This window comes from Papio anubis, unplaced genomic scaffold (assembly GCF_008728515.1).
Source record: "Papio anubis isolate 15944 unplaced genomic scaffold, Panubis1.0 scaffold377, whole genome shotgun sequence".
NCBI classification, from domain to species: domain Eukaryota; kingdom Metazoa; phylum Chordata; class Mammalia; order Primates; family Cercopithecidae; genus Papio; species Papio anubis.
In genome coordinates this window covers 1-72,089 of record NW_022163923.1, presented here as the reverse complement: position 1 = coordinate 72,089, position 72,089 = coordinate 1, and the positions used below count along the sequence as shown (strand labels likewise).

The following is a 72,089-nucleotide window of genomic DNA, read 5'->3' as shown; positions in this document are numbered from 1 at the left end:
TCACCATAGCCCTCTACGGGCTTCCAAATATCACTTTGCGAATTCCACGAGAAGAGGTGTAGCTAGCGGGTTCTTGAGGGGAAAGCTGTAACTCTGTGAGGTGAATTAACACAACACTAAGCAGTTTCTCAGAAAGCTTCTTTCGAGTTTTCATCTGAGGATATTTCCTTTTTCACCATACCCTTCTATGGGCTTCCAAATATCACTTTGAAAATTCCACAAGAACTACCTTAGCGAAAGGCTTCTCGAGGTTAAAGCTGTAACTCCGTGAGATGATTTCAGAGAACAAAAAGAAGTTTCTCAGAAAGCTTCTTTCTCTTTGTTATCGGAGGATATTTCCTTTGACCCTATAGTCTTCAAAGGGATGCGAAATATCTGTTCTCAGATTCCACAGAAATAAGGCCAGCAAAGTGATCCACGAAACACAGATGTAACTCTGTGAGTGGAAGTCACACATAACGAAGCGGTTTCTCAGAAAGCTTCTTTTCATTTTTTCTCTGAGGTTATATTCTTTTTCGACGTAGCCCTCTATGAGCTTCCAAATATCACTTTGCGAATTCCACAGGGAGAGGATTAGCGAGCGCCTTCTTGAGGGCAAAGCTGTAACTCTGTGAGATGAATTAACAGAACACTAAGCAGTTTCCCAGAAAGCTTATTTCGAGTTTTCATCTGATCATATTTCCTTTTTCACCATAGCCCTCTATGGGCTTCCAAATATCACTTGCCAATTCCACAAGAACTGTCTTAGCGAAAGGCTTCTTGAAATGTAACTCTGTGAGATGATTTCACAGAACACAAGAAGTTTCTCAGAAAGCTTCTTTCTCTTTATTATCGGGAGGATATTTCCTTTGGCCGATAGTCTTCAAAGGATCGAAATATCTGTTCTCAAATTCCACAAGGCTAGCAAAGAGATCCACGACAGCCACAGATGCTTAACTCTGTAGTGGAGTTCACACATCACAGAAACAGTTTCTCAGAAAGATTCTTTCCAGTTTTTCTCTGAGGACACTGCTTTTTGACCACTTAAGTCCTCTATGGGTTTCCAAATATCACTTTGTGAATTCCACAGAACAAGGAAGCTTAACCAAAGCGGCTTCTTGAGAAGCTATAACTCTGTTAGATGAATTAACAGAACACTAATCAGTTTCTCAAGCTTCTTTCAGATTTCATCTGAGGATATTTTGCTTTCACCATAGTCCTCTATGGACTTCCAAATATCACTTTGCAAATTCCACAAGAACTGTCTTAGCGAAAGGCTTCTTGAGGGAAACTGTAACTCTATGAGATTATTTCACAGAACACAAAGAAGTTTCTCGGCAGCTTCTTTCTCTTTGTTATCAGAGGATATTTCCTTTGGCCCTCTATTAGTCTTCCAAGGATCGATATCTGTTCTCGTTCCACAAGAAATAAGGCTATGAACATCCACGAGAAATACGGAGTGTAACTCTGTGGTGGAAGTCACACATCTAAAGCAGTTTCTCCAAACTTCTTTCCAATTTCCTCTGAGGATATTTTCTTTTTCACCAAAGCCCTCTAGGGGCTTGCAAATATCACTAAATTCAAAGGAACAGTCTAGCTAAGCGGCTTCTTGAGGAAACCTGTAACTCTGTGAGATGAATTAACGGAACACTAAGTTCTCAGAAACTTCTTTCAGATTTCATCTGAGGATATTTCCTTTTCTCCACAGCCCTCTATGGGATTCCAAATATCACCTTACAGAATTCCACAAGAACTGTCTTAGAAAGAGTTCTTGTGGGGAAAGCTGTAACTCTGTGAGATGATTTCTCAGAACACAGAAGGTTCTCAAGCTTCTTTCTCTTTGTGATCGGAGGATATTTCAGCTGACCGTATAGTCTTCAAGGGATCTGAGAAATATCTGTTCTAGATTCCACAGAAATAACTCTAGCGTGATCCATAGAGGCTGAGCGTAACTCTGTGAATGGAAGTCACACATCACAAAGCAGTTTCTCAGAAAGCTTCTTTCCGGATTTTATCTTAGGACATTTTTCTTTTCTCCATAGCCCTCTGTGGTCTTTTGAATATCCCTCTGCGAATACCACAGGAACAGGATTACTGGCTTCTTCAGGGAAAGCTGTAACTCTGTGAGATGATTTCACAGAACACAAAGAAGTTTCTCAGAAAGTTTCTTTCTCTTTGTTATCAGAGGATATTCCTTTGGCCCTACGGTCTTCAAAGGGATCCGATATCTGTTCTCAGACTCCACAGAAATAAGGCTACTAAAGAGATCCCAGTACAGATGTAACTCGTGAGTGGAGTCATACATCACAAGCAGTTTCTCAGCTTCTTTCCCGTTTTTCTCTGAGATATTTTCCTTTCACCATAGCCCACTCTATGTGCTTCCAAATATCACTGCGAATTCCCCAAGAACAGGCTTAGCGGCGGCTTCTTGAGGGGAGCTGTAACTCTATTGAGGCGATTTCACAGAACACAAAGAAGTTTCTCAGATAGCTTCTTTCTGCTTGCTGATATCAGAGGATATTTCCTTTGGCCCTATAGTCTTCAAAGGGATCGAAATGTCTTTCTCAGATTCCACAGAAATAAGGCTAGCAAAGAGATCCACGAAATACATATGCTTAACTTGCGAGGTGGAAGTCACGTCACAAGCAGTTTCTCAGCCTCTTTCTCCAGTTTTCTCTGAGGATAATTTCCTTTTCACCATAGCCCTCTAAGGAGAAGCCAAATATCACTTTCACCCAATTACGAGAACAGGCTTAGTGGCGACTTCTTGAGGGAGAAAGCTGCTCTGAGATGATTAACAGAACACTAAGCAGTTTCTCAGAAGTTTCTTCGAGTTTTCAGCTGAGGATATACCTTTTCACCATAGCCAGCTATGGGCCAAACTCACCACTTTCAAATTCCACAATAACTGGCTTAGCGAAGGACTTCTTGAGAGAAAGCTATAACTCTGTGAGATGATTTCACAGAACACAAAGAAGTTTCTCAAGCTTCTTTTCTCTTTTGTGATAGGAGGATATTTCCTTTGGCCCTATTGTCTTCAAAGGGATCTGAAATATCTGTTCTCAGGTCCACAAAAATAAGGCTATACAAAGAGATCCACGAAATGCAAGATGTAACTCTGTGAGTGGAAGTCATAAATCACAAAGCAGTTTCTCAGAAAAGCTTCTTTCCAGTTTTCTCTGAGGATATTCTCTTTTTCACCAAAGCTCTATGGGCTTCCAAATATCACTACTTGAGAATTCCACAAGGACAGGCGTGAGAATGACTTCTTGAGGAAAAGCTGTAACTCTATTGAGATGAATTAACAAACTAAGCAGTTTCTGAAAGCTTCTTTCAGATTTCATCTGAGGATATTTCCTTTTTCGTAGCCCTCTGTGGTCCTTCCCGATATAACTGCAAATTCCACAAGAACAGGCTTAGCGAAAGGCTTCTTCAGGGAAAGCTGTAACTCTATTGAGATGATTTCTCAGAACACAAAAAGATTGTCAGAAAGCTTCTTTCTCTTTGTTATCGGAGGATATTTCTTTGGCCCTATAGTCTTCAGGATCCAGTATCTGTTCTCCATTCTAGATATAAGGCTAGGAAAGAGATCTTTGAAATACAGATGTAACTCTGTGAGTGGAAGTCACACATCACAAAGCAGTTTCTCCAGAAAGCTTCTTTCCAGTTTTTCTCTGAGGATATTTTCTTTTCAATGAAGCCCTCATGGGCTTCAAATATCACTGAATTCCACAAGAACAGGTTTGTGGCCGGCTTCTCGATGGGAAGCTGTAACTCTGTGAATGAATTAACAGAACACTAAGCAGTTTATGAAAGCTTCTGTTGAGTTTTTCATCTGAGGATATATCTTTTTCACCATAGCCATCTATGGGCTTCCAAATATCACTTGCAAATTCCCCAAGAACTGTCTTAGCCAACGACTTCTTGAGGGGAAAGCTATAACTGTGAGATGATTTCACAGAACACAAAGAGGATTTCTCAGAAAGCTTCTTTCTCTTTGTTATCGGGAGGATATCACCTTTGGCCCTATAGTCTTGAAAGGGATCGAAATATTTGTTCTCAGATTCCACAGAAATAAGGATAAAGCGATCCCCAAAATACAGATGTAACTCTGTGAGTGGAAGTCACATCTAAAAGCAGTTTCTCCAAGCTTCTTTCAGTTTTCTCTGAGGATATTATCTTTTTCACCAAGAACTCTATGGCCTTCGAAATATCCTTTCTGGTCCAGAGGAACAGGCTTGGCCTTCTTGAGGAAATCAGTAACACTGTGAGATGAATTAACAGAACACTAAGCAGTTTCCCAGAAAGCGTCTTTTCGAGTTTTCATCTGATCATATTTCCTTTTCACCGTATTGGCCACTCTATGGGCTTCCACATATCACTTGCAAAATTCCACAGGAACTGTCTTAGCGAAAGGCTTCTTGAGGGGAAAGCTGTAACTCTGTGAGATGATTTCACAGAACACAAATTGTTTATAGAAAGCTTCTTTCTCTTTGTGATGGATTGGACATTCAACAGCCCTAAAGACTTCAAAGGGATCACGAAATATCTGTTCTCAGATTCCCACAAAAATAAGGCTAGCAAAGAGATCCACGAAACACAGATGTAACACTGTGAGGTGTAACTCACACATCACAAAAGCATTTTTCTCAAGCTTCTTTCACGTTTTTCTCTGAGGATATTTTTCCTTTCACCATGACCCTCATGGGCTTCCAAATATCACTTTAGAATTCCACAAGAACTGTCTTGTGAAGGCTTCTTGAAGGGGAAAGCTGTAACTCTGTGAGATATTTCACAGAACACAAAGCTTCTCAGAAAGCTTCCTTATCTTAGTTATCAGAGGATATTTCCTTTGGCCTATAGTCTTCAAAGGGATCGAGAAGTATCCTTTCTCAGATTCCACAGAATAAAGGCTAGCAAAGATCTGAAATACAGATGTAACTTGTGAGTGGAAGTCACGATCACAAAGCAGTTACTCAAGCTTCTTTCCAGTTTTTCTCATGAGGACATTTTTCTTTTCACCACTTAGCCCCTCTATATGGGCTTCCAAATATCCCTTTCGCGAATTCCACAAAGAAGGACTTACCAAAGCGGCTTGTTGAGGGGCAATCCTGCAACTCTGTGAGATGAATTAACACAACATAGCAGTTTCTCAAAGCTTCTCAGATTTCATCTGAGGATATTTCCTTTTTCACCATTAGCACTCTATGGTCATGAAATATAACTGCAAACTCACAAGAACAGGCTTAGTGAAGGCTTCTTGAGGGAGGCTGTAACTCTGTGAGATGGTTCTAGAACACAAAAGAACATTGTCAAGCTTCTTTCTCTTTGTTATCGGAGGATATTTCCTTTGACCACAAGTGCTAAGGGATCCAGAAATATCAGTTCTCGGGTTCTAAAAAAAAGGCTAGCAAAGAGATCCACGAAATGCAGATGTAACTCTGGCAATTGATCACACATCACAAAGCAGTTTCTCAAGCTTCTTTCCGGTTTCTCGGGATATTTTCTTTTCACCCATAGCCCTCTAGCGAGTTCCAAATATCACTTTAGAATTCCAGATGAACTGTCTTAGCGAAAGAGTTCTTGAGGGAAGCTGTAACTCTGTGAGATGTTCCTGTAAGAATTTCATCAAGTTTCTCAAGCTTCTTTCTCTTTGTTATGGGAGGATAATTTCTTTGGCCCTGTAGTCTTCAAAGGGATCGAAATATCTGTTCTCCGAATTCCACAGAAAAAGACTATGAGAGATCCACAGAAATATAGATATATCTCTGTGAGTGGAAGTCCAGACATCACAAAGCAGTTCTCAAGCTTCTTTCCATCTTTTCTCTGAGGATATTTTCCTGTTCACCATAGCCCCTCGTGCTTCAATCATCCCTTTTTAATTCCTCAGAACAGGCTTAGCGGCCCGGTTTCTTCAGGGGAAAGCTGTAATTCTGTGAGATGAAGTAGCAGGCACTAAAGCGTTTCTCAGCTTCTTTCCAATTTCATCTGAGGACATTTCCCCTTTTTCACCCGTAGCCCTCTATGAGCCGAGAAATATCACTTGCAAATTACACAGAACAGGCTAAACCAAGGCTTCTTGAGGAAGCTGTAACTCTTTGAGATGATTTCACAGAATACATGAAGTTTTACCAAGCTTCTTTGTCTTTGTTATCGGATATTTGCTTTGGCCTATAGTCTTCAAAGGGATCCGAAATATCAGTTCTCAGATTCCACAGAAATAAGGCTAGTAAACAGATCCACGAAATACAGATGTAATTCTGTGAGTGGAAGTCACATCACAAAGCAGTTTCTCACAAAGCTTCTTTCCAGTTTTTCTCTGAGTATATTTTTCTTTTCACCATAGCCCTCTATAGGCTTCAAATATCACTTTACAAATTCAGAAGGACAGCCTTAGCGTCTTCTTGGCCAATTCTGTAACTCTGGGAGATGAATTAACAGAACACTAACCAGTTTCTCAGAAAACATTTCAGATTTCATCTGAGGATATTTCCTTTTCACGTAGCCTCTATGGGATTCCAAATATCACTTTGCCAATTCCACAAGCACTATCTTAGCGAAGGCTTCAGGAAGGAAAGCTGTAACTGTGAGATGATTTCCTGGGAATTACAAAGAAGTTTCTCAGAAGCTTCTTCCTCTTTGTTATCGGATATTTCCTTTGGCCCTATAGTCTTCAAAGGGATCCGAAATATCTATTCTCAGAATCCCACAGAAATAAGGCTAGCAAAGAGAGATCCACGAAATACAGATGTAACCAACTCTGTGATGGAAGTCACCGCGATCTCAACAGTTTCTCAGAAAGCTTCTTTCCAGTTTTCTCTGAGGATATTTTCCTTTTCATCATATCCCTCTATGGGCTTCCAAATATCACTGCGAATTCCACCAAACAGGCTTAGCGGCTTCTTGAGGGAATGCTTTAACTTTAATGTGAGATGATTTCACAGAACACTAAGCAGTTTCTGAAAGCTTCTTTCCAGATTTCATCTGAGATATTTCCTTTCACGCCTCCCTCTGTGTTCCTTCGAAATATCAGTTTACCAAATTCCACAAGAACAGGCTTAGTGAAAGGCTTCTTGAGGGGAAAGCTGTAACTCTGTGAGATGATTTCACAGAACACAAAGATGTTTCTCAGAAAGTTTCTTTCTCTTTGTTATCGGAGGATATTTCCTTTGGCCCATCAGTCTTCAAAGGAATCCGATATATCAGTTCTCAGATTCCACAGAAATAAGGTTAGCAAACAGATCCACGAAGTACAGATGTAACTCTGTGTGTGGAAGTCACACATCACAAAGTAGTTTCTCAGAAAGCTTCATTCCAGATTTCATCTGAGGATATTTCCTTTTTCACCATAGCCCTCTATGGTCATCGAAATATGACTTTTAAAATTCCACAAGAACAGGCTTAGCAAAAGGCTTCTTGAGGGGAAAGCTGTAACTCTGTGAGATGATTTCACAGAACACAAAGAAGTTTCTCAATAAGCTTCTTTCTCTTTGTTATCGGAAAATATTTCCTTTGGGCCTATAGCCTTCAAATGGATCCGAAATATCAGTTCTCAGAGTCCACAGAAATAATTCTAGCAAATAGATCCACGAAATAGAGATGTAATTCTGTGAGTGGAAGTCACACATCACAAAGCAGTTGCTCAGAAAGCTGCTTTCCAGTTTTTCTCTGAGGATATTTTCTTTTTCACCATAGCCCTCTATGGGCATCTAACTATCACTTTGCAAATTCCACAGGAACAGGCTTAGCGAACGGCATCTTGAGGGGAAAGCTGTAACTCTGTGAGATGTATTAACAGAACACTAAGCAGTTTGTCAGAAAGCTTCTTTCCAGATATCATCTGAGGATATTTCCTTTTTCACCGTAGCCGTCTATGGGCATCGAAATATCACTTTGCAAATTCCACAAGAACAGTCTTAGCGAAAGGCTTCTTGAGGGGAAAGCTGTAACGCTGTGAGATGATTTCACAGAACACAAAGAAGTTTCTCAGAAAGCTTCTTTCTCTTTGTTGATGGAGGATATTTCCTTTGGCCCCATAGTCTTCAAATGGACCCGAAATATCAGTTCTCAGATTCCACAGAAATAAGGCTAGGAAACAGATCCACGAAATACGGATGTAACTCTGTGAGTGGAAGTCACACATCACAAAGCAGTTTCTCAGAAAGCTTCTTTGTAGTTTTTCTCTGAGGATATTTTCTTTTTCACCCTAGCCCTCTATGGGCTTCCAAATATCACTTTGCGCATTCCACAAAAACAGGCTTAACGGACGGCTTCTTGAGGAGAAAGCTGTAACTCTCTGAGATGAATTCACAGAACAGAAAGCAGTTTCTAGGAAAGCTTCTTTCCAGTTTTTATCTGAGAATATTTTCTTATTCCCCTTATCCCTACATGGGCTTCCAAATATCACTTTGCAGATTCCACAAGAAGAGGCTTAGCCAAATTCTTCTTGAGGGGAAAGCTGTAACTCTGTGAGATGAATTCACAGATCACAAAGAAGTTTCTCAGAAAGCTTCTTTCTCATTTGTATCGGAGATTTCCTTTGGCCTGATAGTCTTCAAAGGGATCCAAAATATCTCTACACAGATTCCACAGAAATAAGGCTAGAAAATAGCTCCACGAATATCAGCTGTAACTCAGTGAGTGGAAGTCACACATCACAAAGCAGTTTCTCAGAAAGCTTCTTTGAAATTTTTATCTGAGCATATTTTGTTTTTCCCCATAGCCCTCCACGGGCTTCCAAATATCACTTTGCAAATTCCACAAGAAAAGTCTTAGCGAAAAGGTTCTTGAGGGAAAGCTGTAACACTGTGAGATGAATTCACAGATCACGAAGAAGTTTCTCAGAAAGCTTCTTTCTCATTTCTATTGGAGGATATTTCCTTTGGCCCTATAGTCTTCCAAGGGATCCGAAATATCAGTTCTCAGATTCCACAGAAATGAGGCTAGCTAACAGCACCATGAAGGACAGATGTAAATCAGTGAGTGGAATTCATCAATCACAATGCAGCATTTTAGAAAGCTTCTTTCCATTTTTTATCTGAGGATATTTTCTTTTCACCCTAACCCTCTATGGGCTTCCAAATATCACTTCGTAAATAACACAAGAACAGTCTTAGCGAACGGCTTCTTGAGTGGAAAGCTGTAACTCCGTGAGATGAATTCACAGAACCCAAAGCAGTCTCTCAGAAAGCTTTTTTCCAGTTTTTATCTGGGGATATTTCTTTTTCCCCATAACCCTCCATGGGCTTCCAAATATCACTTTGCAAATTCCACAAGAACCGTCTTAGTGAAAGGCTTCTTGAGGGGAAAGCTGGAACTCTGTGACATGAATTCACAGATTACAAAGAAGTTTCTCAGAGAGCATCTTTCACATTTCTATCGGAGGATATTCCGTTTGGCTCTGAAGTCTTCTAAGGGATTCGAAATATAAGTTCTCAAATCCACAGAAATGAGGCTACGAAGCATGTCCAAGAAATACAGCTGTAACTCAGTGACTGGAAGTAACACATCACAAAGCAGTTCCTCAGAAAGCTTCTTTCCAGTTTTTATCTGAGAATATTTTCTTTTTCACCATAGCACTCTATGGGCTTCCAAATATCACCTTACAGATTCCACAAGAACAGTCTTAGCGAATGGGTTCTTGATGAGAAAGGTGTAACTCTGTGAGATGAATTCACAGAACACAAAGCAGTTTCTCAGAAAGCATCCTTTGAATTTTCATCTGAGGATATTTTCTTTTTCCGCATAGCACTCCATGGGCTTCCAAATATCACTTTGCAAATTCCACAAGAACTGTCATAGTAAAAGGCTTCTTGAGGGGAAAGCTGTAACTCTGTGAGATCAATTCACAGATCTCAAAGAAGTTTCTCAAAAAGCTTCTTTGTCATTTCTATCAGAGGATATTTGCTTTGGCCCTATAGTCTTCCAAGGGATCCGAAATATCTGTTCCCAGATTCCACAGAAATAAGCCTAGCAAGTAGCTGCACGAAATACAGCTGTATCTCAGTGAGTGGAAGTCACACATCACAAAGCAGTTTCTCTGAAAGTTTCTTTCCAGTTTTTATCTGAGGATATTTTCTTTTTCCACATAGCCCTCCATGGGCTTCCAAATATCACTTTGGAAATTTCACAGGAAAAGTCTTAGTGAAAGGCTTCTTGAGGGGAAAGCTGTAACTCTGTGAGATGAATTCACAGATCACAAAGAAGTTTCTCTGAAAGCTTCTTTCTCATTACTATCGGAGGATATTTCCTTTGGACCTATAGTATTCCAAGGGATCCGAAATATCAGTTCTCAGATTCCACAGAAATAAGGCTAACAAACAGTTCCACGAAATACAGCTGTAACTCAGTGAGTGGAAGTCACACATCACAAAGCAGTTTCTCAGAAAGCTTCTTTCCAGTTTTGATCTGAGGATATCTTCTTTTTCACCATGGCCCACTATGTGCTTCCAAATATCACTTTACTAACTCCGCAAGAACAGTCTTAGCGAACGGCTTCTGGAGGGGAAAGCTGTAACTCTGTCAGATGATTTCACAGAACATAAAGCATTTTCTCAGAAAGCTACTTTCCAGTTTTTATCTGATGATATTTTCTTTTTCCCCATAACGCTCCATGGACTTCCAAATATCACTTTGCAAATTCCACAATAACAGTCTTAAGGAAAGGCTTCTTGAGGGGAAAGCTCTAACTCTGTGAGATGAATTCACAGATCACAAAGAAGTTTCTCAGAAAGCTTCTTTCTCATTTCTATCGGAGGATATTTCTTTTGGTCCTATAGTCTTCCAAGGGATTCGAAATATCAGTTTTCTGATTCCACAGAAATAAGGCTAGCAAACAGCTCCAGCAAACACAGCTGTAGCTCAGTGAGTGGAAGTGAGACATCACAAAGCAGTTTCTCAGAAAGCTTCTTTCCACTTTTTATCTGAGGATATTTTCTTTTTCACCTTAGCCCTCTATTGGCTTCCACATATCCCTTTGCAAATTGCACAAGAACAGTCTTAACAAACGGCTTCTTGAGGGGAAAGCTGTAACTCTGTGAGATGAATTCACAGACCCCAAAGCAGTTTCTCAGAAAGCTTCTTTCCAGTTTTTATTTGAGGATTCTTTCTTTTTCCCCATAGCCCTTCATGGGCTTCCAAATATCACTTTGCAAATTCCACAAGAACAGTCTTAGCGAAAGGTTTCTTGAGGGGAAAGCTATAACACTGTGAGATGATTTCCCAGATCACAAATAAGTTTCTCAGAAAGCTTCCTTCTCATTTCAATCGGAGGAGATTTCCTTCAGCCTTATAGTCTTCCAAGAGATCCGAAATATCCGTTCTCAGATTCCACAGAAATAAGGCAAGCAAACAGCTCCACGAAATACAGCTGTAACTCTGTTAGAAGAATTCACAGAACACAAAGCAGTTTCTCAGAAAGCTTCCTTCCAGTTTTCATCTGAGGATATTTCCTTTTTCCCCATAGCCCTCCATGGCTTCCAAATGACACTTTGCAAATCACCAGAACAGTCTTAGCGAAAGGCTTTTTTAAAAAAAATTTATTTATTATTATTATACTTTAAGTTCTAGGGTACATGTGCATAGCGTGCAGGTTGTTACATATGTATACTTGTGCCATGTTTTTGTGCTGCACCCATCAACTGGTCGGCACCCATCAACTGGTCATTTTACATCGGTATAACTCCCAATGCAATCCTCCCCCTCCCCATGATAGGCCGGTGTGTGATATTCCCCTTCCTCAGTCCAAGTGATCTCATTGTTCAGTTCCACCTAGCAGGTGAGAACATCGCGGTGTTTGCAGTTTCTGTTCTTGTGATAGTTTGCTTAAGAATGATGGTTCTAACTGCATCCATGTCCCCTACAAAGGACACAAACTCATCCTTTTTGTAGCTTGCATAGTATTCAATCTGTATATGTGCCACATTTTCTTAATCCCACTCTGTCACTGATGGACATTTGGGTTGATTCCAAGTCTTTATTGTGAATAGTGCTGCAGCAAACATCGTGTGCATGTGTCTTTATAGCAGCATAATTTATAATCTTTGGGTATATACCCGAATAATGGGATGGCTGGGTCATATGGTACATCTTGTTCTAGATCCTTGAGGAATACTCTTTTCCATATTGGTTGAGCTGCTACAATCCACCAACAGTGTAAAAGTGTTCCTGTTCTCCATCCTCTCCAGCACCTGTTGTTTCCTGACTTTTCATGATAAGCCATTCTAGCACTGGTGTGAGATGAGTATCTCATTGTGGTTTTTGATTTGCATTCCTCTGATGGCCAGTGAAGATGAGCATTTTTTTCATATGTCTGTTGGCTGTATGGATGTCTTCTTTTTGAGAAATGTCTGTTTCATATCCTTTGCCCACTTTTTTGATCAAGGGTTGTTTGTTTTTCTTGTAAAATTTGTTGGAGTTCTTTGTAGGTTCTGGATATGGCCCTTTTCGGGTGTTGGGTGCAGGGTACTTATACATTTAGCAGGTTTGCTGTTTCCGCTCTGATGGTAGTTTCTTTGCTTGTGCGGCTCTTTGGTTGTGGTCATTTGTGGTGCGGCTTTGGTGTTTGGGCGAGTCTTCGCGATTATTATTGTTATTGTTGCCGGATACTTATAGGTTTATGAGTATTAGGTCTAAAATTTAGAAGTCTCTAATCCATCTTGAATTGGTACCGTATGAAGTAAGGAGAAGGATCCGATTTCAGCTTTCTACTTAGCTGTAATTTTCCCAGCACCATTTATTAAATAGGAATCCTTTACCCATTTCTTGTTTCTCTCAGGTTTGTCAAAGATCAGATGGCTGTAGATGTGAAGGTATTATTTCTGAGACTCTGTTCTATTCCATTGGTCTATATCTCTGTTTGGTACCAGTACCATGCTGTTTTAGTTACCGTAGCCTTGTAGTATAGTTTGAAGTCAGGTAGCGTGATGCCTCCAGCTTTGTTCTTTTGACTTAGGATTGTCTTGGAGATGCGGGCTCTTTTTGGTTCCATATGAATTTTTAAAGCAGTTTTTCAATTCTGAAGAAGCTCATTGGTAACATGATGGGGATGGCGTGAATATAAATAACCTTAGGCAGTATGGCCATTTCACGATATTGATTCTTCCTATCCATGAGCATGGTATGTTCTTCCATTTGTTTGTGTCCTCTTTTTATTTCACTGAGCAGTGGTTTATGGATTCTCCTTGAAGAGGTCCTTTACATCCCTTGTAAGTTGGATTCTAGGTATTTTTTCTCTTTGAAGCAATTGTGGATGGAAGTTCATTCATGATTTGGCTCTCTGTTTGTCTGTTACTAGTGTATATGAATACTTGTGATTTTTGCACATTAATTTTGTATCCTGGACTTTGCCGAAGTTGCTTATCAGCTTAAGGAGATTTTGAGCTGAGACAATGGGGTTTTCTAAATATACAATCATGTCATCTGCAAGTAAGGACAATTTGACTTCTTCTTTTCCTAACTAAATACCCTGATTTCTTTCTCTTGCCTAATTGCCCTAGCCAGAACTTCCAACACTATGTTGAATAGGAGTGGTGAAGGGCATCCCTGTCTTAATGCCAGTTTTCAAAGGGAATTTTTTCCAGTTTTGCCCATTCAGTATGATATTGGCTGTGGGTTTATATAAATAGCTCTTATTATTTTGAGTGCGTTCCATCAATACCGAATTTATTGGCGTTTTATGAAGGGGCTGTTGAATTTTTGGTCAAAGCCTTTTTCTTAAATCTATTGAGATAATCATGTGGTTCTTGTCTTTGGTTCTGTTTGCCAATGCTGGATTATGTTTATTGATTTGCAAATGTTGAACCAGGATTGCATCCAGGGATGAAGCCCACTTGATCATGGTGGATAAGCTTTTTTGATGTGTTGCTGAATCCGGTTTTGCCAGTATTTTTTATTGAGGATTTTGCATCGATGTTCATCAGGGATATTGGTCTAAAATTCTCTTTTTTTTTGTTAATAATCTCTGCCAGGCTTTGGTATCAGGATGATGTTGGCCTCATAAAAATGAGTTAGGGAAGTTCCCTCTTTTTCTATTGATTGGAATAGTTTCAGGAATGGTACCAACTCCTTCTTGTACCTCTGGTAAATTCAGCTGTGAATCCATCTGGTCCTGGACTTTTTGGTTGGTAGGCTATTAATTATTGCCTCAATTTCCAGAGCCTGCTGTTAGTCTATTCAGGGATTCAACTTCTTCCTGTGGTTTAGTCTTGGAAGAGCTTAAGTGTCAGGAAATTATCCATTTCTTCTAGATTTTCCAGTTTATTTAGCGTGAGGTGTTTATAGTATTCTCTGATGGTAGTTTGTATTTCTGTGGGGTTGGTGGTGATATCCTTTATCATTTTTAATTGTGTCGATTTGATTCTTCTCTGTTTTTCTTCTATTTTATTAGTCTTGCTAATGGTCTGTCAATTTCGTTGATCTTTCAAAACCAACTCCTGGATTCATTGATTTTTGGAGGTTTTTTTGTGTCTCTATCTCCTTCAGTTTACTGCTCTGATCTTAGTTATTTCTTGCCTTCTGCTAGCTTTCGAATGTGTTTGCTCTTGCTTTTCTAGTTCTTTTAATTGTGTGATGTTAGAGTGTCAATTTTAGATCTTTCCTGCTTTCTCTTGGTGTGCATTTAGTGCTATAAATTTCCCTCTACACACTGCTTTAAATGTGTCCCAGAGATTCTGGTATGTTGTATCTTTGTTCTCATTGGTTTCCAAAGAACTTCATTATTTCTGCCTTCATTTCGTTATGTACTCAGTAGTCATTCAGAGCAGGTTGTTCAGTTTCCATGTAGTTGAACGGTTTGATTGAGTTTCTTAGTCCTGAGTTCTAGTTTGATTGCACTGTGGTCTGAGACAGTTTGTTATAATTTCTGTTGTTCTTGTACATTTGCTGAGGAGTGCTTTACTTCCAATTATATGATTAATTTTGGAGTAAGTACGATGTGGTGCTGAAGAATATATTCTGTTGATTTGGAATTGGAGGATTCTATAGATGTCTATTAGGTCTGCTTGCTGCAGAGAGATGAGTTCAATTCCTGGATATCCTTGTAAACTTTTCTGTCGTTGAGTCTGTCTAATGTTGACAGTGGAGTGTTGAAGTCTCCCATTATTATTGTATGGGAGTCTAAGAATCTCTTTAATAAGTCTCTAAGGACTTGCTTTATGAATCTATGGAGTGCTCTTCACTGTATTGGGTGCATATATATTTAGGATAGTTAGCTCTTCCTGTTGAATTGATCCTTTACCATTATGTAATGGCCTTCTTTGTCTCTTTGATCTTTGATGGTTTTAAAGTCTGTTTACACCAGAGACTGAGTGTTGCAAGCCCTGCTTTTTTGTTCTCCATTTGCTTAGTGATGAAATCTTCCTCCATCCCTTTATTTGAGCCTATGTATGTCTCTGCGTGTGAGATGGGTCTCCTGAATACAGCACAGTAATGGGTCATTAGTCTTTATTCAGTTTGCCAGTCTGTGTCTTTTAATTGGAGCATTTAGTCCATTAACATTTAAGGTTAATATTGTTATGTGTGAACTTGATCCTGCCATTATGATATTAAGTGGTTATTTTGCTCGTTAGTTGATGCAGTTTTTTCCTAGCCTCAATGGTCTTTACATTTTGGCATGTTTTTTCAATGGCTGGTACTGGTTGTTCCTTTCCACGTTTAGTGCTTCCTTCAGGGTCTCTTGTAAGGCAGGCCTAGTGGTGCGAAAGAGTTCACAGATCAGAAAGAAGTTTCTCAGAAAGCTTTTTTCTCATTTCTATCGGAGGATATTTTCTTTGGCCCTATAGTCTTCCAAAGGATCCGAAATATCAGTTCTCAGATTCCACAGAAATAAGGCTAGCAAACAGCTCCACAAATAACAGCTGTAACTAAGTGACTAGAAGTCACACATCACAAAGCAGATTCTCAGAATGCTTCTTTCCAGATTTTATCTGAGGACATTTTCTTTTTGACCTTAGCCCTCTATGGGCTTCCAAATATCACTTTACAAATTCCAAAAGAACATTCTTAGCGAACGGCTTCTTGAGGAGAAAGCTGTAACTCTGTAAGATGAATTCACAGAACACAAAGCAGATTCTCAGAAAGCTTCTTTCCAGTTTTTATCTGAGGATTTTTTTTCCCCAAAGCCCTCCATGAGCTTCGATATATCACTTTGCAAATTCCACAAGAACAATCTTAGCGAAAGGCTTCTTGAGGGGAAAGGTGTAACTCTGTGACATGAATTCATAGACCACAAGGCAGATTCCCAGAAAGCTTCTTTCCAGTTTTTATTTGAGGATATCTTCTTTTTCCCCATTGCCCTCCATGGGTTTCGAAATATAACTTTAAAAATTCCACATGAACAGTCTTAGCAAAAGGCTTCTTGAGGGGAAAGCTGTAACTCTGTGAGATGAATTCACAGATCAAAAAGAAGTTTCTTAGAAAGCTTCTTTTTCATTTGTATCGGAGGATATTCCCTTAGGCCCTATAGTCTTCCGAGGGATCCAAAATATCAGTTCTCAGAACCACAGAAATCAGGCTAGCAGACAGATCCACGAATAACAGCTGTAACTCAGTGAGTGGAAGTCACACATCACAAAGCAGTTTCTCAGAAGTCTTCTTTCCAGTTTTTATCTGAGGATACTTTATTTTTCCACATAGCCCTCCATGGGCTTTCAAATATCACTTTGCAAATTACAGAAGAAGCATCTTAGTGAAAGGCTTTTTGAGGGGAAAGCTGTAACTTTGTGAGATGAATTCACAGATCACAAAGAAGTTTCTAAGAAAGCTTCTTTCTCATTTCTATCGGAGCATATTTCCTTTGGCCCTATAGTCTTCCAAGGGATCCAAAATATCTGTTCTCAGATTCCAGAGAAATCAGGCTAGCAAACAGCTACACGAAATACAGCTGTAACTCAGTGAGTGGAAGTCCATATCACAAAGCAGTTTCACAGAAAACTTGTTTCCAGTTTTTATCTGAGGATATTTTCTTTTTCACAAAATTCCTCAATGGGCTTCCAAATATCATTGCAAATTCCACAAGAACAGGCTTATCGAACGGCTTCTTGAGGTTAAAGCTGTAACTCTGTGAGATAAATTCAAAGAACACAAAGCAGTTTCTCAGAAAGCTTCTTTCCAGTTTTTATCTCAGGATATTTCTTTTCCCCATAGCCCTCCATGGGCTTTCAAATATCACTTTGCAAATACCACAAGAACAGTCATAGCAAAAGGCTTTTTGAAGACAAAGCTGTAACTCTGTGAGATGAATTCACAGAACACAGAGCAGTTTCTCAGAAACCTTCTTTCCAGTTTTTATCTGAGGATATTTTCTTATTCCCCATAGCCCTCCATGGGCTTCCAAATATCACTTTGCAAATTCCACAAGAACAGTCTTAGTGAAAGGCTTCTTGAGGGGAAAGCTGTAACTCTGTGAGATGAATTCACTGATCACTAAGAAGTTTCTCAGAAGGCTTCTTTCTCATTTCTATCAGAGGATATTTCCTTTGGCCCTATAGTCTTCAAAGGGATCTGAAATATCAGTTCTCAGATTACACAGAAATAAGCTAGCAAACAGTTCCACGAATAACAGCTGTAACTCAGTGAGTGGAAGTCACACATCACAAAGCAGTTTCTCAGAAAGCTTTTTTCCAGTTTTTATCTGAGGATATTTTCTCGTTCACCATAGCCCTCTCTGGGCTTCCAAATATCACTTTACAAATTCCACAAACAGAGTCTTAGCGAACGGCTTCTTGAGGGGAAAGGTGTAACACTGTGAGATGAATTCATTCAACACAAAGCAGTTTTTCAGAAAACTTCTTTCCAGTTTTTATCTGAGAATATTTTCTTTTTCCCCATAGCCCTCCATGGGCTTCCAAATTTCACTTTGCAAATTCCACAAGAACAGAATTAGCGCAACGCTTCTTGAGGGGAATGCTGTAACTCTGTGAGTTGAATTTACAGATCACAAAGAAGGTTCTCAGAAAGCTTCTTTCTTATTTCTATTGGAGGATATATCCTTTGGCCCTACATTCTTCCAAGGGATCCGAAATATCAATTGTGAGATTCCACAGAAATAAGGCTAGCAAACAGCTCCACGAAATATAGCTGTAACTCAGTGAGTGTAAGTCACACATCACAAAGCAGTTTCTCAGAAAGCTTTTTCCAGTTTTTATCTGAGGATATTGTCTTTTTCACCATAGCCCTCTAGGGGCTTCCAAATATCATTTTCCAAACTCCACAAGAATAGTCTTAGCATACGGCTTCTTGAGGGGAAAGCTGTAACTCTGTGAGATGAATTCACAGAACACAAATCAGTTTCTCAGAAAGCTTCTTTCCAGTTTTTATCTTAGGATATTTCTTTTTCCCCATAGACCTCCATGGGCTTCCAAATATCACTTTGCCATTTCCACAAGAACAGTATTAGCAAAAGGCTTGTTGAGGGGAAAGCTGTAACTATGTGAGATGATTTCACAGATCACAAATAAGTTTCTCAGTAATTTTCTTTCTCTTTTCTATTGGAGGATATTTCTTTTAACCCTATAGTCTTCCAAGGGATCCGAAATATCAGTTCTCAGATTCCAGAGAAATAAGGAAAGAAAACAGCTCCACGAAATACAGCTGTAACTAAGTGAGTGGAAGTCACACATCCCAAAGCAGTTTCTCAGAGAGCTTCTTTCCAGTTTTTATCTGACCATATTTTCTTTTTCATCATAGCCCTTTATGGGCTTCCTAATATCACTTTTCAAATTCCACAAGAGCCGTCCTAGCGAAAGGCTTCTTGAAGGGAAAGCTGTAACTCTGTGAGATGAATTCACAGATCACAAAGCAGTGTCTCAGAAAGATTCCTTCCAGTTTTTATATCAGGATATTTTGATTTCCGTAACCCCATGGAGAACTATGGTGAAATGGGAAATATGCTTTGACAAAAACTGGAAGGAAGCTTTCTGAGAAACTGTTCTGTGTTCTGTGAATTCTTCTCACAGAGTTACAGCTTTACCCTCCAGAAGCTGTTCGCTATGACTGTTCTTGTGGAATTTGCAAAGGGATCTTTGGAAACCCATAGAGGTCTATGGTGAAACAATTAATATCCTCAGATGAAAACTGGAAAGAAGCTTTCACAGAAAATTCTTTCTGATGTGAAACTTCCACTCACTTAGTTACAGCTGTATTTCATGGAGCTGTTTGCTGAGCCTTATTTCTGTGGATTCTGAGAACTGATATTTCGGATCCCTTTGAAGTCTATAGGGCCAAAGGAAATATCCTCCCATCAAAAGGAGAAAGAAGTTTTCTTAGAAACTTCCTTGTGATCTGTAAATTCATCTCACAGAGTTACAGCTTTCCCCTCAAAAAGCCTTTCGGTAAGACTGTTCTTGTGGAATTTGCAAAGTGATATTTGGAAGCCCATGGAGGGCTATGGTGGGAAAGAAAATATCCTCAGATAAAAAATGGAGAGAAGCTTTCTGAGCAACGGCTTTGTGATGTGTCAGTTCCACTATCTGAGTTACAGCTGTGTTTCATGTAGGTGTTTGTTAGCCTTTTTTCTGTTGAATCTGAGATCTGATATTTCGGAACAAATGGAAGACTATAATGCAAAGAAAATATCCTCCGATAGAAATGAGAAAGATGCTTTCTGAGAAACTTCCTTGTAATCTGTGAATTCATCTCACAGAGTAACAGCTTTCGCCTCAAGAAGCCTTTCGCTAAGACTGTTCTTGAGGGATTTGCAAATTGATATTTGGAAGCCCATGGAGGGCTATGGTGAAAAGGGAAATATTCTCAGATAAAAACTGGAAAGAAGCTTTCTGAGAAACTGCTTTGTTTTCTGTGAATTCATCTCACAGAGTTACAGCTTTCCCCACCTGAAGCCGTTCGCAAAGACTGTTCCTGTGGAATTTGTAAAGGGATATTTGGAGGCCCATAGAGGCCTATGGTGAAAAAGAAAATATCTCAGATGAAAACTGGAAAGAAGTTTTCTGAGAAACTGCTTTGTGATGGGTGATTTCCAGTCACTGATTTTCAGCTGTATTTCATGGAGCTGTTGGTTTGCCTTATTTCTGTGGAATCTGAGAACTGATATTTCGAATCCCTTGGAAGACTATAGTTTCCAAGGAATTATCCTCCATAGAAATGAGAAAGAATTTTTCTGAGATATTTCTCTGTGATCTGTGAATTCATCTCACAGAGTTACAAATTTCCCCTCAAGAAGCCTTTCAATAAGAATGTTCTTGTGCAATTTCGAAAGTGATATTTGGAAGCCCATGGAGGGCTATGGTGAATAGGGAAATATCCTCAGTAAAAATTGGAAGGAAGCTTTCAGAGAAACTACTCTATGTTGTGTGAATTCATCTCACAGAGTTACAGCTTTAACCTCAAGAATCCGTTCAGTAAGACTGTTCTTGAGGAATTTGCAAAGGGATATTTGGAAGCCCTTAGAGGCCTACGGTGAAAAAGAAAATATCCTCAGATGAAAATTGCAAAGAAGCTTTCGGAGAAACTGCTTTGTGATGTGTGACTTCCACTCACTGAGTTACAGCTGTATTTCGTGGAACTGTTTGCTAGCCTTATTTCTGTGGAATCTGAGAACTGATATTGCGGATCCCTTGGAAGACTATAGGGCCAAAGGTAATTTTCTACGCTCAAAATGATAAAGAAGCTTTCTGAGAAACTTCTTAGTGATCTGTGAATTCATCTCACAGAGTTACACCTTTCGTTTCCAGAAGCCTTTGGCTAACACTGTTCTTGTGGAATTTGCAAAATGATATTTGGAAGCCCATGGAGGGCTATGGTGAAAAGGGAAATATCCTCAGAATAAAACTGGAAAGAAGATTTCTGACAAACTGCTCTGGGTTCTGCGAATTCATCTCACAGAGTTACAGCTTTCCCCACAAGAAGCTTTTCGCTATGACTGTTCTTGTGGAATTTGCAAAGGGATCTTTGGAAGCCCGTAGAGGCCTGTGGTGAAAAATTTAATATCCTCAGATGAAAACTGGAAAGAAGATTCCTCAGAAACTGCTTTGTGATGCGTTACTTCCACTCACTGATTTCCAGCTGTATTTCGTGGAGCTGTTTGATAGCCTTATTTCTGTGGATTCTGAGAACTGATATTTCGGATTCCTTTGAAGTCTATAGGGCCAAAGGAAATATCCTCCTATCAAAATGAGAAAGAAGCTTTCTTCGAAACTTCCTTGTGATCTGTGAATTCATCTCACAGAGTTACAGATTTCCCCTAAAAAAGCCTTTCGGTAAGACTGTTCTTGTGGAATTTGCAAAGTGATACTTGGAAGCCCATGGAGGGCTATGGTGAAAAGGGAAATATCCTCAGATAAAAACTGGAAAGAAGATTTCTGAGATACTGCTTTGTGCTGTGTGACTTCCACTCACTGAGTTACAGCTGTATTTTGGGGAGCTGTTTGCTAGCCTTATTTCTGTGGAATATGAGAACTGATATTTCGAATCCCTTGGAGGACTATAGGGCCAAAGGAAATATCCTCCGATAGAAATGAGAAAGAAGCTTTCTAAGGAACTTCTTTGTGATCTGTGAATTCACCTCACAGAGTTACAGCTTTCCCTTCAAGCAGCCTTTTGCTAAGAGTTTTCTTGTGGAATTTGAAAAGTGATATTTGGAAGCCCCTGGAGGGCTATGAGGAAAAAGAATATATCCTCAGATAAAAACTGGAAAGAAGCTTTCTGAGAAACTGCTCTGTGTTCTGGGAATTCATGTCACAGAGTCACAGTGTTCCCCTCCAGAAGCCGTTCGCTAAGACTGTTTTTGTTGAATTTGCAAAGGGATATTGGGAAGCCCACAGAGGCCTATGTTGGACAAGAAAATATCCTCAGAAAAAAGTGGAAAGAAGCTTTGTGAGAAAGTGCTTTGTGATGTGTGACTTCCACTCACGGAGTTACATCTGTGTTTCGTGGAGCTGTTTCCTAGCCTTTTTTCTGTGGAATCGAGAACTGATAATTCGGATGCCTTTGAAGACTATAGGGACAAAGGAAATATCCTCCGATCAAAATGAGAAAGAAGCTTTCTGAGAAAATTCTTTGTGTTCTGTGAATTCATCTCACAGAGTTACAGCTTTCCCCTCAAGAAGCCTTTCGCTAAGATTCTTCTTGTGGAATTACTAACGTGATATTTGGAAGCCCATGGAGAGCTTTGGTGAAAAGGGAAATATCCTCAGATAAAAACTGGAAAGAAGCTTTCTGAGAAACTGCTCTGTGTTCTGTGAATTCATGTCACATAGTCACAGCATTCCCCTCCAGAATCCGTTCGCTAAGACTTTTCACGTGGAATTTGCAAAGGTATATTTGGAAACCCTAGAGGCTTATGGTGGAAAAGAAAATATCGTCAGATGAAAAGTGGAAACCAGCTTTCTGAGAAACTTCTTTGTGATCTGTGAATTCATCTCACAGAGTTACAGCTTTTCCCTCAAGACGCCTTTTACTAAGCCTGTTCTTGTGGAATTTGCAAAGTGATATTTCGATGCCCATAGAGGGCTACGGTGAAAAAGTAAATATCCTCACATGAAATCTGGAAAGAAGCTTTCTGAGAAACTGCTTAGTGTTCTGTTAATTCATCTCACAGAGTTACAGCTTTCCCCTCAAGAAGCCGTTCGCTAAGCCTGTTCTTGTGGAATCTGCAAAGTGATATTTCGATGCCCATAGAGATTTCACGGTGAAAAGGAAATATCCTCAGAGAAAGAAACTGGAAAAAGCTTTCTGAAAAGTGCTTTTGTGATGTGACTTCCACTCACAGAGTTACATCTGTATTTAGATGGATCTGTTTAAGTAACCTTGTTTCTGTGGAATCTGAGAACTGATATTTCCAGATCCCTTTGAAGGCTATAGGGCCAAAGGGAATATCCTCCGATCACAAATGAAAGAAGCTTTTCTGAAAGCTTCTTTGTGTTCTGTGAAATCATCGCACAGAGCTACAGCTTTTCTCCTCAAGAAGCCTTTCGCTAAGCCTGTTCTTGTGGAATTTGCAAAGTGATAATTCGATGCCCATAGAGGGCTACGGTGAAAAAGGAAATATCCTCAGATGAAATCTGGAAAGAAGCTTTCTGAGAAACTGCTTAGTGTTCTGTTAATTCATCTCACAGAGTTACAGCTTTCCCCTCCAGAAGCCTTTTGCTAAGACTGTTCTTGTGGAATTTGCAAAGTGATAATTCAATGCCCATAAAGGGCTACGGAGAAAAAGGAAATATCCTCAGATGAAATCCGGAAAGGAACTTTCTGAGAAACTGCTTCGTGTTCTATTAATTCACCTCTTAGAGTTACAGCTTTCCCCGCACGAAGCCACTCGCTAAGCCTGTTCTTGAGGAATTGGCATAGCGATATTTCGAAGCCCATAGAGGGCTATAGTGAAAAAGAAAATATCCTGAGGAAAAACTGGAAAGCAACTCTCTGATAAACTGCTTTGAGATGTGTGACTTCCACTCACAGAGTTACATCTGTATTTCGTGGACCTCTTTGCTAGCCTTATTTCTGTGGAATCTGAGAACTGATATTTCGGATCCCTTGGAAGACTATAGGGCCAAAGGTAATTTTCTACGATCAAAATGATAAAGAAGCTTTCTGAGAAACTTCTTAGTGATCTGTGAATTCATCTCACAGAGTTACAGCTTTCCCCTCAAGAAGACTATCGCGAATCCTGTTCTTGTGGAATTTGCAAAGTGTTATTTCGATGCCCATTGAGGGCTAGGGTGAAAAAGGAAATATCCTCAGTTGAAATCTGGAAAGTAGCTTTCCGAGAAACTGCTTAGCGTTCTGTTAATTCGTCTCACAGAATTAGAGCTTTCCCCTCAAGAAGCTGTTCGTTAAGCCTGTTCTTGTGGATTTTGCAACATGATATTTGGAAGCCCATAGAGGGATATGGTGAAAAAGAAAATACCCTCGGAGAAAAACTGGAAAGAAGCTTTCTGAGAAACTGCTTTGAATGTGTGACTTCCACTCACAGAGATACATCTGTATTTCGTGGATCTGTTGTGCTAGCCTTATTTCTGTGGAATCTCAGAACTGATATTTCGGATCCCTTTGAAGACTATAAGGCCAAAGGAAATATCCTCCGATTAGAAATAGAGAGAAGCTTTCTGAGAAACTTCTTTGTGTTCTGTGAAATCATCTCACAGAGTTACAGCTTTCCCCTCAAGAAGGAAGCCTTTATTCAAAGCCTGTTCTTGTGGCATTTGCAAAGTATTTCTATGCGTAGAGACTGCTGAAAAATAAAATATCCTCAGATGAAAACTGGAAAGAAGCTTTCTGAGAAACTGCTTAGTGTTCTGTTAATTCATCTCACAGGATTACAGCTTTCCCTCAAGAGGCCGTTAAGCTAAGCCTGTTCTTGTGGAATTTGCAAAAGTATTTAGGAAGCCCATAGGGGCTATGGTGAAATATCCTCAGAGAAAACTGGAAAACTTTCTGAGAAACTGCTGTGATGTGTGACTTCCACTCACAGAGTTACATCTGTGTTTCGTGGATCTGTGCTAGCCTTATTTCTGTGGAAATGAGAACTGATATTTCAGATCCCTTTGAAGACTATAGAGACCCGAGTATCATCGATCTAGAAGCACAAAACGGCTTCTTTGTGTTCTATAAAATCATCTCACAGAGTTACAGCTTTCACCTCAAAAAGCCGTTAGCTAGGCCTGTTCTTGAGGAATTTACTGGAGTGATATTTGGAAGCCCATAGAGTCTATGGTGAAAAAGAAATATACTTGGAAAACTGGGAAAAGTGCTTTCTGAGAAACTTCTTTGTAGTGTGTGACTTCCACTCACAGAGTTATCTCTGTTCGTGGATCATTTGCCTAGCCTTATTTCTGTGGATTCTGAGAACTGATATGTAGGATCTTGCTTTGAAGACTATAGGGCCAAAGGAAATATCCTCCGATCACAAAAGAAAAGCTCTGAAAGCTTCTTTGTGTTCTGCGGGAAATCATCTCACAGAGTTACAACTCCCCTCAAGAAGCCTTTAAGCTAAGCCTGTTCTTGTGGCATTTGCAAAGTGATATTTCTATGCCGTAGAGGGCTACTGTGAAAAAATAAAATATCCTCAGATGAAAACTGGAAAAGCTTTCTGAGAACTGCTTAGTGTTCTGTGAATTCATCTCACAGAGTTACAGCTTTCCCCTCAAGAGGCCGTTAAGCTAAGCCTGTTCTTGTGGAATTTGCGAGAAGTGTTGGAAGCCCATAGGGCTATGGTGAAAAAGAAATATCCTCAGAGAAAAACTGGAAAAGAAGCTTTCTGAGAAACTGCTTTGTGATGTGTGACTTCCCTCCTGGGGTTGCTCTGTGGGAGTAGTCTCTGTGCTAGTGTTATTTCATGTGGAATCCCTGAACTGATATTTCAGATCCTTTGAAGACTATAGGGCCAAGGAAATATCCTCGATCACAAACACAAAGAAGCTTTCTGAGAAACTTCTTTGTGTGTTCTGTCTCTCACAGAGTTACAGCTTTCCTCAAAGCGGTTAAGCTAGGCCACCTGTTCTTGAGGAATTTACAGAGTGATATTTGGAAGCCCATAGAGGTCTATGGTGAAAAAGAAAATATCCTTGGAAAACTGGGAAGAATCTTTCTACTGAAACTTCTTTGTGTTCTGTGAAATCATCTCACAGAGTTACAGCTTTTTCCCTCAAGCCTTTCGCTAAGCCTTGCCTGTTCTTGGCATTTTGCAAGTGATATTTCTATGCCAGTAGAGGGCTACTGTGAAAAATAAAATATCCTCAGATGAAAACTGGAAAGAGCTTTCTGAGAGCTGCTTAGTGTTCTGTTAATTCATCTCACAGAGTTACCTTTCCCCTCAAAGAGAGCCGTTAAAACTATAGCCTGTTCTTGTGGAATTTGCAAAAGTATTTGGAAGCCATAGGGCTATGGTGAAAAAGAAAAATATCCTCAGAGAAAAACTGGAAAGAAGCTTTCTGAAACTGCTTTGTGATGTGTGACTTCCCACTCACAGAGTTACATCTGTCTTTCGTGGATCTCTGTGCTAGTCTTATTTCTGGTGGAATCTGAGAACTGATATTCCAGATCCCTTTAAGAGACTATAGACAAAGGAAATATCCTCGATCCTGAAACCTGAGGCTCTGAGAAACTTCTTTGTGTTCTGTAAAATCATCTCACAGAGTTACAGCTTTCACCTCAAGAAGCCGTTCGCTAGGCCTGTTCTTGAGAATTTGCAAGTGATATTTGGGAAGCCATAGAGGTCTATGGTGAAAAAAAAGAAAATATACTTGGAGAAAAACTGGGAAAAATCTTTCTGAGAAACTTCTTTGTGATGTGTGACTTCCCGCTCACAGAGTTACATCTCTGTTTCGTGGATCTGTTTGCTAGCCTTATTTCTGTGGTTCCTGAGAACTGATGATATGTAGGATCCCTTTAAAGACTAGGGCCAAAGGAAATATCCTCCCGATGCATAAAAGAAAAAACTTTCTGAGAAACTTCTTTGTGTTCTGTGATATCATCTCACAGAGTTACAGCTTTCCCCTCAAGAACCCTTCGCTAAGCCTGTTATTGTGGAATTTGCAAGTGTCATTTCAATGCCCATAGGGGCTACAGTGAAAAATATCCTCAGATGAAATCTGGAAAGAAGCTTTCTGAGAAACTGCTTAGTGTTCTGTTAATTAATCTCACACAGTTACCATTTTCCTCCCAAGAAGCCTTTCACTAAGCCTGTTCTGTGGAATTTGCTTAGTGATATTCCAATGACCATAGAGGGCTACGGTGAAAACAGAAATATCCTCAGATGAAATCTGGAAAGAATCTTTCTGAGAAACTGCTTAGCTTTCCGTTAATTCACCTCACAGAGTTATAGCTTTCCCCTCAAGAAGCCGTTCGCTAAGCCTGTTCTTGAGGAATTCGCAAAGTGATATTTCGATGCCCATAGACGGCTACGGTGAAAAAGAAAATATCCTGAGGAAAAACTGGAAAGCAGCTCTCTGAGAAACTGCTTTGTGATGTGTGAATTCCACTCACAGAGTTACATCTGTATTTCGTGGACCTGTGTGCTAGCCTTCTTTCTGTGGAATCTGAGAACTGATATTTCGGATCCCTTTGAAGACTATAGGGCCAAAGGAAATATCCTCCGATCACAAAGAGAAAGAAACTTTCTGACAAACTTCTTTGTGTTCTGTGAAATCATCTCTCAGAGTTGCAGCTTTCCCCTCAAGAAGCCTTTCGCTAAGCCTGTTCTTGTGGAATTTGCAAAGTGATATTTCAATGCCCTTAGAGGGCTACGGTGAAAAAGGATATATCCTCAGATGAACTCTGGAAAGAAGCTTTCTGAGAAAATGCTTAGTGTTCTGTTAATTCATCTCATAGTGTTACAGCTTTAACCTCAAGAAGCCGTTCACTAAGCCTGTTCCTGAGGAATTTGCAACGTAATATTTGGAAGCCCATAGAGAGCTATGGTGAAAAAGAAAATACCTTAGAGAAAAACTGGAAAGAAGCTTTCTGATAAACTGCTTTGTGATGTGTGACTTCCACTCACAGAGTTACATCTGTATTTCGTGGATCTGTTTGCTAGCCTTATTTCTGTGGAATCTGAGAACTGATATTTCGGATCCTTTTGAAGAATACAGGGCCAAAGGAAATATCCTCCGATCACAAAAAGAAAGAAGCTTTCTGAGAAACTTCTTTGTGCTCTGTGAAGTCATCTCACAGAGTTACAGCTTTCCCCTGAAGAAGCCTTTGACGAAGCCTGTTCTTCTGGAATTTGCAAAGTGATATTTCGATGCCCTTAGAGGGCTACGGTGAAAAAGGAAATATCCTCAGATGAAATCTGGAAAGAAGCTTTCTGAGAAACTGCTTAGTGTTCTGTAAATTCATCTCACAAAGTTAAAGCTTTCCCCTCAAGAAGCCGTTCGCTAAGCCTGTTCTTGTGGAATTTGCAAAGTGATATTTGGAAGCTCTAGAGGGCTATGGTGAAAGAAAAATATCCCTGTGAGAAAAACTGGAAAGAACTTTCTGAGAAATTGCTATGATATGTGACTTCCATCACTGAGTTACATCTGTATTTCGTGGACCTACTTGGTTAGCCTATTTCTGTGGGAATCTGAGAACTGATATTTCGGATCCCTTTAGAAGACGAGTAGGCTAAAAGGAAATATCCTCCGATCTACAAAGAGAAAGAAGCTTGAAAAACTTCTTTGTGTTCTGTGAAATCATCTCTCAAAAATACAGCTTTCCCTCAAGAAGCCTTTCGCTAAGCCTGTTCTTGTAGACGGTAAAGTGATATTTCGATGCCCTTAGAGGGCTACGGTGAAAAAAGAAATATCCTTACATGAAAAACTGGAAATAAGCTTTCTGAGAAACTGCTTAGTGTTCTGTTAATTTATCTCACAGAGTTATTGCTTTCCCCTCAAGAAGCCGTCAGCCAAGCCTTTGCTGTTCTTGTGGAATTTGAAAGTGGAGATTTACGCCCATAGAGTGGGCTATGGGTGAAAGGAAATATCCTGAGATACCTGGAAAGAGTTGCTCTGAGAAACTGCTTAGCGTTCTGTTAATTCATCTCAGAGAGTTACAGCATTTCTCTCAAAAGCCGCTCGCTAAGCCTGTCCTTGTGGTATTTGCAAAGTGATATTTGGAAGCCCATAGAGGGCCATGAAAAGAAAATATCCTCAGAGAAAAAATGGAAAGAAGCTTGAGAAACTTTTTGTGATGTGTGACTTCCACAGAGTTACATCTGTATTTCGTGGATCTCTTTGCTAGCCTTTTTCTGTGGAATCTGAGAACTGGATATTTCGGATCCCTTTGAAGACTATAGGCCAAAGGAAATATCCTCCGATCACAAAGAAAAAAGAAGCTTCTGAGAAACTTCTTTGTGTTCTGTGAAATCATCTCACAGAGTTGAGCAGCTTTAACCTCAAGAAGCCTTTCTCTAAGCCAGTTCTTGTGAATTTGCAAAGTGATATTTGATGCCTACACAGAGGGATACGGTGAAAAAGGAAATATCCTCAACTGAAATCTCGAAACAAGCTTGAGAAACTGTTTAGTGTTCTGTTGGAATTCATCTCTTCACAGAGTTACAGCTTTCTCCTCTAAAGAGACCGCTCAAGCCTGTTCTTCTGAATTTTTCTAAGGATATTTCTCGGGAGCACCTCGCGAGAGGGCTACGTTGAAAACTTAAATATCCTCGATGAAATGTGGAAAGAAACTTTCTGAGAAACTGCTTAGCGTTCTGTGAATTCATCTCACAGAGATACAGCTTCAAGAAGACTTTCTGCTAAGCCTGTTCTTGTGGGAATTTGGGTAACGTGATGTTTGGAAGCCCACAGAGGGCTATGGTGAGAAAGAAAAATATCCTCGAGAAAAACTGGAAAGAAGCTTGACAACTGCTTTCTTATGTGTGTGACTTCCACTCAGCCAGAGATACATCTGTATTTCCTGGATCTGTTTGCTAGCCTTATTTCTGTGGGAATCTGAGAACTGATATTTCGGATCCCTTTGAAGACTATAGGGCCAAAGGAAATCTCCTCCGATCACAAAGAGAAAGAAGCTTTCTGAGAAACTTTGTGTTCTGCGAAGTCAACTCACAGAGTTACAGCTTCCCCTCAAGAAGACTTTCGCTAAGCCTGTTCTTATGGAATTTGCAAAGTGATATTGCCCGTGAGGGCTGGGCCGTGAAAAAAAGGAAATATCCTCAGATGAAATCTGGAAAGAAGCTTGGAGAAACCACTTAGTGTTCTGTTAATTCTTCATGGAGTTACAGCTCTAAGAAGCCGTTCGCTAAGCCTGTTCTTGGAGGAATTTGCACACTGATATTTGGAAGCCCATAGCAGTCTATGGTGAAAAAGTAAATATCCTCAGACGAAACTGAAAGCAGTTTTGTGAGAGTTCTTGTGATGTATGACTTCCTCTCACAGGATTACATCTGTACTGTGGATCTGTTTGCTATCCTAATTTCTGTGGAATCTGAGAACTGATATTTCGGATCCCTTTGAAGACTATAGGGCCAAAGGAAATATCATCCGATCACAAAGAGAAAGAAGCTTGAGAAACTTCTTTGTTTTCTGCAAAATCATCTCACAGAGTTAAAGCTTTCTCTTCAAGAAGCCTCTCGCTAAGACAGTTCTTGTGGAATTTGCAAAGTGATATTTGGAAGCCCATAGAGGGCTATGGAGAACTCGAAAGAAGCTTTCCGAGAAAAAAGCTTAGTGTTCTGTTAATTCATCTCACAGTGTTACAGCTTTCTCTTCACAGCTTCACTAAGCCTGTTCTTGTGGAATTCGCGAAATGATATTTCTGTAGCCCATAGAGGGCTATGGTGAAAAGGAAAATATGCCTGAGAAAACTGAAAGAAGCTTTCTGAGAAACTCCTTTGTAACGTGTGTGACTTCCTCTCATAGAGTGACATCTGTATTTGGTGGATCTCTTTACTAGCCTTATTTCTGTGGAATCTCAAACAGATATTTAGATTCCTGAAGAATATAGATCCAAAGGAAACATTCTATTAACAAAGAGAAAGAAGCTTTTGGAGAAACTTCTTTGTGTGTTCTGTGAAATGATCTCACAGAGTTATTAGAAGCTTTCCCTCAAGAAGCTCGCTAAGACAGTTCTTGTGAATTTGCAAAGTGATTAGCCCATAGAGGGCTATGGTGAAAAAGGAACATCCTTAGGATGAAATCTGGAAAGAAGCATTCTGACAAACTCCTTTTAGTGTTCTGTTAATTCCTCTCACAGAGTTACAGCTTTCTCTCAAGAAGCCGCTTAGCTGCTTCGTTCCTGTGGGAATTAGCAGGTGATATTTCTGTGCCTGTAGAGGGTTATGGTGAAAAGAAAATATCCTCAGAGAAAACTGAAAGAAGCTTTCTGAGAAACTGCTTTGTGATGTGTGACTTCCATTCACAGAGTTACGCCTGTATTTTGTGGATGTCTCTTTTGCCAGCCTTATTTCTTTGAAATCTGATAACAGATACTTCGGATCCCTTTGAAGACTATAGGCCTAAGGAAATATCCTCCAATAAGAAAGAGAAGAAGCTTTCTCAGAAACTTCTTTGTGTTCTGTTAAATCATCTCACAGAGTTTCTTGAGCCCATAAGGAATCCTTTTCAAGCAAGTTCGTTTTGTAGAATTCGCAGTGATATTTAGAAGCCCATAGAGTGGGCCAGGTTCAGAAAGAAAATCTCTCAGAGAAAAACTGAAAGAGAAACTGCTTTGTGATGTGTGACTTCCACTCTACAGATGTAAAATGTGGATCTCTTTGCTAGCCTTACGTGGAATCTGAGAACAGATATTTCGGATCCCTTTGAAGACTATAGGGCCAAAAGGAAACATCCTCCGATAACAAAGACAAAGAAGCATTCTGAGATACTTTTGTGTTCTGTGAAATCATCACAGAGTTAAGCAGCTCTCAAGAAGCCTTTCGCTAAGACAGTTCTTGTGAAATTAGCAAAGTGATATTTGGAAGCTCATAGAGGGCTATGGTAAAAAGGAAATATCCTCAGATGAAACTCGAAAGAAGCTTCTGAGAGACTGCTTGGTGATGTGTGACTTCCAATCACAGAGTTACATCTGTATTTCGTGGACTTTGCTAGCCTTTTCTGTGGAATCTTGAGAACTGGATATTTCCTTGGTGTGATCCCTTTGAAGCACTATAGGCCAAAGTAAACATCCTCCGAGTTAACAAAGACAAAGAAGCTTGAGAAACTTCTTTGTGTTCTGTGAAATATCTCACAGAATTCCAGCTCTCAAGAAGCCTTTCACTAAGACAGTTCTTGTGGAATTAGCAAAGTGATATTTGGAAGTCATATAGAGGGCTATGGTAAAAAGGAAATACCTCGGATGAAACTCGAAAGAAGCTTGAGAAACTGCTTAGTGTTCTTGTTAATTGATTCACAGAGGACAGCTTCCCTCAAGAAGTCGCTCGCTAAGCCTGTTCTATGGAAATGGCAAAGTATATTTGGAACCCCATGGAGTGGCTATGGTGAAAAAGAAAATATCCAGAGAAAAACTGGAAAGAAGCTTGAGACAGCTTTCTTGTGAGGTGTGTGACTTCCACCTCACAGAGTTACATCTGTATTTCGTGGATCTCTTTTGCTAGCCTTATTTCTGTGGGAATCTGAGAACACATATTTCGATCCCTTTGAAGACTATAGGCTGGGGCGAAATATCATCCCATAACAAAGAGAAAAGAAGCTTCTGAGTATCTTCTTTGTGTTCCGTGAAATCATCTCACAGGAAGGGCAGCTTTCCCCTCAAGAAGCCTTCGCTAAAACAGTTCTTTATGGAATTTACAAGTGATATTTGAAGCCCATAAAGGGCTATGGTGTAAAAGGAAATATCTTCAGATGAAAAACTCTAAAAGAAGCTGAGAAACTTCTCAGCTGCTTCTTAAGTTCATCTCAGAGTTACAGCTTCCCTCAAGAAGCCACTCGACAAGCCTGTTCTTGTGGAATTGGCAAAGTGATATTTGGAAGCCCATAGAGGGCTATGGTGAAAAGGAAATATCCTCAGATGAAAACTGGAAAGAAGCTTGACAAACTACTCAGTGTTTTGTTAATTCATTTTCACAGACTTACAGCTTTTCCCCCAGGGTCAGCCAAGCCTGTTCTTGTGGAACTGACAAAGTGATATTTGCAGCCCATAGAGGCTATCGTGAAAAAGAAATATTCTCAGAGAAAAACTGGAAGGAATCTTTCTGAGAAACTGCTTTGTGTTGTGTGACTTCCACTCACAGAGTTACATCTATATTTCATGGATCTCTTTGCTAGCCTTATTTCTGTGGAATCTGAGAACAGATATTTTGTGATTCCTTTGAAGACCAGGCCAAAGAAAATATCCTGACAACAAAAGAGAAAGCAGCTTCTGAGAAACTTCGTGCTCTGTGAAATCATCTCACAGAGTTACAGCTTTCCTCTCAAGAGGCCTTTCGCCAAGACAGTTCTTGGGTGGAATTCTGCAAAGTGATATGTGGAAGCCCATAGAGGGCTATGGTGAAAAGGAAATATCCTCAGATGAAACTAGAAAGAAGCTGACAAACTTCTCAGTGTTCTAAATTCATCTCACAGAGTGACAGCTCCCTCAAGAAGCCGCCGCTAAGCCTGTTCTTGTGGAATTCGCAGTGATATTTGAAGTCCGTGACGCTATGGTAAAACAAAATAGGCCTCAGAGAAAACTGGAAAGAAGCTTGAGAAAAACAGCTTTGTGATGTGTGACCTACACTCACAGAGCTACATCTGTATTTCGTGGATCTCTATGCTAACCTTATTTCTGTAGAATTCCGAGAACAGTTATTTCGATCCCTTTGAAGACTAGTAGGGCCAAAGGAAATATCTCCACAATGAAAGAGAAAGAAGCTTTCAGAAACTTTGTGTTCCATGAAACCATCTCACAGAGTTACAGCTTTCCCCTGAAAAGCCTTTCCCTAAGACAGTTCTTGTGGAATTTGCAAAAGTGACATTTGGAAGCCCATAGAGGTCTATGGTGAAAAAGAAATATCCTCAGATATAAACTGGAAAGAAGCTGAGAAACTACTCAGTGTTGTAAGTTAATTCATTTCACAGAGTTACAGCATTCCCTCTGAAGCTGCTGCCAAGCCTGTTCTTTGGAATTGGCAAAGTGATATATGGAAGCCTATGAGGCTATGGTGAAAAGAAAATATCCTCAGAGGAAAACTGGAAAGAAGCTTTCTTGAGATACAGTTTGTGATGTGACTTCCACTCACAGAGTTACATCTGTATTTCGTGGATCTCTTTGCTAGCCTTATTTCTGTGGAATCTGAGAACAGATATTTCGGATCCCTTTGAAGACTATAGGGCCAAAGGAAACATCCTCCGATAACAAAGACAAAGAAGCATCTTGAGATACTTCTTTGTGTTCTGTGAAATAATCTCACAGTGTTACAGCTTCCCCTCAAGAAGCCTTTCTGCTAAGACCTTTCTTGTGAAATTAGCAAAGTGATATTTGGAAGCTATAGAGGGCTATGGTAAAAAGGGAAATATCCAGAGATGGAAACTCATGAAAGAAGCTTGAGAGACTGTTTGGTGATGTTCACTTCCAATCACAGAGTTACATCTATTTCTGTGGATCTCTTTGCTAGCCTTCTTTCTGTGGAATCTGAGAACAGATATTTCGAACCCTTGAAGACTATAGGGCCAAAGGAAACATCCTCCGATGGGAACAAAGACAGTTAGCTTTCTTGAGAAACTTCTTTGTGTTCTGTGAAATCATCTCAAAGAATTCCAGCTTTCCTTAAGAAGCCTTTCTCGCCAAGAAAGTTCTAGTGGAATTAGCAAAGTGATATTTGGAAGCTCATAGAGGGCTAAGTGGTAAAAAGGAAATATCCTCGGATGTAACTCCTAAAGAAGCTTTCTGAGAAACCGTTTAGTGTCTGTTAATTGATCTCACAGAGTGACAGCTTTCCCGCCAAGAAGCCGTCTGGCTAAGCCTGTTCTTATGGAATCGCAAGTGATATTTTTAACCCATAGAGGGCTGCGGTGAAAAGAAAAATATCCTCAGGAGAAAACTGAAAAGAAGCTTTCTTGAGATACAGCTTTGTGGATGACTTCCACTCACAGAGTTACAGCATCTCTATTTCTGTGGATCTCTTTGCTAGCCTTTTATTTTTTGTGGAATCTGAGAACAGATATTTCTATCCCTTTGAAGACTATAGGGTTGTGCTGAAATATCATCGGATAACAAAAGAGAAAAGAAGCTTTCTGAGTATCTTCTTTGTGTTCCTTTGAAGTCATCTGACAGAGTTACAGCTTTCCCCCGCAAGAAGCCTTCACAAACAGAAGTTCTTTTGTGAATTTACAAAGTGATATTTTTGAAGCCCATGTGCTGGGCTATGGTGAAAAGGAATTATCTTCAGATGAAAAACTGGAAAGAAGCTTCACACAAACCACCTAGCGTTGTGTTAATTCATTTCACAGACTTTACAGCTTTCCCCTCAGGAAGCCTCGCTAAGCCTGTTCTTAAGGAACTGGCAAAGTGATATTTGGAAGCCCATAGAGGGCTATCGTGCAAAAGAAATATCCTCAGAGAAAACTGAAAGTAAACTTCTTCTGAGAAATTGTTGTGTTGTGTGATCTCCTTAATTCTTACAGAGCAGAATCTGCATTTCGTGGAACTCTTTGCTAGCCTTACTTGTGGAATCTGAGAACAGATATTTCTGATGCCTTTGAAGACTACAGGGCCAAAGGAAATATCCTCCGATAAAAAGAGAAAGAAGCTTCTGAGAAACTTCGTGTTATGTGAAATCATCTCACAGAGTTACAGCTTCCCCCTCAAGAAGTCTTCGCTAAGACAGTTCTTCTTGTGGAATTTGCAAAGTGATATGTGGAAGCCCATAGAGGGCTATGGTGAAAAGAAAATATCCTCAGATGAAAAACTAGGGAAAGAAGCTGACAAACTCTCAGTGTTCTTTAAATTCATCTCACAGAGGATAGCTTTCCCCTCAAGAAGCTGCCTGTTCTTGTGGAATCTCACAAGGATATTTGGGCCTATAGCAGCAACGGGGAAGAAGAAAAATATCCTCTGAGAACAACTGCAAAGAAGCTTTCTGAGAAACTGCTTTGGATGTGTGTGACTTCCACTCACAGAGTTACATCTGTATTTCTGCGGATCTCTTTGCTAGACTGGTTTCTGGGAATCTGAGAACAGATAATTCAGATCCCTTTGAAGTGTATAGGCCAAAGAAATGTCCTCCGATAACAAAGAGAAAGAAGCCTTCTGAGAAACCTCCCTTGTATTCTGTGAAATCATCTCACAGAGCTACAGCTTTCCCCTCAAGAAAGCCTTCTACACTGTTCTTGTGGAATTTGCAAAGTGTATTTGAAGCTCATAGAGGGTTATGGTGAAAAGGAAATATCCTCAGATGAAATCTGGAAAGAAACTTTCTGAGAAACTGGTTACTGCTCTGTTAATTCATGTCACAGAGTTACAGCTTTCTCTCATGAAGCTGCTCACTAAGCCTATTCTTGTGGAATTGGCAAGTGATATTTAGAAGCCCAAAGAGGGCTATGGTGAAAAAAGAAAGCCCGAGAAAACTGGAAAGAAGCTTTCTAGAAACTGCTTTTGTGATGTGTGACTTCCACTCACAAAATTTCATCTTGTATTTCATGGATCTCTTTGCTAGCCTTATTTCTGTGGAATCTGAGAACAGATATTTCGGATCCCTTTGAAGACTATAGGGCCAAAGGAAATATCCTCCGATAATAAAGAGAAAGAAGCTTGAGAAACTTCTTTGTGCTCTGCTAAGTCAACTCACAGAGTTACAGCTTCCCTCAAGAAGCCTTTCAAGACAGTTCTTGTGGAATGCAAAGTGATATTTGGAAGTCCGTAGAGGGCTATGGGCTGGAAAAGGAAGATCCCTTGTGATGAAATCTGGAAAGAAGCCTTCTGAGAAACTGCCATGCCTGCTGACCATCTCATCGGAGTTAAGCAGGCTTTCCTCAAGAAGCCGCTAAGCCTGTTCTTCTGAATTGGCAAAGTGATTTTGCAAGCCCATAGAGGGCTATGTAGGAAAAGAAAATATCCTTTCGAGAGCAACTGGAAAGAAGCTTTCTGAGAACCTGCTTTTGTGATGTAAGTTACTCCACTCACAAAGCCACGCTCATTTCAGGATCTTCATTAGCCTTTATTTCTCTGTGGAATCTGAGAACAGATATTTCAGATCCCTTGAAGTCTATAGGGCCAGCTGAAATATCCTCTGATAACAAAGAGAAAGAAGCTTTCTGAGAACTTCTGAAATTTCTCTTGAAATCATCTCACAGAGTTACAGCTTGCCTCTTAAGAAGCCTTTCGCTAGGGATAGTTCTCTTGTGGAATTTTCAAAGTGATATTTGAAGCCTATGAGGGCTATGGTGAAAAAGGAAATATCCTCAGATGAACCGAAAGAAGCTTGAGAAACTACTTAGTTTCTATTAATTCATCTCACAGAGTTGCAGCTTTCCCTCCAGAAGCCACTCGCTAGGCCTCTTCTTGGGGAATTCACAAAGTGATATTTGGAAGCCCATAGAGGGCTATGGTGAAAAAGAAAGTTTCCTCTGAGAAAAACTGAAAGAAGCTTTCTGAGAAACTGCTTTGTGATGTGTGACTTCCACTCACGGAGTTACATCTGTAGTTCGAAGATCTCTTTGCTAGCCTTATTTCTGTGGAATCTGAGAACAGGTATTTCGGATCCCTTTGAAGACTATAGAGCCAAAGGAAATATCCTCCGATAACTAAGAGAAAGAAGCTTTCTGATAAACTTCTTTGTGTTCTGTTAATTCATCTCACAGAGTGACAGCTTTCCCCTCAAGAAGCCGCTCGCTAAGCCTGTTCTTGTGGAATTATGAAGTGATATTTGGAAGCCCTTAGAAGGCTATGGTGAAAATCCTTAGAAAAACTGGATAGAAACTTTCAGAGGAAATTGCTTTGTGATGTGAGACTTCCACTCACCGGGGATTACGATGGTATTTAGTGGATCTTTTGCTTCGCCTTCTTTCTGTGGAATCTGACAGCGAATGGGGTTCAGGATGCTTTTGAGAAGACTGTAGGGCCAAAGGAAAATATCCTCTGATAACAAAAGAAAGAAACTTTCTGAGAAACTTCTTTGTGTGTTCTGTGAAATCATCTCACAGAGTTACAGCTTTCCCCTCAAGAAGCCTTTCACTAAGACAGTTCTTGTGGAATTGACAAAGTGATATTTGGAAGCCCTTAGGGCTATGGTGAAAAAGGAATTATCCTCAGATGAATTCAGGAAAAGAAGCTCTCTGAGAGGTACTTGGTGTTCTGTTAATTCATCTCACAGAGTTACAGCTTTCCCTCAGAAGCATTTCGCTAAGCCTGTTCTTGTGGAATAGGTAAGTGATATTTGGAAGCACTTAGAGGGCTGCCTGGTGAAAACTCATCCTCCGAGAAAACTGGAAAAGTCTTTCTGAGAAACTGCTTTGTGATGTGTGACTTCCACTCACAGGGTTACATCTGTATATCATGGATTTCTTTGCTAGACTTATATCTGTGGAAATCCTGACAACAGATATTTAAGTTCTTAAGAGGAGCCTTCTGGGGCCAAAGGAAATATCCTCTGATAACAAAGAGAAGCTTTGTAAAACTTCTTTGTGTTCTGTGAAATCATCTCACAGAGTTACAGCTTCCATCAAGAAGCCTTTAAAACAATACAGTTCTTGGCCGAATTTGCAAGTGATATTTGGAAGCCCATAGGGCTATGGTGAAAAAGGAAATATCCTCAGATGGAAATCGGAAAGAAGCTTTCTGAGAAACTGCTTAGTGTTCTTGTTAATTCATCTCACAGAGTTACATCTGTAGTTGTGGATCCCATTGCTAGCCTTATTTCTGTGGAATCTGAGAACAGACATTTAGGATCCTTGAAGACTATAGGGCCAAAGGAAATATCCTCCCGATAACAAAGAAAGAAGGTTCTGAGAAACTTCTTTGTGTTCTGTGATATCATCACAGTGTTACAACTCTCCCCTCAAAGAAGCTAGCTAAGACACTTCTTCCTGGAATTTGCAAAGTGATGGCCATAGGGGCTCTGGTGAAAAAGGAAATATCCTCAGATGAAATCTGGAAAGAGGCTTTCTCAGAACCCGCTTTGTGTTTTGTTAATTCATCTCACAGAGTTACAGCTTTCCCCTCAAGAAACCGCTCGCTAAGACTGTTCTTATGGAATTGGCAAAGTGATATTTGGAAGCCCATAGAGGGCTATGGTGAAAAAGAAATATCCTCGGAGAAAAACTGGAAAGAAGCTTTCTGAGAAAGTGCTTTGTGATGTGTGACTTCCACTCACAGAGTTACATCTGTATTTCGTGGATGTCTTTGCTAGCCTTATTTCTGTGGAAACTGAGAACTGATATTTCGGATCCCTTTGAAGGTTATAGGGCCAAAGGAAAAATCCTCCGATAACAAAGGGAAAGAAGCTTTCTGAGAAACTTCTTTGTGTTCTGCGAAATCATCTCACAGAGTTAAACCTTTCCCCTGTAGAAGCCTTTTGCTACGACAGTTCTTGAGAAATTTGCGAAATGATATTTGGAAGCCCATACAGGGCTATGGGGAAAAGGAATTATCCTCAGATGAAAACTCGAAAGAAGTTTTCTGAAAAACTGCTTAGTGTTCTGTTAATTCTTCTAACAGAGTTAAAGCTCTCCCCTCAAGAAGCCGCACGCTAAAACTGCTCTTGTGGAATTCGCAAAGTGATATTTGGAAGCTCGTAGAGGGCTATGGTGAAAAAATATCCTCAGAGAAAAATTGGAAAGAAGCTTTCCGAGAAACTTCTTTGTGATGTGTGACTTCCACTTACAGAGTTACATCTGTATATCGTGGAACTCTTTTCTAGCCTTATTTCTGTGGAATCTGAGAACAGATATTTCGGATCCTTTTGAAGACTACAGGGCCAAGGGAAATATCCTCCGATAACAAAGAGAAAAATGCTTTCAGAGAAACTTCTTTGTGTTCTGTGAAATCATCTCACAGAGTTACAGCTTTCCCCTCAAGAAGACTTTCGCTAAGACAATTCTCGTGGAATTTGCAAAATGATATTTGCAAGGCCATAGAGGGCTATGGTGAAAAAGGAAATATCCTCAGATGAAAACTCTAAAGAAGCTTTCTGAGGAACAGTTTAGTGTTCTATTAATTCATCTCACAGAGTTACGGCTTTCCCCTCAAGACGCCGCTCGCTAAGCCTGTTCTTGTGGAATTGGCAAAGTGATATTTGGAAGCCCATAGAGGGCTGTGGCTGAAAAGAAAATATCCTCCGAGAAAAAACTGGAAAAGAAGTCTTTCTGAGAAACTGCTTTGTGATGTGTGACTTCCACTCAGAGAGTTACATCTGTATTTCGTGGATCTCTTTGCTAGCCTTATTTCTGTGGAATCTGAGAACAGATGTTTCGGATCCCTTTGAAGCCTCTAGGGCCAAAGGAAATATCCTCTGATAACAAAGAGAAAGAAGCTTTCTGAGAAACTGCGCTGTGTTCTGTGATATCATCTCACAGAGTTACAGCTTTCCCCTCAAGAAGGCTTTCGCTAAGACGGTTCTTGGGGAATTTGCAAAGTGATATTTGGAAGCCCGTAGAGGGCTATGGTGAAAAAGGAAATATTCTGAGATGAAAACTCGGAAGAAGCATTCTGAGAAACTGCCTAGTGTTCTGTTAATTCATCTCACAGAGTTACAGCTTTCCCCTGAAGAAGCCGCTCGCTAAGCCTGTTCTTGTGGAATTCTCAAAGTGATATTTGGAAGCCCTTAGAGGGCTATGGTGAAAAGAAAATATCCTCAGAGAAAAACTGGAAGGAAGCTTTCTGAGAAACTACTTTGTGATGTGTGACTTCCACTCACAGAGTTAAATCTGTATTTCCTGGATCTCTTTGCTAGCCTTATTTCTATGGAATCTGAGAACAGATATTTAGGATCCCTTTGAAGACTACAGGGCCAAAGGTAATATCCTCTGATAACAAAGAGAAAGAAGCTTTCTGAGAAACTTCTTTGTGTTCTGTGAAATCATCTCACAGACTTACAGCTTTCCCCTCAAGAAACCTTTCGCGAAGACAGTTCCTGTGGAATTTGCAAAGTGATATTTGGAAGCCCATGGAGGGTATGGTGAAAAAGGAAATATCCTCAGATGAATACTCGAAAGAAGCTTTCTGAGAAACTGCTTAGTGTTTTCATAATTCATCTCATAGTGTTACAGCTTTACCCTCAAGAAGCCTCTCGCTAAGCCTGTTCTCGTGGAATTGGGAAAGTGATATTTGGAAGCCCATCGAGTGCTATGGTGAAAAAGAAAATATCCTCAGAGATAAACTGGAAAGAAGCTTTCTCAGAACCTGCTTTGTGATGTGTGACATCCACTCACAGAGTTACATCTGTATTTCATTTATCTCTTTGCTAGCGTTATTACTGTGGAATCTGAGAATAGATATTTCGGATCCCTTTGACGACTCTAGGGCCAAAGGAGATATCCTCCGATAAAAAAGAGAAAGAAGCTTTCTGAGAAACTTCTTTGTGTTGTGTGAAATCATCTCACAGAGTTACAGTTTTCCCTTCAACAAGGCTTTCGCTAAGACAGTTCCTGTGGAATTTGCAGTGATATTTGGAAGCTCATAGAGGGCTATGGTGAAAAGCGAAATAACCTCTGATGAAACCTGGAAAGAACCTTTCTGAGAAACTGCTTAGTGTTCTGTTAATTTATCGCACAGAGTTACAGCTTTCCCCTCAGGAATCCGCTGGATAAGCCTGTTCTTGTGGAATTCGCAAAGTGATATATGGAAGCCCTTAGAGGGCTGTGGTGAGAAAGAAAATAAACTCAGAGAAAAACTGGAAACAATCTGTCTGACAAACTGCTTTCTGATGTCTGACTTCCACTCACAGAGTTACATCTGTATTTCTTGGATCTGTTTGCTAGCCTTATTTCTGTGGAAACTGAGAACTGATATTTCGGATCCCTTTGAAGGCTATAGGGCCAAAGGAAATATCCTTCGATAACAAAGAGAAAGAAGCTTTCTAAGAAACTTCTTTGTGTTCTGCGAAATCATCTCACAGAGTTACAGCTTTCCCCTGTAGAAGCCTTTCGCTACGACAGTTCTTGTGGAATTTGCTAAGTGATATTTGGAAGCCCATAGAGGGCTATGGTGAAAAAGGAAATATCCTCAGATGAAACCTCGAAAGAAGCTTTCTGAGAAACTGCTTAGTGTTCTGTTAATTCATCTCACAGAGTTACAGCCCTCCCCTCAAGAAACCAGTCTCTAAAACTGTTCTTGTGCAATTCGCAAAGTGATATTTGGAAGCTCAGAGAGGGCTCTGGTGAAAAACAAAATATGCTAGAGATAAACTGGAAAGAAGCTTTCTGAGAAACTGCTTTGTGATGTGTGACTTCCACTCACAGAGTTATATCTGTATTTCGTTTATCTCTTTGCTAGCCTTATTTCTGTGGAATCTGAGAATAGATATTTCGGATCCCTTTGACGACTCCAGGGCAAAGGAGATATCCTCCGATAACAAAGAGAAAGAAGCTTTCTGAGAAACTTCTGTACCGCAACATTCCCTCAAGGAAGCCTCGCTACATTGCAGTTCTGTGGAATTGGCAAGGGATATTTTAAGCCCGCTAGAGGGCTATGGTGAAAAGGAAATATCTCTCGGATGAAATCTGGAAAAGAAGCTTTCAAAAACTGCTTAGTGTTCTGTTAATTCATCTCACAGGGTTCCATCTGTATTTCGTGGATCTCATTAGCCTTATTTCTGTGGAATCTGAGAACAGATATTTCGGATCTCTTTGAAGACTGTGAGGGCCAAAGGAAATATCCTCTCCGAGCAATAAAGACAAAGAAGCCTTCTGAGAAACTACTGCTTTGTGTCGCAAAATCATCTCAGAGTTACAGCTTTCCCTCAGGAAGCCTTTTCGCTATGACAGTTCTTGTGGAATTTGCTAAGTGATATTTGGAAGAACATAGAGGGCTGTGGTGAAAAGGAACATCCTCAGATGAAACCTCGAAAGAAGCTGGAGAAACTGCTTAGTGTTCTGTTAATTCATCCTTTACAGTTAGCATTCTCCCCAAGAAGCCAGTCTCTAAACTGCCCCTTGTGGAATTCAAGAAGATATTTGGAAGCTCAGAGAGCTCTGGTGAAAACAAAATATCCTCAGAGATAAACTGAAAGAAGCTTTCTTGAGAAACTGCTTTGTGATGTGTGACTTCCACTCACAGAGTTATATCTGTATTTCTGTTTTATCTCTTCGCCACCTTTATTTCTGTGGAATCTGAGAATAGATATTTTGGATCCCTTTGACCCACCTAGGGCCAAAGGATATCCTCCTGATAACAAAGAGAAAGAAGCTTTCTGAGAAACTTCTTTGTGTTCTGTGAAATCATGTCACAGAGTTACAGCTTTCCCCTCAAGAAGCGCTAAGACAGTTCTTGAATTGGCAAAGGATATTTGGAATTCCATGAGGCTAAGAAAAGGAAGATCCCAAGATGAAATCTGGAAGAAGTTTCTCTGAGAAACTGCTCCCAGATGTGTGACTCTTATTCACAGAGTTACATCTGTATTTCATGGATCTCTTTGTTGGCCTTATTTCAGGAATCTGAGAACAGATATTTCTGGATCCCTTTGAAGACTAGGCCAAAAGAAATATCTGTATAACAAAGAGAAAGGTTTCTTGGTGAAACTTTGTGTTCTGTGAAACTGGCCCTACAGCTTTCCCTCAGGAAGACTTTCGCTAAGACAGTTCTTGTGGAACTGGCAAAGGATATTTGTAGCTTCCATAGAGGGCTATGGCAGTGCGGAAATATCCTCAGATGAAATCTGGAAAGAAGCTTTCTGAGAAACTGCTTAGTGTTCTGTTAACCATCTCACAGAGTTACAGTTTTCTCAACAACCCGTTCAAGCAAGCCTGTTCTTGTGGAATTCATAGGTGTTATCAGCCCATAGAGCCACGGTGAAAAAGGAAATCTCCTCAGATGAAATCTGAAAAGAAGCTTTCTGAGAAACTGGCTTAGGTTCTTCTGTTAATCATCTCACAGGGTTACATCTGTATTCTGGATACCTTTGCTAGCCTTATTTCTTGTGAATATGAGAACAGATACTTCGGATCCCTAAAGACGAGAAATAAAGGAAATATCCTCTGATAACAAAGTATATAAGCAGCTTGAGAAACTACTTTTGTGTTCTGTGAAATCAACTCACAGAGTTAGAGCTCTCAAGAAGCGTTTCATAAGACAGTTCTTGTGAATTGGCAAGTGATATTTGAAGCCCATAGAGGGCTATGTAAAAAGAAATATCCTCAGATGAAATCTGGAAAGAAGCTTCTGAGAAACTGCTTAGTGTTCTGTTAATTAATCTCACAGAGTTACATCCTTATTTCGTGGATCACTTTGCTAGCCTTATTTCTGTGGATCCAGAGTACAGATATGTTGGATCCCTTTGAAGAATATAGGGCCAAAGGAAATATCCTCCGATAACAAAGAGAAAGAAACTTTCTGAGAAACTTCTTTGTGTTCCATGAAATCATCTCACAGAGTTGCAGCTTTCCCCTCAAGAAGCCTTTTGCTACGACAGTTCTTGTGGAATTTGCAAAGTGATATTTGGAAGCCCATAGAGGGCGATGGTGAAAAAGGAAATATCCCCAGATGAAATCTGGAAAGAAGCTTTCTGAGAACTTTCTTTGTGTTCTGTGAAATCATCTCACAGAATTACAGCTTTCCCCTCAAGAAGCCTTTTGCTAAGGCAATTCTTGTGGAATTGCAAAGTGATATTTGGAAGCCCATAGAGGGCTATGGTGAAAAAGGAAATATCCTCAGATGAAATCTGGAAAGAAGCTTCTGAGAAACTGCTTAGTGTTCTGTTAATTAATCTCACAGAGTTACATCCGTATTTCGTGGATCTCTTTGCTAGACTTATTTCTGTGGAATCTGAGAACAGATATTTCTGATCCCTTTGAAGACGATAGGGCCAAAGGAAATATCCTCCGATAACAGAGAGAAAGAAGCTTTCTGAGAAACTTCTTTGTGTTCTGTGAAATCATCTCACAGAGTTATAGCTTTAACCTCAAGAAGCCTTTCGCTAAGAGAGTTCTTGTGGAATTGACAAAGTGATATTTGGAAGCCCATAGAGGGCTATGGTGAAAAAGAAAATATGCTCAGACGAAATCTGGAAAGAAGATTTCTGAGAAACTGCTTAGTGTTCTGTTAATTCATCTCACAGAGTTACATCTCTATTTCATGGATCTCCTTGCTAGCCTTATTTCTGTGGAATGTGAGAACAGATAATTCGGATCCCTTTGAAGACTATAGGGCCAAAGGAAATATCGTCCGATAACAAAGAGAAAGAAGTTTCTGAGAAACTTCTTTGTGTTCTGTGAAATGATCTCACAGAATTACAGCTTTCCCGTCAAGAATCCTATCGCTAAGACAGTTCTTGTGGAATTGGCAAAGGGATATTTGGAAGACCATAGAGGGCTATGTTGAAAAAGGAAATCTCCTCAGACGAAATCTGGAAAGAAGCTTTCTGAGAAACTTCTTAGTGTTCTGTTAATTCATCTCACAGAGTTACGTCTGTATTTGGTGGATGTCTTTGCTAGCCTTATTTCTGTGGAATCTGACAACAGATATTTCGGATCCCCTTGATGACTATAGGACCAAAGGAAATATCCTCCGATAACAAAGAGAAAGAAGCTTGCTGAGAAACTACTTGGTGTTCGTGCAGAAATCATCTCACAGATTTACAGCTTTCCCTGAAGCGTTTAGCTAAAGACAGTTCTTGTGATTAGCAAAGGAAGTGATATTTGAAGCCCATAGATGGCTATGGTGAAAAGAAATCTCCTCAGATGAAATCTGGAAAGAAGCTTTCTGAGAAACTGCTTAGTGTTCTGTTAATTCATCTCACAGAGTTACATCTCTATTTCGTGGATCTTTTTGCTAGCCTTATTTCTGTGGAATCTGAGAAGAGATATTTCGGATCCTTTGAAGACTATAGAGCCAAAGAAATATCCTCCGATAACAAAGAGAAGCTTTTCTGAGAAACTTCTTTGTGTTCTGAAATCATCTCACAGAGGAATTACAGCTTTCCTCTCAAAGCCTTTCGCTCAGACAGTTCTTGTGGAATTTGAAAGTGATGTTGGAAGCCATAGGGGCTACGGTGAATGGGATATATCCTCAGATGAAATCTCGAAAGAAGCTTTCTGAGAAACTGCTTAGTGTTCTGTTAATTCATCTCACAGAGTTACATCAGTATTTAGGTAATGCGTGTTTGCTATGTATTTCTGTGGAATCTGGGAACAGATATTTATCCCTTTGAAGACTACAGTGCCAAGGAAATATCCTCCAATAACAGACAAAGCTTTCTGGAAAACTTCTTTGTGTTCTGAAATCATCTCACAGAGTTACAGCTTTCCCCTCAAGAAGCCCTTAAGCTAAGACAGTTCTTGTGGAATTGGCAAAGTGATATTTGGAAGCCCCTAGAGGGCTACATGGTGAAAAAAGGAAATGTCCTTGGATGAAATCTGGATAGAAGCTTTCTGAGAAACTGCTGTGTTCTTTTAATTCTTCTCACAGAGTTACAGCTTTCCCCTCAAGAAGCATTTCGCTAAAGCCTGTTCTTGTAGATTAAACTGATATTTAGGAAGCCCTTAGAGGGCAATGGTGAAACTATCCTCCAAGAAAAACTGGAAAGAGGCTTTCTGAGAAACTGCTTTGTGGTGTGTGACTTGCACTGACAGAGTTACATCTGTATTTCGTGGATCTCTTTCCCTGTACTTATTTCTGAGGAATCTGAGAACAGATATTTCGGATCCCTTTATGAGACTATAGGGAAAAAGTATCCTCCGATAACAAATTAGGAAGCTTTCTGAGAATCTTCTTTGTATTTCTGTGAAATCGTCTCATTTTGGCTTTCTCAGGCTGCTTAAGCAGAGTTCTTGTGGGGTACAGAAGTGGGCGGGAAGCAAATAGGCTGGGGCGAAAAGGAGAATCTCCAGGAGCAGTCTGGAAAGCTTTGGAAAAACTTGCATTGGTTGTGTTCCTGACAGTGCTGCAGGTGCATACATTTTAAAGTGGACTCTGCTTTGCTAGCCTTATTATTTCCGTGGAATCTTAGAACAGATATTTGGATCCCTTTGAAGTCTATAAAGCCAAAGGGAAATATTCTCCGATAACAAAGAAAGAAACTTTTCTGAGAAACTTCTTTGTGTTCTGTGAAACCATCTCACACAGTTACAGCTTTCCCCTCAAGAAGAATTTCACTAAGACAGTTCTTGTGGAAATTGTAGAAGTGATATTTGTAAGCCCATAGAGGGCTATGGTGAAAAAGGAAATATCCTCGGATGAAACCTGCAAAGAAGCTTTCTGAGAATCTGCTTAGTGTTCTTTTAATTCATCTCACAGAGTTACATCTGTATTTCGTGGATTTCTTTGCTAGCCTTATTTCTGTAGAATCTGAGAACAGATATTTTGGATCCCTTTGAGCCCTATGAGGCTGAAACCTCGATAACAAAGAAAGAAGCTTTCTGAAACTTCTTTGTGTTCTGTCGAAATCACCTCCCTACAGGTACAGATTCCCCTCAAAACCTTTCAGCTAGGACAGTTCTTTTGGAATTTGCAAAGTGATATTTAGAAGCCCATGGGGATATGGTGAAAAAGGAAATATCCTGAGAAGAAATCTGGAAAGAAGCTTTCTGAGACACTGCTTAGTGTTCTGTTAATTCCTCTCACATAGTAACAGCTTTTTCCCTCAAGAAGCCTTTGCTAAGACAGTTCCTGTGGAATTGGTAAAGTGATATTTGGAAGCCCATAGAGGGCTATGGTGAAAAATGAAATATCCTCAGATGAAATCTTGAAAGAAACTTTCTGAGAAACTGCTTGCTGTTTTCTTAATTCGTCTGACCGAGTTACAGTTTCCCCCTCGAGAAGCTGCTGCATAGAAACTGTTCTTGTGGAATTGGCAAAGAGTGATACTTGGTATATAGGGGCTATGAGGTGAAAAGTATCCTCCGAGGACAAACTGGAAGAAGCTTTCTAGGAAACTGCTTTGTGATGTGTGACTTCCTCTGGGAGTTATATCTGTATTTTGTGGATCTCTACCCTAGCCTTATTTCTGTGGATTCTGAGAACAGATATTTTGGATCCCTTTGAAGCCTATATTGCCAAAGGAAATATCCTCCGAAAACAAAGAGAAAGAACCCTTCTGAGAAACTTCCTTGTGTTCTGTGAAATAATCTCACAGAGTTACAACTTTCCCCTCAAGAAGCCTTTTAAGCTAAGACAGTTGTTGTGGAATTTGCAAAGTGATATTTGGATGACCGTTCAGGGCTATGGTGAAAAAGGAAATATCCTCAGATGATATCTGGAAAGAAGCTTTCTGAGAAACTTCTTAGGGTTCTCTTAATTCATCTCACAGAGTTACAGCTTTCCCCTAAAGAAGCCTCTCGCTAAGCCTGTTCTTGGGGAATTCGCAAAGAGATATTTGGAAGGCCATAGAGGGCTATGTTGAAAAAGAAAATATCCTCCGAGAAAAACTGGAAAGAATTTTCTGAGAAACTGCGTTGTGATGTGTGTGACTTCCACTCACAGGTTACATCTGTATTTCGTGGATCTCTTTGCTAGCCTTATTGCTGTTGATTCTTAGACGTTTGGATCCCTTTGAAGACTATAGGACCAAAGGAAATATCATCCGATAACAAAGAGAAAGAAGCTTTCTGAGAAACTTCTTTGTGTTCTGTGAAATCATGTCACAGAGTTACAGCTTTCCCCTCTAGAAGCCTTTCACTAAGACAGTTCTTGTGGAATTTGCAAACTGATATTTGGAAGCCCATAGAGGGCTATGGTGAAAAAGGAAATATCCTCAGATGAAAACTGGAAAAAAGCTTTCTGAGAAACTATTTAGTGTTCTGTTAATTGATCTCACAGAGTTGCTCCCCTCAAGAAGCATTTCGCTAAACCTGTTTCTTGTGGGTCGCAAAGTGATATTTGGAAGCCCATAGAGGGATACCGTGAAAGAAACCCTCGAGAAAAACTGGAAAGAAGCTTTCTTAGAAACTGCTTTGTGATGTTTGACTTCCACTGAAAAGAGTTACATCTGTATTTCGTGGATCTCTTTGCTATATATTTCTCTGGAATCTGATAACGAATGTGGGATCCTTTTGAAAACTATGGGGCCAAAGGAAATATCCTCCGATAACAAAGAAAGAAAGATTTCTGAGAAAATTCTTTGTGTTCTGTTAAAATCATCTCACAGAGTTACAGCTTTTCCCTCAAGAAGCCTTTCTCTAAGACAGTTCTTGTTGAATTTGCAAAGTGATATTTGGAAGCCCATAGAGGGCTATGCTGAAAGAAATATCCTCAGATGAAATCTGGAAAGAAGCCATCTGAGAAACTGCTCAGTGTTCTGTTAATTCATCTCACAGAGTTACAGCCTTCCCCTCAAGCCGCTTGCCAAATACTGTTCTTGTGGAATTCTAGAAGTGATGGTTAGGCCCATAGAGGTCTATGTTGAAAAGAAAGTATCCTCGAAAACAACTGGAAAGAAGCTTTCTGAGAAACTGCTTTGTGATGTCTGACTTCCACTCCTGAGTTACATCTGTATTTCGTGGATCTCTTTGCTAGCCCTATTTCTGTGGAATCTGAGAACAGATATTTGGTCCCTTTGAAGACTACAGAATGAGGAAATATCCAACGATAAAAAGAGAAAAGCTCTGAGAAACTTCTTTGTAATACTGTGAAATCATCTCACAGAGTTACAGCTCTCTCCAAGAAGCCTTTTACGCTAAGACGGTTCTTGTGGAATTTGGAAAGTGATATTTGGAAGCCCATAGAGGGATATGGTGAAAAGGAAATATCCTCCAGATGAAATCTGGAAAGAAGCTTTCTGAGAAACTGCTTGAGTGTTCTGTTAATTCATCTCCACGGGTTTACCTTTCCCTCAAGAAGCGGCTCCCTAAGCTTCTTGTGGAATTATAGAAATTGGAAGCCCATAGGGGCTATGGTGAAAAATGGAATATTCTCCGAGTACAACTGGAAAGTAGATTTCTGAAACTGCTTTTGTGATGTGTGACTTCCATGACAGAGTTACATCTGTATTTCGTGGATCTCTTTGGTAGCCTTATTTCTGTGGAATCACAGAGCGAATATTGCGGATCCCTTTGAAGACTATAGGGCCAAAGGAAATATCCAAAAGATAACAAAGAAAGAAGCTTTTCTGAGAATCTTCTTTGTGTTCTGTGAAATGGTCTCATACAGTTACCGCTTTCCCCTCGAAGCCTTCGCTAGACAGTTCTTGTGGAATTTGCAAAGTGATGTTGGAAACCCATAGAGGGCGCTATGGTGAAAATATCCTCAGATGAAATCTGGAAGGGAAGCTTTCTGAGAAACTGCTTAGTGTTCTGTTAATTCATCTCACAGTGTTTAGTTTTCCCCTCAGGAAGCCATTTCCTTCGCCTGTTCTTGTGGATTTATAAAGTGATATTTGGAAGCCCATAGGCGGCTATGGTGAAAAAGTAAAATATCCTCCGAGTACAACTGAAACAAGCTTTCTGAAAAGTGCTTTTGTGATGTGTGACTTCCACTCTGCAGAATTACATCTGTATTTCGTGGATCTCTTTCCTTCAGCCTTATTTCTGTGTGGAATCTGAGAACAGATATTTGGATCCTTAAGCTTGATAGGGCCGAAATGTCCTCCGGTAACAAAGAAAAGCTTTCTGAGAAACTTCTTTGTGTTCTGTGAAATCATCTCACAGACTTCCAGCTTTCCCTTCAAGAAGCCTTCGCTAAGCCTGTTCTTGTGGATTTCGCAAAGTGATATTTGGAAGCCCATAGACGGCTATGGTGAAAAGTAAAATATCCTCCGAGTACAACTGGAAACAAGCTTTCTGAAAAATTGCTTTGTGATGTGTGACTTCCACTCACAGAATTACATCTGTATTTCGTGGATCTCTCTGCTAGCCTTATTTCTGTGGAATCTGAGAACAGATATTTCGGATCCCTTGGAAGACTCTAGGGCAAAATGAATTATCCTCCGATAACAAAGAGAAAGAAGCTTTCTCAGAAACTTCTTTGTGTTCTGTGAAATCATCTCACAGAGTTACAGCTTTCCCCTGAAGAAGCCTTTCGCTAAGACAGTTCTTGTGGAATTGGCAAAGTGATATTTGGAAGCCCATAGAGGGCAATGGTGAAAAAGGAAATATCCTCACATGAAATCTGGAAAGAAGCTTTCTGAGAAACAGCTCGGGGAAGTGTGACTTCCCCTCACAGAGTTACCTCTGTATTTCGTGGATCTCTTTGCTAGCCTTATTTCTTTGGAATCTGAGAACAGATATTTCGGATCCCTTTGAAGACTATAGGGCCAAAGGAAATATCCAACGATAATAAAGAGAAAGAAGCTTTCTAAGAAACTTGTTTGTGTTCTGTGAAATCATCTCACAGAGATACAGCTTTCCCCTCAAGAAGCCTTTCTGTATGACAGTTCTGGTGGAATTTGCAAAGTGATATTTGGAAGCCCATAGAGGGCTATGGTGATAAAGGAAATATCCTCAGATGAAATCTGGAAAGAAGTTTTCTGAGAAACTGCTTTGTGATGTGTGACTTCCACTCACAGAGTTACATCTGTATTTCGTGTATCTCTCTGCTAGCCTTATTTCTGTGGAATCTGAGAACAGATATTTCGGATCCCTTAGAAAACGATAGGGCCAAAGGAAATGTCCTCTGAAAACAAAGAGAAAGAAGCTTTCTGAGAAACTTCTTTGTGTCTGTGAAATCATCTCACAGACTTCCAGCTTTCCCCTCAAGAAGCCTTTCGCTCAGACAGTTCTTGTGGAATTTCAAAGTGATATTTGGAAGCCCATAGAGGGCTATGGTGAAAAAGGAAATATCCTCCGAGAACAACTGGAAAGAAGCTTTCTGAGAAACTGCTTTGTGATGTGTGACTTCCACTCACTGAGTTACATCTGTATTTCGTGGATCTCTTTGCTAGACTTATATCTGTGGAATCTGAGAACAGAGATTTCTTATCCCTTTGAAGACGATGGGGCCAAGGGAAATATACTCCGATAACAACGAGAAAGAAGCTTTCTGAGAAACTTCTTTGTGTTCTTTGATATCATCTCAGAGAGTTACAGCTTTCTCCTCAAGAAGCCTTTCGCTAAGACAGTTCTTGTAGAATTTGCAAGGTGATATTTTCAAACCCATAGAGGGCTACGGTGAAAAAGGAAATAACCTCAGATGGAATCTGGAAAGAAGCTTTCTGAGATACTGCTTAGTGTTCTGTTAATTCATCTCACAGAGTTACAGCTTTACCCTCAAGAAGCCGCTCGCTACTCCTGTTCTTGTGGAATTCGCAAAGTGATATTTGGAAGCCCAGAGAAGGCTATGGTGAAAAAGAAAATATCCTCCGAGTGCAACTGGAAAGAAACTTTCTGAGAAACTGCTTTGTGATGTGTGACTTCCACTCACAGAGTTACATCTGTGTTTCGTGGATCCCTTTGCTAGCCTTATTTCTGTGCAATTCGAGAACAGATATTTCGGATCCCTTTGAAGACAACACGGCCAAAGGAAATATCCTCCGATAACAAGGAGAAAGAAAGTTTCTGAGAAACTTCTTTGTGTTCTGTGAAATCATTTCACAGAGTTGCAGCTTTCTCCTCAAAAAGCCTTTTGCTAAGACAGTTCTTGTGGAATTTGCAAAGTGATATTTGGAAGCCCATAGAAGTCTATGGTGAAAAAGGAAATATCCTCAGATGAAATCTGGAAAGAACCTTTCTGAGAAACTGCTTAGTGTTCTGTTAATTCATCTCACAGAGTTACAGCTTTCCCTTCAAGAAGCCACTCGCTAATCCTGTTCTTGTGGAATTCACAAAGTGATAATTGGAAGCCCATAGAGGGCTATGGTGAAAGGTAAAATATCCTCTGAGTACAACTGGAAAGAAGCTTTCTGAGAAAATGCTTTGTGATGTGTAACTTCCACTCACAGAGTTACATCTGTATTTCTGGGATCTCTTTGCTAGCCTTATTTCTGTGGAATCTGAGAACAGATATTTCGTATTCTTTTGAAGACCATAGGGCCAAAGGAAATATCCTCCGATAAGACAGAGAAAGAAGCTTTCTGAGAAACTGCTTTGTGTTCTGTGAAATCATCTCACAGAGTTACAGCTTTCCCTTCAAGAAGCCTTTCGCTAAGACAGTTCTTGTAGGAATTTTCAAAGTGATATTTGAAGCCCATAGATGGCTATGGTGAAAAATATCCTCAGATGAAATCTGGAAAGAAGCTTTCTGAGAAGCTGCTTAGTGTTCTGTTAATTCATCTCACAGAGTTACAGCTTTCCCCTCAAAGCCACTCGCTAATTCTGTTCTGGAATTCTCAAAGTGATGTTGGAAGCCCTTAGAGGGCTGTGGTGAAAAATGTCCTCAAAGATGATTTCTGGATAGAAGCTTTCTGAGAAAAATACTTGGTGTTCTGTTGAATTCATCTCACAGATTTACAGCTTTCCCCTCAAGAAGCGGCTCGCTAAACCTGTTCTTGTGGAATTCGCAAAGTGATATTGGAAGCCCATAGACGGCTATGGTGAAAAAGGAAGTATCCTCAGATGAAATCTGGAAAGAAGCTTTCTGAGAAACTGCTTAGTGTTCTGTTAATTCATCTCACAGAGTTACAGCTTTCCCCTCAAGAAGCCGCTCGCTAATTCTGTTCTTCTGGAATTCTCAAAGTGATATTTGGAAGCCCTTAGAGGGCTGTGGTGAAAAAGGAAATGTCCTCAGATGATTTTTGGATAGAAGCTTTCTGAAAAAATACTTGGTGTTCTGTTAATTCATCTCACAGAGTTACAGCTTTCCCCTCAAGAAGCCTTTCCCTAAGCCAGTTCTTGTGGAATTGGGAAAGTGATATTTGGAAGCCCATAGAGGGATACCGTGAAAAAGAAAATACCCTCCGAGAAAAACTGGAAAGAAGCTTTCTTAGAAACTGCTTTGTGATGTTTGACTTCCACTGAAAGAGTTACATCTGTATTTCGTGGATCTCTTTGCTAGCCTTATTTCTCTGGAATCTGATAACAGATATTTCGGATCCTTTTGAAGACTATAGGGCCAAAGGAAATATCCTCCGATAACAAAGAGAAAGAAGATTTCTGAGAAAATTCTTTGTGTTCTGTTAAATCATCTCACAGAGTTACAGCTTTTCCCTGAAGAAGCCTTTCTCTAAGACAGTTCTTGTTGAATTCGCAAAGTGATATTTGGAAGCCCATAGAGGGCTATGGTGAAAAGTAAGATATCCTCCGAGTACAACTGGAAAGTAGCTTTCTGAGAAACTGCTTTGTGATATGTGACTTCCACTCACAGAGTTACATCTGTATTTCGTGGATCTCTTTCGTAGCCTTATTTCTGTGGAATCTGAGAACAGATATTACGGATCCCTTTGAAGACTATAGGGCCAAAGGAAATATCCAAAGATAACAAAGAAAAAGAAGCTTTCTGAGAATCTTCTTTGTGTTCTGTGAAATGGTCTCATACAGTTACCGCTTTCCCCTCAAGAAGCGTTTCGCTGAGACAGTTCTTGTGGAATTTGCAAAGTGATATTTGGAAGCCCATAGAGGGCTATGGTGAGAAAGGAAATATCCTCAGATGAAATCTGGAAGGAAGCTTTCTGAGAAACTGCTTAGTGTTCTGTTAATTCATCTCACAGTGTTACAGCTTTCCCCTCAGGAAGCCGCTCGTTAAGCCTGTTCTTGTGGATTTAGCAAAGTGATATTTGGAAGCCCATAGGCGGCTATGGTGAAAAGTAAAATATCCTCAGTACAGCTGGAAACAAGCTTTCTGAAAAACTGCTTTGTGATGTGTGACTTCCACTCACAGAATTACATCTGTATTTCGTGGATCTCTTTACTTCTTGCTTATTTCTGTGGAATCTGAGAACAGATATTCCAGCGGATCCTTGGAAGACTATAGGGCCAAATGAAATATGCACCCACAACAAAGAAAGAAGCTTTCTGAAACTTCTTTGTGTTCTTTGAAATCATCTCTGGAAGTAACAGCTTTCCCCCCAAAGAAGCCTTTTAGCTGAGACGTTCTTGTGCAATTGGCAAAGTGATATTTGGAAGCCCATAGAGGGCTATGGTTTTAAGGAGAATATCCTCAGGAATGGAAATCTGGAAAAGCTGTCTGGCTGCTCTGTGATGTGACTTCAGTAGTCAGAGAGTTAAAGTCTGTATTTCTTGGATCTCTTTGCTAGCTTAGAATTTTTCTGGAATCTTGAACAGATATATCGGATCCCTTGGAAGACTAAGCCAAAGGAAATATCCTCCGATAACAAGAGAAAGAAACTTTTCTGAGAAACTTCTTTGTGTTCTGTGAAATTATCTCACAGAGTTACAGCTTTCCTCTCCAAAGCCTTTTCGCTAAGACAATTCTTGTGGAATTGGCAGACTGATATTTAGGGAAGCCCTCAGGGAGCTATGGTGAAAAAGGAAATTGTCCTCAGATGAAATCTGGAAGAAGTAGCTTTCTGAGAAACTGCTTAGTGTTCTGTTAATTCATCTCAGAGTGTTACATCTGTTTTACGTTGATCTCTTTACTAGCCTTATTTCTGTGGAATCTGAGAACAGATATTTAGGATCCCTTTGGTACTATAGGGCCAAAGGAAATATCAACGATAACAAAGAAAGAAGCTTTTCTGGCTCTTTGTGTTCTGTGTGAAATCGTCTCACAGAGTTACAGCTTTCCCTACAAGAAGCCTTTAAGCTAAGACAGTTCTTGTGGAAATGGCAAAGTGATATTTGGGGAAGCCCATAGGCGGCTATGGTGAAAAAGGAAGATCCTCAGATGAAATCTGGAAAGAAGCTTTCACAGAAACTGCTCTGTGATGTGTGACTTCCACTCACAGAGTTTATGTGTATTTCGGATCTCTTTGATAGCCTTATCTCTGTGGAATCACAAAGAGAACAGATATTTGGATCGCTTGAAGCTATATCACCAAAGGAAATATCCTCCGATAACAAAAGAGAAAGAAGCTTTCTGAAAGCCTTTGTGTTCTCAAATAATCTCACAGAGTTACGCTTTCCCTCAAAGAATCCTTTCGCTAAGACAGTTCTTGTGGAAATGGCAAAGTGATATTTGGAAGCCCATAGGGCTATGGTGAAAAAGGAAATATCCTCAGGTAAATCTGGAAAGAAGCTTTCTGAGAAAATGCTTAGTGTTGTGTTAATTCATCTCACAGTTTCATCTGTATTTCGTGGATCTCTTTGCTAGCCTTATTTCCGTGGAATCTTAGGACAGATATTTCAGATCCCTTTGAAGTCTATAAAGCCAAAGGAAATATCCTCCGATAAAAAAGAGAAAGAAGCTTTCTGAGAAACTTCTTTGTGTTCTGTGAAATCATCTCACAGAGTTTCAGCTTTCCCCTTAAGAAGCATTTAGCTAAGACATTTCTTGCGGAGTTGGCAAAGTGATATTTGGAAGCCCTTAGAGGGCTATGGTGAAAAAGGAAATATCCTCAGATGAAATCTGGAAAGAAGCTTTCTGAGAAACCTCTTAGTGTTTTGTTAATCCATCTCACAGAGTTACATCTGTATTTCGTGGATCTCTTTGCTAGCCTTCTTTCTGTTTAATCTGACAACAGGTATTTAGGATCACTGAAGACTATAGGGCCAAGGAAATATCCTCGATGACAAAGAGACAGAAGCTTTCTGAGAAAATTCTTTGTGTTCTGTGAAATCATCTCACAGAGTTACAGCTTTGCCCTCAAGAAGCGTTAAGCTAAGACAGTTCTTGTGGAGTTGGCAGAAAGTGATATATGGAAGCTTATAGAGGGGCTATGTTGAAAAAGGAAATATCCTCAGATGAAATCTGGAAGAATATTTTAGAAACTGCTTGTGTTCTGTTAATTCATCTCACAAGTTACATCTGTATTTCGTGGATCTTTCCTAGCCTTGGCTGTACAATCTGAGAGGAGATATTTGGATCCCTTTGAAGACCTATAGGGCGAAGAAGCATCCTCCGATAACGAAAAGCTTACTGAGAAACTTCTTTGCGTTCGCGTGAAATCACCTCACAGAGTTACAGCTTTCCCCTCAGGAAGCCTTTAAGCTAAAGACAGTTCTTGTGGAATTTGCAAAAGTGATACTTGGAAGACCATAGGGCTATGGTGAAAAATATCCTCAGATGGAAATCTGGAAAGAAGCTTTCTGAGAAAACTGCTCTGGGATGTGTGACATCCACTCCGCGGAGTTACATATGTATTTCGTGGATCTCTTTGCTAAGCACTTGGCTACTGTGGAATCTGCGGACATATATTTAGGATCGCTTGGAAAGAGTCTGGGCCAAATGAATTATCCTCCGATAACAAAGAAAAGCTTTCTGAAAGCTTCTTTGTGTTCTGTGAAATCATCTCACAGAGTTACAGCTTTCCCCTCAAAGAAGCCTTTCGCTGAGACCGTTCTTCTGGAATTGGAAAAGTGATATTTGGAAGCCCAGAGAGGGCTACAGTTTAAAAGGAAATATCCTCAGATGAAATCTGGAAAGAAGCTGTCTGAGAAACTGCTCTGTGATGTGTGACTTCCAGTCACAGAGTTAAGTCTGTATTTCTTGAATCTCTTTGCTAGCTTTATTTCTCTGGAATCTGAGAACAGATATATTATTGGATCCCTTGGGAACTAGAAGCCCAAAGGAAATATCCTCCGATAACAAAGAGAAAGAAGCTTTCTGAGAAACTTCTTTGTGTTCTGTGAAATCATCTCACAGAGTTACAGCTTTCCCCTCAAGAAGCCTTTCACTAAGACAATTCTTGTGGAATTGGCAGACTGATATTTGGAAGACCTTAGAGGGCTATGGTGAAAAAGGAAATGTCCTCAGATGAAATCTAGGAAAGAAGCTTTCTCAGAAACTGCTTGTGTTTCTGTTAAATCATCTCTCAGAGTTACATCTGTGGATCTCTTTGCTAGCCTTATTTCTGTGGAATCTGAAAACAGATATTTAGGATCCGCTTTGAACACTATAGGGCCAAAGGAAATATTCTCGATAACAAAAGAGAAAGAAGCTTTTCTGAAACTTCTTTGTATTCACAATGAAAGTCGTCTCCACAGAGTTACAGCTTTCTCCCCTCAAAAAGCCTTTCGCTAAGACAGTTCTTGTGGAATTGGAAAAGTGATATTTGGAAGCCCATAGGGGCTATGGTGAAAAAAAGGAAATATCCTCCAGATGAAATCTGGAAAAGAAGCTTTCTGAGAAACTGCTCTGCGATCGTGATTCCACTCTGGGGGATTACGCCGATTATTTTGTGGATATCATACTGGCCTTATTACTGTGGAATCTCAGAACAGATATTTTAGGATCCCTTGGAAGACTATGAGGCCAAAGGAAATATCACTCGATAACAAAGACAAATAAGCTTTCTGTGAAACTTCTTTGTGTTCTGTGAGATCATCTCACAGAGTTACAGCTTTCCCCTCAAGAAGCCTTTCGCTAAAACAGTTCTTGTGGAATTGTAGAGTGATATTTGGAAGCCTTTAGAGAGGGCTATGGTGAAAAAGGGAAATGTCCTGAGATGAAATCTGGAAGGGAAGCTTTCTGAGAAACTGCTTATTGTTCTGTTAATTCACCTCACAGAGTTACATCTGTATTTCATTGGATCTCTTTGCTAGCCTTATTTCTGTGGAACCTGAGAACAGATATTCGGATCCTTGGAAGACTATAGACCAAGGAAATAACCTCCGATAACAAAGAGAAGCTTTCTGGCTCTTAGTCTTCTGTGAAATCATCTCACAGAGTGAGAGCAGCTATCCCTGAAGAAGACTTTCCTTCAAGACGCTTCTTAGGGTGGCAAAGTATTTGGAAGCCATAGGGGCTCTGGTGAAAAGAAATATCCTCAGATGAAATCTGGAAAGAAGCTTTCTGAGAAACTGCTTGAGTGTTCTGTTAATTCATCTCACAGGATTACATCTCTGTATTTCGTGGGTCTCTTTGCTAGCAGTATTTCTGTGGAATCTGAGAACAGATGTTGGACCCTTTGAAGACTATAGAGACCAAAGGGAATATCCTCCGATAACAAAGAAAGAAACTTTCTGAAACTCTTCATGTTCTGTGAGTATCCACAGAGTTACAGCTTTCCCTGAAGAAGCCTTTCGCTAAGACAGTTCTTGTGGAATTGGCAAAGTGATATTTGGGGAAGCCTAGTGGGCTATGGTGAAAAAAGGAAATATCTCAGATGGGAAATCTGGAAAGAAGCTTTCTGAGAAACTGCTTGGTATTCACCATTAATTCATCTCACAGCGTTACATGTATTTCATTGGAATTCTTTCTTAGCCTTATTTCTGTACAATCTGAGAACAGATATGTCGGATCCCTTTGAAGACTATAGGGGCAAAGGAAATATCCTCCGATAAGAAAAAGAAAGAAGCTTTCTGAGAAACTTCTTTGTGTTCTGTGAAATCATCTCACAGAGTTACAGCTTTCCCCTCAAGATGCCTTTCGCTAAGACAGTTCTTGTGGAATTGGAAAAGTGATATTTGAAAGCCTATAGAGGGCTATGGTGAAACAGGAAATAGCCTCAGATGAAATCTGGAAAGAAGCTGTGTGAGACACTACTCTGTGATGTGTGACTTCCACTCACAGAGTTACATCTGTATTTCGTGGATCTCTTTGCTAGTCTTATTTCTGTGGATTCTGAGAACAGATATTTCGGATCCCTTGGAAGACTATAGGGCCAAAGGAAATATCTTCCGATAGCAAAGAGAAAGAAGCTTTGGGAGAAACTTCTTTGTGTTCTGTGAAATCATCTCACAGAGTTACAGCTTTCCCCCCTAGAAGACTTTCGCTAAGACAGTTCTTGCGGAATTTGCAAAGTGATATTTGGAAGCCCATAGAGGGCTATGGTGAAAAAGGAAATATCCTCAGATGAAATCTCGAAAGAAGCTTTCTCAGAAACTTCTTAGTGTTCTCTTAATTAATCTCACAGAGTTACAGCTTTTCCCTCAAGAAGCTGCTCGGTATGCCTGTTCTTGTGGAATTCGCAAAGTGATATTTGGAAAGCCATAGAGGGTTATGTTGAAAAAGAAAATATCCTCCGAGAAAACCTGGAAAGAAATTTCTGAGAAACTGCTTTGTAATGTGTGACTTCCAGTCACAGAGTTACATCTGTATTCCGTGGATCTCTTTGCTAGCCTTATTTCTGTGGATTCTGAGAACCGATATTTCGGATCCCTTTGAACACTATAGGGCCAAAGGAAATATCCTCCGATAACAAAGAGAAAGAAGCTTTCCCCTCAAGAAGCCTTTCGCTAAGACAGTTCTTGTGGAATTGGCAAAGTGATATTTGGAAGCCCATAGAGGGCTATGGTGAAAAAGGAAATATCCTCAGATGAAAATTGGAAAGAAGCTTTCTGAGAAACTACTTAGTGTTCTGTTAATTGATCTCACTGAGTTACAGCTTTCCCCTCAAGAAGCCGCTAGCGAAGCCTGGTCTTGTGCAATTTGCAAAGTGATATTTGGAAGCCTATAGAGGGCTATGGTTAAAAAGAAAATATCCTCCGAGAGCAGCTGGAAAGAAGATTTCTGAGAAACTGCTTTGTGATGTGTGACTTCCACTCACAGAGCTACATCTGTATTTCGTGGATCTCTTTGCTAGCCTTATTTCTGTGGAATCTGAGAACAGATATTTCGGATCCCTTTGAAGACTATAGAGCCAAAGGAAATATCTTCCGATAACAAAGAGAAAGAAGCTTTCTGAGAAACTGATTTGTGTTCTGTGAAATCATCTCACAGAGTTACAGATTTCCCCTCAGGAAGCCTTTCGCTAAGACAGTTCTTGTGGAATTGGCAAAGTGATATTTGGAAGCCCATAGAGGGCTATGGAGAAAAAGGAAATATCCTCAGATGAATTCTGGAAAGAAGCTTTCTGAGAAACTGCTTATTGTTCTGTGAATTCATCTCACAGAGTTACAACTTTCCCCTCAAGAAGCCGCTCGCTAAGCCTAATCTTGTGGAATTCGCAAAGTGATATTTGGAAGCCCATAGAGGGCTATGGTGAAAAAGGAAATATCCTCTGATGAAATCTGGAAAGAAGCTTCCTGAGAAACTGCTTAGTGTTCTGATAATTCATCTCACAGAGTTACAGCTATCCCCTCAAGAAGCCGCTCGCTAAGCCTGTTCTTGTGGAATTCGCAAAGTGTTATTTGGAAGCCAATAGTGGGTTATGGTGAAAAAGCAAATATCCTCCGAGAACAAGTGGAAGGAAGCTTTCTGAGAAACTGCTTCGTGATGTGTGACTTCCACTAGCAGAGTTACATCTGTATTTCGTGGATCTCTTTGCTAGACTTATTGCTGTGGAATCTGAGAACAGATATCGGATCCCTTTGAAGACTATAGGGACAAAGGAAATATCCTCCGATAACAAAGAGAAAGAAGCTTTCTGAGAAACTTCTTTGTGTTCCCTGAAATCATCTCACAGAGTTACAGCTTTCCCCTCAAGAAGCCTTTCGCTAAGACAGTTCTTGTGAAATTTGCAAAGTAATATTTGTAAGCCCATAGAGGGCTATGGTGAAAAAGGAAATATCGTCTGAGAACAACTAGAAAGAAGCTTTCTGACATACTGCTTTGTGATGTGTGACTTCCACTCACAGAGTTACATTTCTATTTTGTGGATCTCTTTGTTAGCCTTATTTCTGTGGAATCTGAGAACAGATATTTCGGATCCCTCTGAAGACTATAAGGCCAAAGGAAATATCCTCCGATAAGAAAGAGAAAGAAGCTTTCTGAGAAACTTGTGTGTGTTCTGTGAAATCATCTCAGAGAGTTACAGCTTTCCCCTCAAGAAGTCTTTCGCTAAGGCAGTTCTTGTGGAATTTGCAACGTGATATTTGGAAGCTCATAGAGGGCTATGGTGAAAAAGGAAATATCCTCAGAAAAAATCTGGAAAGAATCTTTCTGAGAAACTGCTTAGTGTTCTGTGAATTCATCTCACAGAGTTACAGCCTTCCCCTGAAGAAGACGCTCGCTAAGCCTGTTCTTGTGGAATTCGCAGAGTGATATTTGGAAGCCCTTAGAGGGCAATGGTGAAAAACAAAATATCCTGTGAGAACAACTGGAAAGAAGCTTTCTGAGAAACTCCTTTGTAATGTATGACTTCAACTCACAGAGTTACATCTGTGTTTCGTGTATATCTTTGCTAGCCTTATTTTTGTGGAATCTGAGAACAGATATTTCGGATCCTTATGAAGGCTATAGGGCCAAAGGAAATATCCTCCGATAACCAAGAGAAAGAAGCTTTCTGAGAAACTTCTTCGTGTTCTGTGAAATCATCTCAAAGAGTTACAGCTTTCCCCTGAAGAAGCCTTTCGCTAAGACAGTTATTGTGGAATTTTCAAAGTGGTATTTGGAAGCCCATAGAGGGCTATGGTGAAAAAGGAAATATCCTCAGATGAAATCTGGAAAGAAGCTTTCTGAGAAACTGCTTAGTGTTCTGTTAATTCATCTCACAGAGTTACAGCTTTCCCCTGAAGAAGCCGCTCGCTAAGCCTGTTTTTGTGGAATTCCCAAAGTGATAGTTGGAAGACCATAGGGGGCTAAGGTGAAAAAGAAAATATCCTCTGAGAAAAACTGTAAGGAAGATTTCTCAGAAACTGCTTTGTGATGTGTGACCTCCACTCACAGAGTTACATCTGTATTTCATGGATCTCTTCGCTAGCCTTATTTCTGTGGAATCTGAGAACAGATATTTGGGATCCCTTTGAAGACTACGGGGCCAAAGGAAATATCCTCCGATAAAAAAGAGATAGAAGGTTTCTGAGAAACTTCTTTGTGTTCTGTGAAATCACCTCACAGAGTTGCACCTTTCCCCTCAAGAAGCCTGTCGTTAAGACAGTTCTTGTGGAATTTCAAACTGATATTTGGAAGCCCATAGAGGGCTATTTTGAAAAGGGAAATATCCTCAGATGAAATCTGGAAAGAAGCTTTCTGAGAAACTGCCTAGTGTTCTGTTAATTCATCTCACAGAGTTACAGCTTTGCCCTCAAGAAGCCGCTCGCTAAGCCAGTTCTTGTAGAATTCGCAAAGTGATATTTGGAATCCCTTAGAGGGCTGTGGTGAAAAAGAAAGTATCCTCCGAGAACAAATGGAAAAAACCTTTCTGAGAAACCGCTATGTGATGTGTGACTTCCACTCACAGAGTTACATCTGTATTTCGTGTGTGATCCTTTACAGTTTTATTTCTGGTGGAATCTGAGAATGTAGATATTTCGATCCCTTTGAAGACTATAGGCCAAAGGAAATATGTCTGAGCAACAAAGAGAAAGAAGCTTTCTGAGAAACTGCTTGTGTGTTCTGTGGAATCATCTGACAGAGTTACAGCTCTTCTCAAGAAGCCTAAGACAGTTCTTGTGAATTTGCAAGGAGAGCCTTGGAAGCCCATGTGAGGCTGGGCCGTGAAATGAAGTATCCTCAGACAATTTTGAAAGACAGCTTCTGAGAAACTGCTTAGCGTTCTGTCAAGTCATCTCACAGAGTTAAAGCTTTCCCCCTCACAGCCTGGCTAAGCCTGTTCTTGTGGAATTCGCAGCGATATTTGGAAGCCTAGAGGCCTTTGTGAAATAGGAAAGTATCCTGAGAACAACTGGAAAGAAGTTTCTCTGAGAAATTGCTTAGTGATGGTGTGAAATCATCCTGGGCAGAGTTACAGCTTCCCCCAAGAAGCCTTTCAAGACAAGTTCTTGTGGAATTTATAAAGTGAGATATTTCAGCCTGTGAGGGCTATGGTGAAATGGAAATATCCTCGATGAAATCTGGAAAGAAGCTTTCTGAGAAACTGCTTAGTGTTCTCTGTTAATTCATCTCACAGAGTTACCCGTATTTCAGATCTCTTTGCCAGCCTTACTTCTGTGGAATCTGAGAACAGATATCGATCCCTTGAAGACCAGTGCCAAAGGAAATATTCTCGATAATAAAGAGAAAGCTTGAGAAACTTTGTGTTCTGTGAAATCATTCTACAGAGTTACAGCTTTCTCAAGAATCCTTTTCGCTTAAGACAGTTCTTTATGAATTCGCAGCGGATATTTGGGTGCCTATGAGCCAAGGTGAAAAGAAAATATCTTCCAAGACAAACTGGAAAAGAAGCTTGTGAGAACTGCTTTTAGGATAGGTATTTCCACTCGTTATGAGTTGGCTAATCTGTATTTCTGTGATCTCTTTGTTATCTTTATTTCTGTGGAATATGAGAAATAAAGATATTTCGGATCCCTTGAAGACTATAGGGCCAAAGAAAATATCCTCTGATATCAAAGAGAAAGCAGCTTTCTGAGAGAAAGTTCTCAGGTTCCTGTGGTCATCCTCACAGGTTAAGCAGCTTTCCCTCAAGAGGCCTTCGCTGAGACATTTCTTTGTGGAATTTGGTAGTATTAGTAAGCCCATTGAGGGCTATGGTGAAAAAGGAAATATCCTCAGATGAAATCTGGAAGGAAGCTTTCTGAGAAACTTCTGAGTTTTGTGTTAATTCATCTCACAGAGTTACAGCTTTTCCCTCAAAAATCAGCTCACAAAGCCTGTTCATGTGGAATTCGCAAAGTGATATTTAGAAGCCCATACAGTACTACGGTGACAAAGAAAATATCGTCTGAGAACAACTGGAAAGAAGTTTTATGAGATACTCCTTTGTGATGTGTGACTTCCACTCACAGAGTTACATCTTTATTACTTGGATCTCTTTGCTACCGTTATTTCTGTGGAATCTGAGAAGAGATATTTCGGATCCCTTTGAAGACTATAGTGCCAAAGGAAATATCCTCCGATAACAAAGAGATAGAAGCTTTCTGAGAAACTTCTGTGTGTTCTGTGAAATCATCTCACAGAGTTACAGCTTTCCCCTCAAGAAGCCTTTCGCCACAACAGTTCTTGTGGAATTTGCATAGTGATATTTGGAAGCCCATTGAGGGCTATGGTGAAAAAGGAAATATCCTCACATGAAATCTGGAAAGAAGCTTTCTGAGAAACTGCTTAGTGTTCTGTCAATTCATCTCACAGAGTTACATTTTTTCCCTCAAGAAGTTGCTCGCTGAGACTGTTCTTGTGGAATTCGCAAAGTGATATTTGGAAGCCCATAGAGGTCTACGGTGAAAAAGAAAATATCCTCCGAGAGCAACTGGAAAGAAGCTTTCTGAGAAACTGCTTTGTGATGTGTGACTTCCACTCACAGAGTTACATCTGTATTTCGAGGATCTCCTCGTTAGTCTTATTTCTGTGGAATCTGAGAACAGATATTTCGGATCCCTTTGAAGACTATACGGCCAAAGGAAATATCCTCCGATAACAAAGAGAAAGAAGCTTTCGGAGAAAGTTCTTTCTGTTCTGTGAAATCATGTCACAGAGTTACAGGTTTCCCATCAAGAACCCTTTAACTAAGACAGTTCTTGTGGAATTTTCAAAGTGATATTGGGAACCCCTTGGGGGCTCTGGTGAAAAAGCAAATATCCTCAGATGAAATCTGGAAAGAAGCTTTCTGAGAAACTACTTAGTGTTCTGTTAATTCATCTCACAGAGTTACAGATTTCCCCTCAAGAAGCCGCTCGTTAAGCCTGTTCTTGTGGAATTCGCAAAGTGATATTTGGAAGCCCATAGAGGGCTATGGTGAAAAAGAAAACATCCTCCGAGAACAACTGGACAGAAACTTTCTGATAAACTGATGTGTGATGTGTGACTTCCACTCACAGAGTTACATCTGTATTTCGTGGATCTCTTTGCTAGCCTTATATCTGTGGAATCTGAGAACAGGTATTTCGGATCCCTTTGAAGACTATACGGCCAAAGGAAATATTCTCTGATAACAAAGAGAAATAAGCTCTCTGAGAAAATTCTTTGTGTTCTGTGAAATCATCTCCCAGAGTTACCGCTTTCCGCTCAAGAAGACTTTCGCTAAGACAGTTCTTGTGGAATTTGAAAAGTGATATTTAAAGCCCTAGAGGCTGGTGGTGAAAAAGGAAATATCCTCAGATGAAATCTGGAAAGAAGATTCTTTGAGAAACCGCTTAGTGTCTAAGTTAATCTATCTCACAGAGTTGCTAGATTTCCTTCAAGCAGCCCCTAAGCCTGTTCTAAAGTGGAATACGAAAGTGATATTTAAGCCCATAGAGGCCATGAAAAGAAAATATCGTCGGAGAGAAACTAGAAAGAAATCCTTCTGAGAAACTGCTTTGTGATGCATGACTTCCACTCACAGAGAGTTACATCTGTATTTCGTATCTCTTTAGCCTTTATTTCTGTGGAATCTGAGAACAGACATTTCGGATCCTCTGAAGACTATAGGTCAGCGAAAGATCTCGAGCAATAAAGAGAAAGAAGCTTACTGAACTGCTTGTGTGTTCTGTGAAATCATCTCACAGAGTTACAGCTTTCCCCGCGCCTTTGCTAAGACAGTTCTTGGGGACTTGCAAAGATATCGGAAGCCCAGCAGAGGGCTATGGTGAAAAGGAAATATCCTCAGATGAAATCTCGGGAAAGGGTTTTTTGAGAAACCGCTTATGGGTTCTGTTAATCTATCTCTACAGAGTTACAGCATCTCCCTCAGCTTTTGTGTCATGGCTTCCGTTCTTGTGGGAATAATGAAAGGGATATTTGGTGCTTTCCCACAGAGGGCTATGGTGGAAAAAGAAAATATCCTCAGAGAAACAAAATCTGAAAGAAGCTTTGTGGAGAAAACTGTTTCAGATGTGTGACTTCCTAATTTAGATAGAGTTACATCTGTATTTCGTGGATCTCTTGCTAGCCTTTATTTCTGCGGGAATCTGAGAACAGATATTTCGGATCCCTTGAAGACTATAGGGCCAAAGGAGATATCCTCCGGATAACAAAGAAGAGATAGAAATATTTCTTGAGAAACTTTGTGTTCTAAGGAATCACTATTAGAGTTACAATTTTCTCAAGAAGCCTTCGTCGCTAGCGATAGTTCTTTCCGGAATTCAGAAAGTGATACACGCATTCCACAGAGGCTATCGGGAAAAAGAGAAAAACTTCAGATGAAATCTGGAAAGAAGCTTCGAGAAACTGCTTTAGTGTTCTTGTTAATTCATCTCGCTAGAGTTGCTTTCTCTCAAGAAGCTGCTGGCATCTTCTTGTGGAAATCTCGCAAAGATATGTGGAAGCCCCTACAGGGCTATGGTGAAAAAGAAAATATCCTCCGAGAACAACTGGAAAGAAGCTTTCTGAGAAACTGTTTTGTGATGTGTGACTCCCACTCACAGAATTACATATGTATTTCGTGGACCTCTTTGCAAGCCTTATTTCTGTGGAATCTGAGTGCAGATATTTCGGATGCCTTTGAAGACTATAGGGCCAAAGGAAATATCCTCTGATAACAAAGAGAAAGAAGCTTTCTGAGAAACTTCTTTGTCTTCTGTGAAATCATCTTACAGAGCTACAGCTTTCCCCTCAAGAAGCCTTTCGCTAAGACAGTGCTTGTGGAATTTGCAAAGTGATATTTGGAAGAACATATAGGGCTACGGTGAAAAAGGAAATATCCTCAGATGAAAGCTGGAAAGAAGCTTTCTGAAAAACTGCTTAGTGTTCTGTTAATTCATCTCATAGAGTTACAGCTTTCCCCTCAAGAAACCCCTCGCTAAGCCTGTTCTTGTGGAATTCACAAAGTGATATTTGGAAGCCCATAGAGTGCTATTTTGAAAAAGAAAATATCCTCCTAGAACAACTGTAAAGAAGCTTTCTAAGAAACTGCTTTGTGATGTGTGACTTCCACTCACAGAGTTTCATCTGTATTTCGTGGATTTCTTCGCTACCCTTATTTCTGGGGAATCTGAGAACAGATATTTCGGATCCCTTTGAAGACTATAAGGCTAAGGGAAATATCCTCCGATAACAAACAGAAGGAAACCTTCTGAGAAACTTCTTTGTGTTCTGTGAAATCACCTCACAGAGTTACAGCTGTCCCCTCAAAGAGTCTTTCGCTAAGACAGTTCTTGTGGAATTTGCAAAGTGATATTTCGAAGGCCATAGACGGCTATGGTGAAAAAGGAAATATCCTCAGATGAAATCTGCAAAGAAGCTTTCTGAAAAACTGCTTAGTGTTGTGTTAATTCATCTCACAGATTTACCACTTTCCCCACGAGAAGCCGCTCGCTAAGCCTGTTCTTGTGGAATTCGGAAAGTGTTATGTGGAAACCCATAGAGGGCCATGGTGAAAAAGAAAATATACTCCGAGAACAACTGGAAAGAAACTTTCTGAGAACCTGCTTTGTGATGTGTAACTTCCACTCACAGGGTTACATCTGTATTTCGTGGATCTCTTTGCTAGCCTTCATTCTGTGGAATCTGAGAACAGATATTTCGGATCACTTTGAAGACTATATTGCCAAAGGAATATCCTCCCCGATAACAAAGAGAAAGAAGTTTCTGTGGAGAAACTTCTTGGTGTTCCCCAGAAATCCATCTCACAGAGTTACAGCCTCAAGAAGCCTTTCGCCAAGGACAGTTCTGTGAATTCTGGTAAAGTGATATGTGGAAGACCAGAGGCCAAGTGGTGGTGTATGAAGATTATAATTTTTCAGATGAAATCTGGAAAGAAGCTTGAGAAACTGCTTAGTGTTCTGTTAATTCATCTCACTGAGTTACAGCTTCCCCCAGTAGGCATGCCTCTGCCAAACCTGTTCTTGCGAATTCAAGAAGGATATTTGGTGGCTTCCATATAGGCTATGGTGAAAGAAAATATCCTCCAAGAACAACTAGAGAAGCTTCTGAGAAACTGTTGCTTTGTGATGCGGATCTCCACCTCACAGAGTTACATCTCGACCCACTCCTCAGAATCATAAATATACTGATCCTTTGAAACTATAGGGCCAAAGGAAATATCCTCCGATAACAAACAGAAAGCAGTTTCTCTGAGAAACTTCTTTGTGTTCTGTGAAATCATCTCACAGAGTTACAGCTTTCCCTTCAAGAAGCCTGTCACAGACAGTTCTGTGAATTTCAAACTGATATCTGTGCCCATAGAGGGCTATTGTGAAAGGGAAATATCCTCAGATGAAATTGGAAAGAAGCTTTCTGAGAAACTGCCTAGTGTCTCTGCTAATTCATCTCACAGAGTTATAGCTTTGTTCCTCAAGAAGCCGCTGCTCCTGTCTCTCTTCTGGAATTCGAAGTGATATCGGTGCCGCATAAAGGGCTATGTTGAAAAAGAAAAGCATCCGAGAACAACTGGAAAGAAGCTTTCTGAGAAACCGCTATGTGATGTGTGGCTCTCCACTACAGAGTTAAGAACATCTGGAATTTCGTGGATCTGCTAGCCTTATTTCTGTGGAATCTGAGAACAGATATCGGATCCCTTTCACACTATATACAAGGAATTATCCTACTTATAACAAAGAGAAAGAATTACTGCGAATCAATACTGTGTTCTGTGAAATCATCTGACAGAGTTATAGCTTTACCTCTCGCTAGAAGCTCTTCGCTAAGACAGTTCTTGTGGAATGTATAGTGATATTTGGAAGCCTATAGAGGCTATGGTAAAGGAAATATCCTCACATGAAATCTGGAAAGAAGATTTCTGACAAACTGCTTAGTGTTCTGTCAATTCATCTCACAGAGTTACAGCTTTCCCATCAAGAAGTCGCTCGCTAAGCCTGTTCTTGTGGAATTCGCAAAGTGATATTTGGAAGCCCATAGAGGGCTACGGTGAAAAAGAAAATATCCTCCGAGAGCAACTGGAAAGAAGCTTTCTGCGAAACTGCTTTGTGATGTGTGACTCCCACTCCCAGAGTTACATCTGTATTTTGAGGATCTCTACGTTAGGCTTATTTCTGTGGAATCTGAGAACAGATATTTCCGATCCCTTTGAAGACTATAGGGCCAAAGGAAATATCCTCCGATAACAAAGAGAAAGAAGCTTTCGGAGAAAGTTCTTTCTGTTCTGTGAAATCATCTCACAGAGTTACACGTTTCCCATCAAGAACCCTTTCACTAATACAGTCCTTGTGGAATTTTAAGGTGATATTGGGAAGCCCATAGAGGGCTATGTTGAAAAAGGAAATATCCTCAAGTGAAATCTGGAAAGAAGATTTCTGAGAAACTGCTTAGTGTTCTGTTAATTCATCTCAAAGAGTTACAGCTTCCCCTCAGGAAGTCTTTTGGTAAAACAGTTCTTGTGGAATTTGCAAAGTGATATTTGGAAGCCGAGAGTAGTGCTATATGGTGAAAGGAAATATCCTCAGATGAAATCTGGAAAGAAGATTTCGTAGAAACTGCTTAGTTCTGTTATTTCCATGTCACAGAGTTACAGAGGAAGGTTTCCCTCAAGAAGCCGCTGCCTGCTGGTTCTGTGGAATTCCTGCGAAGTGATAAGCCTATAGAGATTATGGTGAAAAAAAGAAAATATCCTCTGAGAAAACCGACAAAGCCGAGAAACAGCTTTGTGATGTGTGACTTCCTGGCACTCACAGAGTTACATCTGCATTCTCGTGGATCTCTTTGCTGGGCCTTTTGTATTTTTGTGAATCTGAGAACAGATATTTCGGATTCCTTTGAAGACTATATAGGGCCAAAAGGAAATATACCCGATAACAAAGTATATAGAAAAAGCTCTGGAGAAACTTTTGTGTTCTGTGAACTATCTCACAGAGTTACAGCTTTCCCCTCAAGAAGACTTTCGCCAAGATAGTTCCCTGTGAATTTGCAAAGTGATATTTGGAAGCCTATGAGGGCTATGGTGAAGAAGGGCAAAAATCTCCTCAGATGAAATCTTGAAAGAAGCCTGACAGAAACCGCTTAGTGTTCTGCTAATTCATTTCAGAGAGTTACAGCTTTCCCTCAAGAAGCTCTCGCCAAGCCTGTTCTTGTGGAATTCGCAGCGATATTTGAAGGTCATAGAGGGCCATGGTGAAAAGAAGAAAACATCCTCCGAGAACAACTGAAAGAAGCTTGAGAAACTTGCTTTGTGATGTGTGGTTCCACTCACAGAGACTTACATCTGTATTTCGAGAATCTCTTTGCTAGCCTTATTTCTGTGGAATCTGAGAAATGCATACATTATGATCCTTTGAAAACTATAGGGCCAAAGGAAATATCCTCCGATAACAAAGAAACAAGCTTCGAGAAACTTCTTTTGGTGTTCTGCGGGAATCATCTCACACAGATTACAGCTTCAAGAAGCCTTAATGCTACATACACTTTTGTGGAATTTCCAAAGTGATATTTGGAAGCCCTTAGAGGGCAAGTAGAAAAGGAATATCCTCTGATGACATCTGGAAGAAGCTGTCTGAGAACTGTTTCTGTGATGTGTGATTCCCACCTGCCAGAGTTGCATCTGTATTTCGTGGATCTTTGCTAACCTTATTTGTATAATCTCAGGAACAGATATTTCGATCCGCTTATGACTCTAGGGCTAAAGGAAATATCCTCCGATAACAAGGGAGAAAGAAGCCGAGAAACATCTTTCATAGTTCTGTGAAATCATCTCACAGAGCATAGCTTCCCTCGGCCAGCCTTCTAAGACAGTTCTTTGTGAACTGGCAAAAGGATACTCCAGTCGCTAGAGGGCTATGTGGTGAAAAGGAAATATCCTCAGATGAAATCTGGAAAGAAGTTTGAGAACTAACAAGCTTATTGTTCTGTTAATTCATCTCACAGCAAGTTAAGCATGTATTTGGAGGATCTGCTAGCCTTATTTCTGGAATCTGAGAACAGATATTTCGATCCTCGAAGACTAGAGTAGGCCAAAGGAAATATCCTCCGGAGTTAAGAAAGAGAAAGAAGCTGAGAAACTTCTTTGTGCAGTGAAATCAATTCAGAGTGTTAACAGCTTTCCCCAGCTTCTCGACAAGATAGTTCTTGTGGAATTGAAAAGTGATATTTGGAGGCCCATAGAGGGCTATGCTGAAAGGAAATATCCTCAGATGAAATCTGGAAAGAAGTCTTCTGAGAAACTGCTTAGTGTTCTGTTAATTCATCTCACAGAATTACATCTGTATTTCGTGGGTCGCTTTGCTACCCTTATTTCTGTGGAATCTGAGAACAGATATTTCGCATCCCTTTGAAGACTATAGGGCCAAAGGAAATATCCTCCGATAACAAAGAGAAATAAGCTTTCTGAGAAACGTCTTTGTGTTCTCTGAAATCACCTAACAGAGTTACAGCATTCCCCTCAAGAAGCCGTTCGCTAAGACAGTTATTGTGGAATTGGCGAAGTGATATTTGGAAGGCCATAGAGGGCTATGGTGAAGAAGGAAATATCCTCAGATGACATCTGGAAAGAAGCTTTCTGAGAAAGTGCTCTGTGATGTGTGACTTCCACTCACAGAGTTACAACTGTATTTCGTTGATTTCTTTGCTAGCCATATTTCTGTGGAATCTGAGAACGGATATTTCGGATCTCTTTGAAGACTATAGGGCCAAAGGAAATATCCTCCGATAACAAAGAGAAAGAAGCTTTCTGAGAAACTTGTTCGAGTTCTGTGAAATCATCACACAGAGTTACAGCTTTCCCCTGAAGTAGCCTTTGGCGAAGAGAGTTCTTGTGGAATTGGCAAAGTGATATTTGGAAGCCCGTAGAGGACTATGGTGAAAAAAGAATTATCGTCAGATGAAATCTGGAAAGAAGGTTTCTGAGATACTGCTTAGTGTTCTGTTAATTCATCTCACGGAGTTACATCTGTATTTCGTGGATTTCTTTGATAGCCTTATTTCTGTGGAATCTGAGAACAGATATTTCGGATCCCTTTTAAGACTATAGGGCCAAGGGAAATATCCTCCGGTAACAAAGAGAAAGA

At 40.1% G+C, this 72,089-nt stretch overlaps 1 pseudogene; it reads left to right on the top strand.

Annotated features, from left to right (window-relative positions):
• The first annotated feature begins 51,939 nt into the window (after positions 1 to 51,939).
• Positions 51,940 to 60,383, top strand: LOC116273125 (annotated as a pseudogene).
• The last annotated feature ends 11,706 nt before the right edge of the window (positions 60,384 to 72,089 follow it).